General features: G+C 35.5%; 2 protein-coding genes across 5 annotated transcripts in view; one reads left to right on the plus strand and one right to left on the minus strand.

Moving 5' to 3' along the window:
* Positions 1–25,434, minus strand: part of LOC136039945 (calcium release-activated calcium channel protein 1-like) — a 38,592-nt gene extending 13,158 nt beyond the window's left edge. Inside the window, exons 1-4 of one of the 4 annotated variants that reach the window (XM_065723948.1) lie at positions 25,338–25,401; positions 9,940–10,217; positions 8,458–8,639; positions 4,431–4,606 (exon numbers count right to left, since the gene is read on the minus strand). In XM_065723948.1, coding sequence (XP_065580020.1) covers positions 4,431–4,606; positions 8,458–8,574 — 293 coding nt within the window. In that variant the 5' untranslated portion in view covers positions 8,575–8,639; positions 9,940–10,217; positions 25,338–25,401. Of the gene's footprint in view, positions 1–4,430; positions 4,607–8,457; positions 8,640–9,939; positions 10,218–25,008; positions 25,027–25,317 lie in introns of those variants that run through there. The other 3 variants (XM_065723947.1, XM_065723946.1, XM_065723950.1) reach the window with 3 other exon arrangements.
* Positions 25,435–27,621: 2,187 nt separating this feature from the next.
* LOC136039946 (polymerase delta-interacting protein 2-like) lies at positions 27,622–59,303 on the plus strand. The gene is made up of 7 exons (XM_065723951.1): positions 27,622–27,758; positions 33,420–33,578; positions 35,344–35,449; positions 42,527–42,710; positions 46,019–46,197; positions 53,800–54,005; positions 59,124–59,303. Exons 1-7 carry the CDS (start codon positions 27,694–27,696, stop codon positions 59,233–59,235), a joined length of 1,011 nt encoding a protein of 336 aa, XP_065580023.1. The 5' UTR covers positions 27,622–27,693; the 3' UTR covers positions 59,236–59,303.
* The last annotated feature ends 1,645 nt before the right edge of the window (positions 59,304–60,948 follow it).

Consider the following 60,948-nt stretch of genomic DNA (forward strand, 5'->3'; position numbering starts at 1 on the left):
TAAATGACGACACTCAAAGAGAAAGCGACCAGGACAAAAGGAATGTTCGATTAGCAATCAACAAAGCACCGGGACACAGGGAGTATAAATGACGACCAGGACATAAGTAAAAAAAAAACTAACAAAACTAAAAAGAAAGTAAAAACTACAAAAAAACTAAAAAGAAAAAAACTAAAAAAAGGCAAAAACTACAAAAAAAACTAAAAACTAATAAAAAAGCTAAAAAACTAAAAAAACTAAAAAAAGGCAAAAACTACAAAAAAAACTAAAAACTAATAAAAAAAATAAAAAAGCTAAAAAACTAAAAAAACTAAAAAAACTAAAAAAAGGTAAAAAACTAAAAAAACTAAAAAAAACTAAAAAAAAGGAAAAAACTGAAAAATAAGCTAAAATAAAGGTAAAAACCAATAAAAAACTAAAAAAAAACTGAAAAAACTAAAAAAAGGCAAAAACTACAAAAAAAACTAAAAACTAATAAAAAAAGTAAAAAAGCTAAAAAACTAAAAAAAATAAAAAAACTAAAAAAAGGTAAAAAACTAAAAAAAATAAAAAATAAAAAAAAAACTAAAAAAAAGGAAAAAACTGAAAAATAAGCTAAAATAAAGGTAAAAACCAATAAAAAACTAAAAAGAAAAAAAGGAAAAAACTAAAAAAAATTTTCATCTAAAAAACTAAAAAAAACTAAAAAAGGTAAAAACTAAAAGAACTAAAAAAGAAAAAAATAAATGACGAGACAAAAGGAATGTTCGATTAGCAATCAACAAAGCACCGGGACACAGGGAGTATAAATGACGACCAGGACATAAGTAAAAAAAAAACTAACAAAACTAAAAAGAAGGTAAAAACTACAAAAAAACTAAAAAGAAAAAAAAACTAAAAACTAATAAAAAAACTTAAAAATCTAAATAAACTAAAAAAGAAAAAAAAAGGAAAAAAATAAAGGAGAAAAACAAAACTAAAAAACGAATGTATATACAGACCGGGACACCGGGATACAAATGACGACCGGGACACAGGGAATATAAATGACGACCGGGACACAGGGACACAACTACAACGGGGACACCGGGGGAAACAGGGGGATATAAATGACGACCGGGACACCGGGACAGGGAATGGTCGATTAGCAATCACCATCAACAAAGCTCAAGGGCAATCATTAGAATCATGAGGTATAGATCTGAATACAGATTGTTTTCCCATGGACCATTATATGTTGCATGTTCAAGAGTCGGTAAACCTGACAATCTATTTATATGCAAAGACAATGGGACAGCAAAGAATGTTGTATATTCGCAAGTTTTACGTAGTTAAAACCATATATATATATATATATATATATATATATATATATATATATATATATATATATATATATATATATATATATATATATATATATATATATCTATATTCACAGGTGGGACATAGGGACACAACTACAATGGCGCGTAACTATTATGGCGCGTAACGACTTACGCGCGCGGGGGGGCTTGGGGGGGGGCGCGAAGCGCCCCCACCAACTAGGTGTTGGGGTGGCGCGAAGCGCCACCCCAACAGCTAGTATATATATATATATAAGTTGTCTGTGGATGTGTCTGTCAGGTGACGTCATGAAGTTAGTTGTCGTCATTTTTGTTATGACGGTGACGTCACTAAAGATATTTAAGACATTCATTCACGGAAGAATGTTTAATTGTAAAATGACTGAAGAACCTACAATGGACACAGCCGAAGAAGCTGCTCAAAGAGTCTATGCCAAAAAACTTGCTGCTGATAGAGAAAGTAAGAAAAGAAAGCGTGCCGAGGAATCACAAGAACAGCAAGAAAACAGGCTTGCGACTTATAGAGAAAGTAAGAAAAGAAAGCGCGCCGAGGAATCACAAGAACAGCAAGAAAACAGGCTTGCGGCTAAAGAACGCAAAACCGCGCAGTTAGATGAATATCTACCTGGCCAGCGAGAGTCAAAACATATCAAAACTGAAAATGATAGCGATGATGATTGGGTTTGGGATTTTGACTTGGATAAGGTCATCAATGCCTACCAGATTTAAGTTAAAAAAACAAAGGTTCGGCGATATGTACTTCATAGTGACGCTGAAAAATAAAGAAGAAAAAGAAAACTGAAAAAAGAAAAAAGGTAAAAAACTAAAAAAAAAACTAATAAGAGAAAACACTCGAAGAGAAATTACAGACCGGGACACAAATGACGACCGAGACAGAGGGAATATAAATGACGACCGGGAACCTCAATGACGACCGGGACACCGGGACACAGGGAATATAAATGACGACCGGGATACTCAAAGAGAAATTACAAACTAGGACACCGGGACACAAATGACGACCGGGACACAGGGAATATAAATGACGACCGGGACACAGGGACACATCATTAGAATAATGAGGTATAGATCTGAATACGGATTATTTTTCCCATGGACAATTATATGTTGCATGTTCAAGTGTCAGTAAACCTGACAATCTATTTATATACACAGACAATGGGACAGCGAAGAATGTTGTATATTCGCATGTTTTACGTAGTTAAAAACATAGATTTATATCTATCTCTTTATATATATATATATATATATATATATATATATATATATATATATATATATATATATATATATATATATATATATATATATATATATATATATATATATATATATATATATATATATATATATATATATATATATATATATATATATATATATATATAACAACTAAAAAACCAGAAACACATCACATCATCACTGCCACCGATATTAGCTGTATCTGACAGTATTCCTTCTGAACAATAGCCAAAACTGTTTTCAAAGCGAGTATCATCAAGGGAGTGCAGATCAGGAGGTCTAAAGTGCGATTGAGCATCCATTGCCCTGCTGATCCTCCCTATGAGAGCTACAGAGCAAGTGGTTTTGAGGAATTTTTTCCCAAAGTTTTGCCTGAATTCCAAATTATGCTCATTGTCGGACATTGTGCTCGTTGAATCAAATTGGAATAGTTGTGGGCATCAAGTCGTGGCTAATTGTAGAAAAAGCCAAGACAGATAGTCCAATTGAGTGAGAGGCAATTCTGGCATTAATCCCCCCTTATTAGGATTGTTGAATTCCGATTCTCGAATTCCGATGGTCAAATTCTGATTTGGGTTCGCTGTCGAATGATTCCCCATAGATAACAAGAGCTAACCCAAACCTCATTGTCTCTGTACCTTAATGTTGGAAACTTTTCGGAATTGGATTGATCCAAACCACAGTTTTTTTATTCAGCAATTGGGTGAATTGGTGTATATATCTAGACTAGTGTGATTATTTGGTTGTTTCCTTTTTTTTTTACTCCAAAGGGCAACATTTTCATGTCTCTAGTGGGTAATAAAACTATGACTATCATTGTTAGTAGACAAAATAGGTGTGTTCGTTTCTGTGTTCGTCTCAGTTAATCAAGCTAAATATATGAGAATTTATGCAAAATAATTTGGAATTAATACAATGTACTTAGGTTTTATAGATAAAAAAAAACATATGAACTAAAATAAAAACAAAAAGAACCATAAATATGAATTGCGATAACAAGCAACTTATATCTCTGTAAATGTAAACTTAGATATTTGTATATATGTGCATTGAACATCCTTAACTAATGGAGAGAACATTATGAATTTTCCAATATATATTAGAGTTAACACCATAAGAAACATGGGCTGATCAGTTTCCTTGTTTTTTTTTTTTTTTGTTTTTTTTTGTAAACAAAATAGAGAAGAAAAATATGTAAGATCTAAGACACTATTTGCAAAATAAAAATAATTAAAAATGTTTTCCAGGTTATGAAAAACTTCCGTGTCTGAGAGAACTTATTGCGAACGGTAAACTTAAAATAACTATGATGCCCAACGGTGCCTTAAAAAACAAAGCTCGAGTGAATAGTGCGTCATTATTTCTCGGGTATTCACTGGTTGTCAACATAGCTAATCATGTATATTCTGCTAAGGGATATCCAAATCATCTCATATTTCTCAATGTTGTTTCATTGACAACTTAGTTTACTTAATATGAGGTCTTTGGTCTTTAGGTCTGAGTTCGTGTGTACAGGTATGGGTACACGAAAAGAACAGCTAATCGATTTCAGCTACATGCTTAAAATTCTGTCAAGAAAAGCCCAACTCACAAAGCAAGCTTTTGCTAACAAAGATCCTCTTTGGCAAGTCATATACAAATTTCAAAGCACCCGTTTGGGGCACCAGGACTCTTCCAATTTACCAGTGCTTCAATAAGGCTGCTACTCACAATTGCCAAATGAACACTAAGTAGATTCAAAAGAGCCTTGCAACCATTACAAAAAAACATTTTAAATCTCAAAAACTAGAACAGTAGGCAAAATATGAGACTAAACACTCAGATCTAAAAAATTCAACGCACCTGACTATATTCAGGCTAGCAATTGCATCAACATTTGGAAGTATACATGTACTGATCATCAAAGCTAGCATATTAAAACTGACTAACAAAACTGTGCAAATCGCAAATGAAACAATAAGGCCCGGTGGCAGTTGCTCTCCTTCTGCGGGGGAAAAATTTACTTCAACCATTGCAACCTAAAAAGAACAAACTAAATTAGCTGACAATAAAATTGATTTTGAATGAATTGAGTAACCAATCCAAAAAGAGTTCTTCATTTTACTTCGTTTTAATTTCATTTTGTTATTTTGCCTTCACTGCGCTTGCAAGGACATAACATTCCCGAAAATGTAGGTGAAAAGCAATATTTTTCTTTTCTTTTTTAAAGAAGATGCAAAAAAGGTATTTTTCTGAACCTAGGAGAGAATATTTTTCTTTTTTATAATAAAAAAAAGAACTTGTTATTCAAAATTTTGGGGTGCAATCCACCCCCCCCCCCGCCTAATTGGCATCCCTGTGCAATAAACATTCTCAACTTACTAGATTCAAGAAGATATTCCCTAAAAGTGTGAATGAACAAAAAAAACTTCTGTGTCGCTAAGCATAAACTAATAGATTTAGAAGCCAATTTGACTAAAAAGCCATCGTATAGAGTATTTATGAGCAAACAGATAGTTTAAAGATATTGGAAGCCAAATTGAAGAAACTCTATAGAATCGTGATGAAAGCAAAAGCGAGGACAGCAGTAGAGAGCTTCATGGATCACCTAGTTACTATAGTGAAGCCATACAGTCATGACTGCAACAATAACTGCAATTTAATAGACTGAACCACAACCCAGAGTAAATGGAATTTTAAATACGCAATTAAAAAAAAAAATATTGCCAAGTTCAAAGAAATTGTCGTTTAAAGCTGACTGAGGAATCATTAACTATTATTTTGCCTCCCCCTACCCCTCCACCCTATTGTCGGTAAATAAATGAGTGTAATAATTATTAAGGAAAAAAACATTACAAAGAAAAAAATTCTACAGTAAGAGAGAAGCTATGATTCTGGAGCACCCATATTACAACTTTAATCCTGAAACATTCCCAAGAGCGGAAGTGGTTTGGGGTCTCTACTCTGTCATAAGCTCCTTCCCTCACCCCTAACCCAGAAAGGGGAACCCTACTAGCATGGCCTAAAAGTTGCGTCAAGGTAGACATTTCACGAGTTTGCTTAAATAAAACAGTGACTGCAAACAGCGCTACAGGATGACCTCGAGGAGCGGTTGCCTCACGAGGGAATTGTAGCCTAGAAAACGACACACCATTGCACCGGGCTTTGATAAATGGATAATTTTTTCGGGTTTCGTTTGTTTTGTAGGAAATGAGAGAAGTGAGGAAGTGAGGTTAGCAGCTGGTTTGATGTTGAATCAGGAATTAAGCAGGGTTTCAGTCCTATCCGTTCTGCATAGGACCTTATAATGGACTTTGTCCTAAGGAATACTGCACAGGTTATAGGGGAGCATGCAATCAAATGGGAAGGTAAAATTCATATCAATGTCAAGACGGCTTAGTCTCTTAGACTAGGAATAATCGAGGATAAAAGGTCGTGTTAGGTAACGAGAATACGGACCAAGTGCATAGCTTTTCTAAAATTAGTAACATCATTAGTAAAGATGTGGATGCAGTGAAGGTGTTAAGAGTAGAATAGACAAGTCCCAGGGAGCTTTTTTTTCATGGTGGAAAAAAGTTTAAAAGAATAGAAAAATAAGTCCCCAAACCAAGAATAGAATATTGGAAGCCAGAGTAATGACAGCTGTCAAGTACGATTCTGAAACGTGGGTGCTTCAAAAGGCCAAGGAACATTTGTTTAACTATTTTACAGAATATTTGCTTAAAGATGGTCTTAGCGTCCTGTTTGACTGAACGTATGTCAAACAATACGCTGTGCGAGACATGTTTATTCAATCCCAGTTTCCAGGGCAACAATGAAAGAAAGGTTGAGATAACAATGAAAGAAATATTGAGATAGGTAGGACACGTTTTACAGATAAAGGATGACAAATTACCAAAGATTGCGCTTTTTGACCATCCATTTAAGGGCAAATGAAAAACAGTTCGGCCCCAATAGTGGCGGAGAAGATCATAAACAAGGATTTAACGAAAACTGGAACTTCATGGGAGCGGATTAAAAGCAGAGGTTTGAACAGAATGAGGTGGAGAAAAAGCGCAGCTGTGTCGGCTTCAGGCGGCTTGGTGCTGCAATGAATTGTTAGTTGAAGTAACGGTTCTATTATTCTCAGAATTTTCATTCTACAGTATTTCGGTTTTTTTTGGGGGGGGGCTAAAATACATGTTTTACAGGCTAAAATACTAGAATGCAGCGCAGTGGCATTAAAACTTTAGTTACTTAAAAAGGTTAGTTCTTTAGATGCTCATTTGAATGAACATTCTTCCAGTGATTTGTAAAATCGATTCGACATGATCACCCTTAGGCAAAAAAAACACACGTGCGTTACCATCCGTCTTTGGAATACTAAGAAATTTATTTCAAATTATGCAGTCATACATGGCTGCATTATTTTATCTAGACAGCACCCCTTTTTGCGGAGTTTAACCTCTTTTTACAAAAAGCAATTTTTTTCCGGCTAACAGCTTTTAACAAGCAGCTTTAAAGTTAATAAATTATTTATATTTAGAAACGTGGCTTAACTGCATAAACATCAGATTTTGTTGTTGCATATGTTGCAATGATAACTCTAATATTTAGAGTTTCGCTTTCAGTTGACAAGGGACGCTCTTTACTTACAGTTCGTTACTAAGAACTGTTTGAGCCAAGGCTCTTTTAAATCTGAGAGAAGCTACCACTCCCTACTTCAACTCCCAATTACTATATTCAACTTTTATACTCGTACAACAGCGGTTCGAGAACCATAATCATCTCTGAGGAAGTGCATCCCTTCAAATATTACTCAGGAGGGTAGGGAGGTTCAAATATAAAACAAAATTAAATTCACAAAATTCTTCGAAAAAATCTGTTTATAAGGATTTCATCCATGGACGCTGGGAGGAAGCGAGGAGCCCTCCCCCAAAAAAAAGAGAAACAAGAAGACATTAAGAAACCTATGTATATAGGAACATGAGATATATCTCAACTGAAATCTTGAAGAAAACAAAGCTTGTGGAGCACCTTTCCCCCAGGGACGTTTCTTGGCAGCTCTTATGAACCCCTCGTCCATCCACATTTCTCCTATTTGTGCTGGTAATCATATGAACATAAACCTTTATGTGACACAGAAACAAAAATTGTGGTAAGAGGGGATCTATGACCCTGCAGAACACAAATCAGTGCTCTGCTGGTAATAATACATGCAGATAATGCGGGTAATAATATATTATTACCCCCCCCTCCATTGGAAAACCTTCTATATTTATCTAAAGGCTCAATAGGTGTAAGAAAACTTTTTGAGGCTTCAAACACATTTCCCCCTAACTAAACAAAGATAAACCAGCTCTCCTATACCCTTCATGGTGCACAATTATACACCCCTGCGCTCGGCTTAGCACCACCTTAGCTCTAAAATAATTGAATATACTAACCGCATATTTTATTTGGGATAGGTCAATTGTAGTTTTGCACCATAAAATGCCGAAAACGCCATGTAGCAGCGTTACAAAACTCTTTTACTATAAAAAATAGCCTTTCAATTTCCTCTCAAACGAGCCCTCCCTAAATATTCCAGGGTGTCATTCTTCTAGGGAAAAAGTGCGAAATACCAGATTTCTGTAGATAGGGTCTAAACCCTCCTAAACAGAGTTCTCTGGTATGCTGAATTTGATGGGGTAATTTCCCTCAAGATTACTTCCAACAATTAGTGACTCGTATGTCTTCCCTGTACTTTACAGATCAAGGAGAGTTTGGAGGGATAAGCATAGTGCATTCTTATATGTTAATTTTATTGTTTTATTATTTGTGTATTTCTCGTTTTCCAGGCATTAAGCTTTTTGAGCAACATTCTGTAATCCATGTATTTCTAGAAACTTCTGTTCCAACGCTATCTTACCATAGCAAACCCTGCAAGCAAAGCTGATGCTTGACTTGCTGCTTTAAGTTTTGCTCTGCTAAGAAACAATCTCTTCCAAGAATCAATTGTAGCTCGATCTGTTGTGACATCTTCCATTTTATATTTAGGACCTCTTCCAAAATGTCTAAAACCAAAACCAGAAATACAACGGATTGATAGACCTAAAAAATGAACAAATGTTCTATCAAACACAAAAAAACAAGGTATTTATACACATATTGTTCTGAAAGACCCCAGCGAAGATACATTTCGAAAGAATAGGTTAAAATGCAGGAAAGTGAGGATATTTGTGATTTAAAAGGTTAGCTTTCTAGGGTATAAGCATCATTTGGCCGAAATCCTCCATTCTCTCATAACCCTAGGCCCTTTGTACCAGGAAAAATTGAAAGAACCAATATTTCCAGGATAAAGTGGATAATTATCAAATTGCACCAGGCACAAGCAAAGGAAGAGTGGATATCCTTCAAAAGCAGTATCAAGATCTTCACTCTATTTTTTCACATTTTTTGATTAGTTTTAATAGTAAAATTTATTGAAAGATCAAAATTTATGGGAATTCTGAAAGATAGTCTGAAAACCCTCGAAAGTACTGTTAGATTGAAAGGAAAACTGGACCAGTTCGCCACTGTTGAAAACCCTTTACGGTTGAGTTGACGCCCTCTGCCTTGAACAATAAGGCAGAGGGCTTTTTTCTAGTTTTTTTTTCTTCTTTGCTGCTAGTAGAGTATCGGAACAACATAGAGCTGTTGATAATCTCATTTGAAAGGAAACTGTTATATCTCTGAATTTTTGTAAGCATTAAAATAAACACAATTATTGACAAAAGCTGTATCTTCATATACAAGAATACATATGACGCCATACATTGTAGGTTACAGCCATAAATGATAGGATATTAAACCTTAACTCATGATATATAAAAATAATGTGACGTCACTTGCAGTGACATTAATAATATCGTTGCGAAACATCAGGGACTATGCATCAATTTGAAGGGATGACAAGACAACAAAAGAAGAAGACACAACACATTTACTTGGAGAGATCACTGGTGCAAGGTGATTTTGCACATCTAGCACAGTTTATTAAGTGAGCGTCTTATCGTATTAATTGTTACAATCCTTTTATTAAGAATTACATTTATTTGCATATTTATAACCAACAACCATAGGGAATTGGACATAAGTCAAAAAAAATATATTTTGTCTAACCATAGACAAAATATATTTTCAAGATCTAGAGGGAGAATTTCGATTTTTTCAAAAAAATATGTGCGTTTTTCAATACAAATAACCAAAAAAGCAGTTCCAAAGTTAGAGTGGGGGGACATATTCACCACCACCATCACCCTGCCTCCTCAAACTATTTTTAAGAGCTTGAAAACGTGAAACGTAATTCTTCTTTAAATTTGTAGTCAGAGTTCAACCAGTCAATATCTCTCAAAGTTCAAAGCTACTGTACCAGAGACATTCCATTATTGTTGACTTTGCATGATCAAATGGTAAAACAAAAACAATATTGTCCAGAGTGCAGACTACGAGTCACATCAAACTCAATTAAATATGCTAATTGTGACTCTTGGTTCCACGCAGGGGCCGAAAAGTGTGCAAGGATAGATATTGCCAATTGGAGTAGCTCCTGGATGTGCCTTGATTGTTCCACTAAATCCAAAGTAAACCTTACTTCTTCTCCAGGGCTTGCTGTGCCCCGTTCTGGCTTCCTTCGAACGCCTCGTACCCCTGTTGAAAGAAAAAGAATTCTTAGCACCCTAAGTGACCTAAGCAGCCCTGCTCCTTTTCCTCACCCTCCACAGAGCCAGCTTTCTTTTTTAACAGAAAAACCAAACGTGCCTCACGAGGCTGGACCTAGTTTGGTTTGTCCTACAATTTCCCTTGCCCCACCCCAGCGCCAAAATCCAGAATTTCTTTCCGAAGACTCAACGCACGTATCGTGCCAAGTCACTGAATGCAGCATGGATAAATCTGTTCAAACAGACAGCGTCACAGCAGCCCCTCCTTGCAAAAATATTAAATAGAATATTAATGCAAAAATATTAAAAAAAAATATTAACTTTAAAAAGAATTAACGGATGGGTTAAAGCTTATTACTGATTTTTGTCAATTTATAAAAGTGATTCAAGAAGTCAACCTATAAAAAATTCTATCCCAGATGAGGTAAATAACACTTCAGACTCGCATCATCAAAAAAATGCATTGTCCTTAAGCTCAATGAATACTAATAAAGGAAGCAGAGGATTAAGTTCATCAACTTTAGCCACCACAAGTGACATGAATCTATGTTCAGAAATTGTACCTGACCTCAATCTCACCTCTATTAACCTAATTATAATCTTGACCTTGAGAACACAGATGCCCTAATTCGTTTTGACAGTATGGAAGTGATTCTACCTAATAATAATGACCTCCCTGCTAATATCTGCAAATATAATTTTGGCAGGTTTTTTTGCAAATTAGGAGATAAATGTGATTTGGCCATGATCGTGCTCCAAGCAAGCTTCAGGAAAAAAGTATTCCTGATAAAAGTGTTTTAAAAAATTGCAAGTTTTTTCAGCAAGGAAATTGCAAATTATGTCCAAAGTGATCATCGATCTATTACCCATAACTTCAAAAAACGAAAAAAGCTAGTCCAACAGTTTGTTCCCATTTTGTTATATTACAAGTGCGACCAAAAGAAGTGCTCGTTATTGCACTTATATCGTTTTTACCTCACTGGCAAGCGTACTAAAGCAAAGTGTATTTTTGACGATGGTCCTCTATGTAAGTTAGCATCAAGCAGGCGTTGTTTCGGGTGTGATAGCCTGCATATTTATGTCCCCTCTTCCTTCTTACGAAAAAAAAATCGAGCTGCAAACAAAACACAAGTACACAAACTTGGGCAATCCCAGCTGTTACCAGTCAAAGATTCCACACTGGATAGTCCCTTGTTTAGGTAGCACAAAGGATCCCTTTCCTCCCTTATTAAATACCCCTCATTACCTCCCACCCTATCCAATACAAAGCAACATGACTCAAGTGTCCTCTCCCTAAAACCCCCCTCCAACCCAGGAATTTACTCACGGCCAGTCAAATCACCATCACACACGAACCCCTCTTACTCATACAATTCCCGGCACAATTCCCTTTTACTCATATCCATCCCAGTCACAAACCCCCTTGCATACCCTATCCGTTCCATGTCCCCAAGATACTGTTGACTGGTCCGGGTCTCCAGCCGTCATTTGCCAAAGTAAATCCGACCTCCCTCTTCCCAGAAAATTCCCAACCCACTTCCCTTTCCACCACCTTCTCGCCTACCCCTCTCCTCTCTATCAAAAATCCTTCCGATTCGACTCCTTCTTACCCTATCTCCACGAATCCCCATCTCCAACCCATTCGTTTTATCCCTCCTGCGTACCCATTCAAGGTGATTCACGTCTGATACTTCTGCATCGAATAATTGTCTCGTAAATCCTAATTGTTCTCATTTCCTGCAAACTGAAAACAAGTTGCACCTCACTCAACATGCTTCGTCCATATCCTTGCCCATCCCCCCACCTACCTCCAAATTCCCAAGCTAAGTCCTTCTCTTACCTTCTTCTCCAAAGCATCATAATATTAAATTAAAACCCCACCTAGGAAATTCTCGAACTCATCAAGTCTCCCATATGTGATTCCTAAAACGACTTGTTTTTCCTAAACTTTTTGTTACTAATGCTAAAAGTCTTAATTTTGAAAAGCTTACTGAACTCGAGATGCTTTCAGAATCAAATCTAATAGATATTATAGCCATTACTGAAGTACGGTCCCATGACCCAGGGACCCTGCGCCTGACAAATTATTAAGAGTTTATTAAACTCCATCCTTTAGACCAACCACTAGGAAAAAAATTGGCGGTGTTTTGTTCTTTACTAAGAGTAACCTTTACCCAAAGGTTATTCAACTCCCTAGTTTATCCGAGTATGATTAGCTCCTCTGGCTAAGTATTGGACCAAAAGTAGTCCCTCGCCCCTTTAATATTATTGCAATAGCTGTTTTCTATTTCTCCCAAATCAAAATATTGATTCAGAACGTAAAATTATCCAGCAATTGCAGACAAGTGCTAATTTTGTTATTTCTAAGTATCCCAGTGCTGGCTTTTTTTTTTGTTGGCGATGCCAACGACCTTAAAATGGATTATTTTTGCTCTTCACTTAGAGTAAAAGAAATTGTTAAAATACCAACGACTTGGGGAAATACCTCTCTTGATGTTATTTTAACTAATACGTATAATTTTTACAGCCTTTCCTCAGCTTTGTCCCCATTAGGCGGGAGTTATCATCTTTCGATTCTTTTATCCCTCTCCTCAAATTTTAAGCATTCTTCCTCAATAACTTATGACACTTGTCACCCTCTTTAAAATTATGGTCTTCTGTCTTTTGGTATGTGGCTTAATACTGAAGATTGATCCGACGTTTATAGTTTAAAAAATCTTGATGAGAAAATGGCTACGTTCCACAAAAAGCTAATTGATAAATATCAAATTTGTTTCCCAGAAAAAAGAATTAAAAGGTACTCCAGGGATAAACCCTTTATTAATCCAACTTTAAAAACATTAATTGAAACACTAACCAAATTGAAACACTAATCACATTGAAGCTTTTCCACAATGGTAAACTGGATGAAGCCAATAAACTAAGAAAATCAAATTAAAGATAAATTGTAAATTGGCATGATCGTACTACAAAAATAAGGTCGAAGAATTATTCACTAATAAACCAACAAATTGGTATTTCGAGGCCCTTTCTAAGCCCTTGTCTTTTCTGTTCAACGAGATTACCGAGTCTGGGCAAATTCCAACAATTTAGAAACAGAGTTTCATATCCCCTTTGAAAAAGAAAAACCGAGAGCCTGGTTTTGAAGGCGTTCGTCCTATTACTCTTACTCCTATTTTCTCAAAACTTTATGATGGATTCCTTGCAGATTGGCTAAAGAAAAAATCTTACCTCTAACTGACCTGAGGCGATTTGGGAACATAAAATCCACTTCTACTTCCCACTACCTCGTTTCTCTTATTGACCACATCAGAATCCCCGAAAAACCTAATTCCTGGCGAGATTTAACTTCCATTGACCTCCAGAAAGCATTTGACCTTGCTAACCACAATATTTTAATTGAGAAAGTTGTCAGCAAATATTGATCCCTTACTGGTGGAATTGGTTGCCTCCTTCTTAACAAATAGATTGCAGGTTGTCAAATACCAGAATCATTACTCAAATCCTCTCCCTGTCCACAATGGCATACCCCAAGGTATTCTCCTAGGTCACCTCTTTTCTTCAGTTATGATCAACAGCTTGGCAAAGGAATTTCCTGACTGATGGAAATTTGTTGATGACAAATTTCTGTTAAGTCCCTTTTAATTCTTTATATTCCTTTTTTTATAGTCCCTTTTATTTATAATTCTTTAATAAGTTCCTTCTAATTCTTTATCTGACCTGAATTCCAAATTCGGCCCTTTGTGGGCTTGTGATAGAGATTTTCTTGAAATAAATATCTTATCTAAAGTGATACTGAGTAATATGATACTTTTTAGACTGAGACATGCTGTAGACAAAGTTTTAAGGGAAGAACAATGCGGTTTTAGAAAAGGTAGAGGATGTGTCGACCATGTTTTCACTCTTAGGTTAATAATTGAGAAGTCCCTTCGTTGTCAAACACCTTTGGTCCTTAGTTTTATCGATTATGAGCAAGCTTTCGATTCTGTTGATAGAACAGCGTTAACAAATGTCTTATCGTTATATGGTATACCAGAAAAATACATTAAAGTGATTTGCGCTATGTACGAGAATAATACTGCTGCGGTTAAGGTAGGAAATGAGGTTAGCAACTGGTTTTGTATTAAATCAGGAGTTAAGCAGGGTTGTGTTCTATCCCCCTTTATATGGATCATTTTGATGGACTTCGTCTTAAGGAGCACAGGAAAGGCAATTGGAGACCATGGAATCAAATGGGGAGGAAGAACGCTCCTGGACTTAGATTATGCAGATGATTTAAGCATATTAGATGAAAGTGTGAGCAAAATGAATGAATTTTTAGAGGTTTTACGAGTTCAGGGTGCTAAAATAGGCTTGAAAATTAATGTTAAGAAGACTAAGTCACTAAGGTTAGGAATAAGTGAAGATGAACAGGTGACCTTAGGTAACGAAAAGATTGATCAGGTTGGGAGCTTCAAAGTGATACTGAGTAATATGATACTTTTTAGACTGAGACATGCTGTAGACAAAGTTTTAAGGGAAGAACAATGCGGTTTTAGAAAAGGTAGAGGATGTGTCGACCATGTTTTCACTCTTAGGTTAATAATTGAGAAGTCCCTTCGTTGTCAAACACCTTTGGTCCTTAGTTTTATCGATTATGAGCAAGCTTTCGATTCTGTTGATAGAACAGCGTTAACAAATGTCTTATCGTTATATGGTATACCAGAAAAATACATTAAAGTGATTTGCGCTATGTACGAGAATAATACTGCTGCGGTTAAGGTAGGAAATGAGGTTAGCAACTGGTTTTGTATTAAATCAGGAGTTAAGCAGGGTTGTGTTCTATCCCCCTTTATATGGATCATTTTGATGGACTTCGTCTTAAGGAGCACAGGAAAGGCAATTGGAGACCATGGAATCAAATGGGGAGGAAGAACGCTCCTGGACTTAGATTATGCTGATGATTTAAGCATATTAGATGAAAGTGTGAGCAAAATGAATGAATTTTTAGAGGTTTTACGAGTTCAGGGTGCTAAAATAGGCTTGAAAATTAATGTTAAGAAGACTAAGTCACCAAGGTTAGGAATAAGTGAAGATGAACAGGTGACCTTAGGTAACGAAAAGATTGATCAGGTTGGGAGCTTCAGTTACCTTGGTAGTATTATTAGTAAAGATGGTGGGAGCAGTGAAGATGTTAAAAGTAGAATAGCTAAAGCTCAGGGTGTTTTTTCACAGTTAAAAAAAGTTTGGAAGAATAGAAAGATAAGCCTACAAACCAAGATTAGAATATTGGAAGCTACAGTGATGACAGTGGTCAAATATGGCTCTGAAGCATGGACACTCCGAAAAGCAGATGGAAATTTACTAGATGTTTTCCAGAGAAATTGCCTATGGATTGTTCTGGGTACCCGGCTGACTGACCGTATTTCAAACAGTAGGTTGTACGAAAAGTGTGGTCCAATCCCGCTTTCTGGGGCTATAATGAAAGAAAGGTTGAGATGGCTAGGCTACGTTCTACGGATGAGGGATGACAGATTACCGAAGATTGTCCTTTTTGGCCAACCGTCTGGGGCTACACGGAAAGCAGGTCGTCCTTGTCTGGGTTGGGAGGATGTCATAAATAAGGATTTAAAGGAAATGGGAACTTCCTGGGAGGGTGTAAAGAGGGAGGCTTTAAATAGATTAGGTTGGAGGAGGAGCGTGCGTAGCTGTGTTGGCCTCAGGCGGCTTGGTGCTGCAGTGAGTTATTAGTAGTAGTAGTAGTATCTAAAGTGATATACCTGATCTCCTCTGGGATGTGGAGATTGTTTTCTAGATCAGTCAACCTCAAACTTCTAGTTATGTAATATACCTAAGATTCTTGAAAACTATGGAGCAAAAACTAAAAAACTGAAATTTACATGTAGCCTACATAAAAAATAATAATTGTGTTATCAATATACTATAGCCTGTCCTAAAATGATGCAGAAGAAATGGATGACAAAATACCAAATTTATTTACTTGAAAATACTGAAACTTCAAGGGGCAAATTTTATCGTAAATTATGAGCTAGATATTGTTTAACAATGGCTTATGTCTATGTCTCAATGAATAAGGTATAATACTACCCTTATTTCTTCTTCGATATTAGATATTCTCTCTTATTTTTTTTTCAGCATTGAAAACAGAGGAAAATTCAATTTGGCACAAAATGTGCCACAGGCCCATTACAGCTGAAACGACTATATGGTAGTCCATATATATTTATACAAATTTTTGTACTGCAGAACTAGCCCAGGCATCTCAGGTTGGATTAGTTGTAATCCTAGTTTGTATCTCCAACCATAAAAATTCAAATTTGTCACAAGATTCCCATTTTAACAAGGTGTAACCTTTTCTACAAAACTTTTCAAAATTTCTATAACCATAAGTGTGAAAAATGGTCCTACTGCATAATTTTGGGCCCTTGGCTTTTGGGTCTGCATAAGTCCTCCCTGGAGGCCAAATTACTGGATCTTTGAATTCTTCTGAGTGAACTGGATATCTAAAACTTTGATCCAATGTCATGGGGGTGCCAAAGGCAAAAGTGAGTACAGGAGGAACACTGGTTACCCTGTAATCACTGTAATTCCTGTAATTTCAAACGAGAACTTTTAACAGCTAGAAAAGTACTTTGCAACTCTTCACCAGCATTGGAGAGAATATAATAAACTCATCAACATCCCTAACAAAATCCTATGAGAATTATCTAGGTCCCATGTGTAGCCTACTAAGTCAATGGTAGCTATTCCTATACATTTCCTTGACATTTCCTTGACATTTCAATGACTGTCAAAAATTTGAGAGGCATGTTTGCATGGTTTTCACACAAAAGTGTTCAAATCAGTGCTTCCATCTATTTTATAATCATTGAGACATTTAATAAACCCCTCATTGCAAAAAGGGATATTTCCATCATTCCTCAAGAAGCCTCAAAAAGTACTTCTCCATAAATATATCTTTAAGATAACCCATCTAACTTTCAGCCCACGTCATTTCTCTTGATGTTTTGAAAACCTATAGAGAATCAGAATACTGTTTTCTCAAAACAAAGGAATTTCTCAATCAATAACAATTGGTTTAGGACCAGGACATTCAACTAAAGATATGCTGACGTTATCAAGCTTATTTATAAACACAGCATAAAACCTAGGACATATGGTAGGTGCTATTTTGCTTGATATTAAAAAGTATTTGACAATATGCATTATGGAATTCTACTAGGTGAATTAGAACACACCAGAGTTAGAGAAGAAGCAATAGAATGGCTCTGGTTCTACCTTAGCAATCAGCATATGTTCTAAGAAGACACTGAACACTAGGAATGTGAACATAGGTATACAAAAGGGAAATCCTATGTCCACTATTATCCCTAATTTATATGGATGATTAAGATCATATTCTGAACTCAAATTTAAGAACCTTGCAGTGTTTCAGACTATGCTGCAGATAACATTAAATGGCCTTATATGACTCAGACATGGATAGAACTAAAAAAAACTACATATTTTCTTAGAAGAAAACTGTCTGGATGAATTCTAATCGTTTTGTAATTAATCTCCGTAAATCATGTGTTCTGTTCTTTTCAAGAATTGGAGCTCCCGATCCAGAAATACCTGGAATTACAAGTTCTAGAGGTATATTCTTGGACGAAAATCTCTCTTTTCTACACCATCCAGACTTTGGAAACGTCTTTCCATTCGAAATTCTATTGGTTTAGGCATCATCAAGGAATTGAAGCATGCATTTCCTCAAAAAAAAATTCCTTTACCTAGTTTTCAATAATATTCTGAAACATCACTTCAACTATGGTTGTTTCGAATAGTGATAGTAGTATGGCTGTGTTGAAGAGTGAAGTGATAGCTGTACTGAGCCCCTTTGAAAATTTCTACTCCTGCACCTTCTTTACAAAGTTGTCAAGCGAAACAAATAGTTACTGCATCTCTCATGTACTGTTAACAATATATAATAAACACATAGCTCTTTACTTAGTCTAAGTTATTGTGTTGTCTCCGGTTGATAAAACGCTTGTAGCTGGGCCTTTGTTCTGTTGTCTCGAATTGTCAGTAAAGAACAAGCAATTGCTTTAATGATACAAGCAGGTTAGAAAAAGGCAACAGTCATCCTCTTGTTTCAGGTGATAATTAATAACTGTAAGATTTAATGTTGCCCTTTACTATTTTTTTAAAAAGTCAGAGCTTATTTTAATAAATGAGCTCAAAATGTATTCATTTAAACAAAGAAGCATTTAAAACAAAATATTATACATATTAACATTCTTTTAATGAAAGGTTCTAGTAATATTTGTCTCAACACAGGGTTGTAACATGATAGGGGGTCAGAATGGCTCTGGCCCTATAGAATCCCAAAGATTATCCAAATTTTCAATCCATTTATTTGAACAATATTCTCAGTACCTATCCATGCAAAGTTGCACAGTAAAACTATTATAATAATTTGCTGCAAAACTTTACCTGTGTCTTTTGTTTCATTTGAAAACTTCTTTGGTGGAACAATATTTTTTTTCAATTAATAATAATGAAGGACAACCTGACACCATACTCCACACCACTTTCAATTGTACCAGCACTAAGGACCTGGGAATTACTAAAGATGATGTCTCAAAGTCCCACAAAGATTCTAGACTAGCATTTTCCTATACATATTTGAGCCTTGGACTTATGAGGATAACTGCAACTTTCTAGTCATATGCAAGGTACTTGTGAGACCAGTCCTGGGCTTTGGAACCTGCCCTCCAGATCCCTTTAGTAAAAAAGTGACCAACAGCTTATTAAAGGCATACAGAGGAGTTCTAATAAATGTATCACCAGACTTGGTGAGAAACTACTTAGCAATAGGTTACAAACCCTGAAGCTACCATTGTTGACTTTCCAATGGAGGCACAGCTACATACTACCAAATATAAGTCTTTCAATCAAATTCATAACAGGCTCTGTATTAATCATATATACAAACAAGCTCTATAAGTTTGATCATACTTTTATATTGGTTTCCATATTAATCTAAAATATTCAGTTATTTCCATTGATGTTTAGAAATAATATATTTATCCATGCTATGGTCCTATATTTCAAATATTTGCATCTTTTCAATTTTGTCAAAAAGTATGTAATTGAAAGTCAAAGGAAAGAAGTAATTCCAAAATTGAAAAACGCAAAAATTCCAATACAACCATAGGGTAAAGGCACCAATGATTCAACATTGCAATTTTGGAATTACTGTTGACATTTCCTTCAAAACAGGATAACTTTGCTTAGTTGTGACCTGGAACACCATCTCTTAAAGCCTTTGTTATATTTTGACAATACAAAACGTGGACACTATATCCAATAAACCCAGATAAGAAAAGAACATTCAATTCAATCAGTTTCCTGCTTTTGACACAAAATGAACTCCCAACAATTTTTTAGCAATGCAATGTTCAAACTGTCATTACTTGTTTGCTTTTTCTACCATAAAAAGTTGAGATCAGCATCAATACATCAAGATAGATCTGATCTTCTCTACAATGTAGCCACATTGGCTTTTCTTGATAAAAGTAAGTTAAAATGACAGCTAATATTATACTGATGTAACTATGTTCCAGGTGTCAAAAATTCTTGTCTGATGCAGTGGAATATCCGACCAACTGAAAATGTTCCTTCAGCTGAATTCAAATGTAGATTCATTTTTTCAGCTGTTATGAGATTCATTTCTTTTGAGAATATCTTGTAGTAGCCTTGTCAAAATTTTTGACAGACAGCAACAGGCCCTGTCAAAATATATGTGACTCTGTTGAAACTTCACTGAACATGTAAAACAGATGAGAAACAATTTGTGTCAAAATCCAAGGGTCCTCTGGCAAAAACAAAGTTGTTGAATTTATGTGTACTTCCTCAACAACGAGTGGTTTTGATGATTATTATTGTAATAATATTTCAAATGAAAAAAACATTAAAAAAAGATTTTGTTTTAAATTGTAGTTTACTAATTTGATCTAGATTTTCCATCATCTGAGGAACAAACAATTGACCTGGAATTAACTTGAGGAATTAAGCATTTGACCTGGTTGATGACAACACCATAATTCATTTATCACTGACTAAATTTTAAGTAGACCCTCTCTTAGTAAATTTTATATATGTTTTCTTTCAAATAAATCCCAAGCAGTAAAACGCAAAATCTTCTCTCTGAACACCTCCCTAATTATTATGCAATTCCTCAAGGAACCTTGTTAGGACCACTTTTATATGTAGTATTGATTAATGAAATTGGTAAGATTCCCTTAAAGGTGTTAATGGCCTGCTAATCCTTGAGGTATGTCATAGAACTATAAAAAATGATCCCACCAGAATCCTACCCATTTTTGGATTAAGCTAAGAATTTACATGTGAAAGTAAGTTCCTCTAAGTCAAATAAAATGACAATAAACTTCTTAAAAGTCCTAAAATCCACTCCCGTTTTCTTCTATCTCACCCAAAATGCTAATGAAACATATTAAACTACTTGGTTTTACAAACTTCTAATAATCCTAAGTAGGACATGCATATTTCAAGAATTCTAAACTTTCCAGACAAAGGATAGTCAAATCTAATCTTTTTAGAAGTGGATTAAACTGGTAAATTAACTTTGAAATGGCCAAATTTTGACAACACTTTCTCTGTGAATAATAAAGAAATCTTTGCTGGACCATTAAAGCTGAAAGAAAGCTTCCAGATATCATTTTTAGAGAGACCTGTGTCATACTATTATATTACACATTATGTTATAAAGACTTAGGTCAAATGATTAGACTCCATATGATTATCCAATTTTGTCCCTATATTTGAGGCATTTTTTTCAGTTTTTTGTTTCCACTCTCTGAATATTATACACTTACACATTTAAAAATGTTGAACAGAAACAAAGAAATAAAGTAAAAAGAACAGGCATGTCAAATCCACCAGGATCCACCCACAAGTATTCCCCAAGTATTTTAACATGTGTTGAATTGGATTCTGACTCACATCAAAAACAGGTAACTTTTTTTCTGTCAAATTTGTTGGTGAAAGTGCTCCAACATAAGAAAATTGGAGTTTTGTACCCTTTTCTGACAAAACTTCAAAATTGTAATCAAACGACTAGATTCATAGATATTTTTCCTATATACTGAAGCCCTTTTCAAATCAAAGGTCTTTAAATTAAGCCTTCTGGAGTAGAAAAAGCGTTTTTTTTTTGTTTTTTTGTTTACAGAAACTGTTGGATCATTGCTGCCTCTGCCCTAAATAAACAGTATTACTAAAGATAGTTCAGATTAGAAAGTGGTTACCAGAAATCCTGAGAATTACCTCAAGACAATCATAAAGTCTGGCTCATCTTATTCCTAAGTGTTTTGATCCACTTTCCCCCTCCCTCTGATGGATAAAATTATGCAATCTGCTCTATATATGGTATCCAAACTATATTTTTCAATAACAAAACTCTTTTCTTCTTTGAAGCAACTGCTAATCAATCAATAGAAGGAAAGCTGTCATGCTATTCTAAAAATACCTTGGTGTATTAGTGGACTGATTATTTATACATCAGGAGAAAAGGGTAGTTAAACAATGCACCTTCATTATTTATAAAAGGGTTATAATAAATAAACTGTTTCTGGTAAAATATATGACAACCTACTTTTGGGGGCAGGGGGTACAAGCTGTACCCTTCCAAAATTTCCAAGACTTTATAATTTATTTATAAGATTTCCTGTTCTTTACTTTTGTCCAGTATCCTGTCATTTGCTACAAGAAACGTGATCAGTGGCTTTATATACTCTGCTTTGACATGACTGATACCAAATACGCTGTTTTCAACAAAATGAACAAAAGACTTAGTAGCAAATGGATCTGCCCTGTGTGTAAAACAGGTAGCAAACCCAGCAACCAAGAAGTTTCTCAAATACTTTTGAATGTTATCATAAGGAACTGCAAAGAGTACTTGACAATTTTAGAGAAAATGTACAGTTAGAAACAGACTTGGTGAAAACACAAGTGAAAACTCTTGAGACCACTATCCAGTCAAAATTCTTGGTAGTCAATGTTGAAGAGTTGACCAAAGTTTTGATGCCTAGTTTATCTCTTTTTTCTTGAAAGATGATCTTTCTTTTATACTGATTCAATACAAAATTTGAAACATCTACCCAGCAACAACAATATCATGCTTGTCAAAAAGCTAAATTTGGTTCTTTACTTGTTATCTCTTGACAAAAATGGTATGATTGTCTGAAAATGGGAAGAACAAAAAACTAAGTGGTCAGACATTAACCCTGTCCCACATGGATCATTAACCCCTCCACACCTCCTGTAAAAGTGATTTTAACCTGCATGAAACCTCAGTGAGTATGGCTTTCTTGTTGGTTTTGGACTCTGATTTAGTCATTTCAACAGCCAAAGCACCCTCAGAAACTGGTGAATCTGATTGCATCACTGCTAGTTTGATTGATAACAAAGTATCAAAACCCATAGGTAAATTACAAGTTTCCAAGCTTCTATGCACTGTAACCAAGCTAAAAGATGCTCACATTCAAATACCAGGTTATGCCCTATAGAGTAATCTGAATAGTAACCAGTGTTACCAAAACCTGCAATTTATACCAAAAACAGACTAAAGGAAGCAAATTTCAAACATTCTGCTCTTCTATCAAGTTATGTTTCAATTGAACACATTCTTGTTAGGCTTCATATTGAGTCAGACTTGAATCTTGAAAATTTTTCAGCAGTATGTCTAAGACCAACTCAAAGTGTCAATCTACACCTAAGACAAGAAACCTGATAGCAGCACTATCACTGATACAAATTATCTGAATGAATATTTCTGTACAAGCCTTACTATCTTAACAGCAGACACTCCACCTCCCAAAATTCCTGTTGTTAAAAAAACCTCCTTAATGCTACCTGTCTCCCTTATCCCCTGATAATAATTCTGAATGACTAAAAATCTTGCCCAAGACTTCTTGGCCTGCTGCTTGGACCCTTCAGTTTAAAAGTTTAAAATATGAAATTTTGCATCTTGAGCATAATAACTTTCACTATACTTTTTATACAAGATATGAACAGTTAGACCAAATAACCAAAAAGAAGCACCTTGAAGTTATAATCTATAGTGAGGTGAAAGTTCATAGCTTTAAATGAGCCCAGGTAGGCAGCTAGTGAAAGCAAATCAAGCCCTTGGACTTACTAAGGGTATATTCATCAAAAGAAGACTGTGTTTAAAGAAATTGTATAAAGCCTTTGTCTGCCCCCACCTCAATTTTAGTATGGCCATAGCATCCCTACAGTACTAAATGGATTCTAGGGCCCAAGAGCGTCCAGAGAAGATCAACAAAACTTGTCTCCCTCTAGAGGGCCCTGACCTTTGATGACCTTTAAAAATATGTGTGTTATAAAAGTGAAACCTTGCAAAATAGATCTTCTGCCTAATTGAAGTACAACATAATTGTTTTCAGCTTCATAACTTTGCTCAATTCCATTTTAAAGGTTTTAAAGATATGCAAATACATTTCCTAAATTTTGAAAAAAAACATTGATAGCCTATGGCTCAAAATTTGGTCAATGTTGGTATTACCAGAACAATTGTTTGGGGTAATGAAACTATTGTTAATAGATGCATTTTGACTTTTTGAACATCTTTCCTTTCTTGCAAAACTACCACAAATTCACTGTTACCAAGCTATTCTAGCCCAAATATTTTTATATATATATATATATATAGAATTGCAATCATTTCCATTTTCATTGATTTGATATTTGAAATCACAAATCTGTAATAGGTTAGAAACAAATATGGGCTATATATTTGCACATTAGGGGGGTGGGGGTGAAGCATAGCATATATTAAATATATAAACTGACCATTGCTGTATTTAATATATGCTATGCTTTAACCCCTCCCCCTAATGTGAAAATATATAATAACTCTATAATGGTGAGTTTGCAGTAGTTTTGCAAGAGAGAAAAGATGTTCAAAAAGTCAAAATGCATCTATTAACAATAGTTTCATGACCCCAAACAATTGTTCCAGTAATATCAACATTGACCCAAAATTCTACTGAAATAACAGGAATTGCATTTTCAGAACTAAAGGCAGAGAAAAAGCAACTAGTAGCTGAAAATTAAGGCAAAATGTTGTTTTGTCAAAATTTCAATAGGTATGGACCTGTCATGTAGGCAAATTTCAGGGCCCTCTAGAGGGAGAAAGAGTGGAGGTGGGTTACTTTAAAATACCTTCCCAGGACAAACTTTAGCCTGTAGCCCATCCCTGAAAGTTTCATTTTCCTAATCTAAACTCTTTTCAAGATATCAAGAAGTCAATTAACTAGAATTTTACCAGCCAAAGTTGATGTTGTGGTATGGACTTGAGAGTACCTTAACTAGCATTTTGGCCAAATGGTAGCCTAGGTCTAGTGTTAATGCAAGTCACTCTGCAGATGAGAGTAAATATTTATGATTATTTCCATGTTGTTTCCAAAATATTTGGTAGCCATTCTTACTGGCAAATAAATAAAAATTTTGGCCAAATGGTAGCCTAGGTCTAGTGTTCCTGCAAGTCACTCTGCAGGTAAGAGTAAATATTTATGATTATTTCCATGTTGTTTCCAAAATTTTTGGTAGCCATTCTTACTGGGAAACTAAAAAAAACACAATGTTAGTGTAAGCATCCCTTTATAGTCTCAAATTTAAATTTGTAAAAGATGTAATTAGCTGAGTAGATTTGGAAAGAGCATAAAAAGATGCATTGAGTTGTCTGTTCTTATTCTTCTTACCTTAGTAAAATCAAGATTCTAAACTTAGGCTATTCAAAATTGTCACTGCAGCAGTAGGCCAAGTATGACCATTAAACTGCTGATTAAGGAATCAAATGTTGCCATGCCTCTTCATTTGTAATTACAATGTTTCCTTCAGAAGAGCCCATAGAAACTAAAATGTTACCAAATTGCGTCTAGTAATGGCATTTTAGAGAACAGCCTAAATTATAAGGTCACACTGTTTTGAGGTTAATAGCCTAGTACAATAGGCCTGGTTATATTCAAAGTCATCCCCAAAAAATTATGATACATAATTTTCTAAAATACTTTTCAGCTATTATAATCACCGTCTGACATGCAGTAATAAACAACTGCTTTTCTCTCCTTGAGATTCTAAATAACAATAGGCTTCAAAGCATTGGATGCTTTCAAATATTGGCGCTCAAAAACTGAATAATGCCGAAATAAGGAGCAACTGACTATGTATAATTGACTTATATTTGGCTTACACACAGCATACACAGACAGACCAAATCAGAAAATGGTTTAATGCTGTAAAATTAACCTAAAATACCCGATAAAAAGTCCATTCCATTTTTACTAGCTAGCTAAACTTATAAAATTGTTTTAATTATGGTCGCGGAATTTTCCGAAGGTTATTCAGCTGATTAAATATTTTTAGTTTATCAATGATTAGTTTACGTTGAGGAATGGCGTTGATGCTTAGTTATGTTTAGTTTACATTGCTGAGTATGAACTTTATTGAATAAAATCTTAATTCTTAAAAGATTGATGGTACTCTTTCCCTCAGTCCAAAATTTGTAAGTTTCCTGTGTTTGAATCACTGCCGGACCAGGGGAACCTCCTCCACGAATATTTTTCTGGCGCCCTCTTAACCTTTTTTCTTTTTTAGAATAAATTTGTCACTTTGGTCAATTATTGGCACCTTTTTCACATTTCCCCTCCCCTCTCTCGAGATCTCGCTCAAAATTTCTTTGGTACTAGGGGGTTTGCAGTATTTTCAAGCTTTTTTACCTCAGAAAAAACTTCATGACTCCAAGCAAGGCCTATTTAAAAAGAAACAACAGCAAAATCAGGAACCTTTTGTATATGTTTTAATGTTTTATCTGGCCCTAATAGAGTACTGCTTTGCAGGGCCAATAACAATTGTAACTGAAATAACATTCAATTGTTTTATGCGGTATTTTATTTTATGCATCCAATGTATTACTTCTATTAGCAAGAAAAATGAGGGACAAACTATCATTTTTAGGTCTATTTAAGGGATTAATATAGAACTTACGATAATAATTAATAATTTGGTGAGTAAAAGCATATTAATCCGCATTTATTATAATTCATTATTTTGTTAAGAATTAATCCAAACATTGAAAATTTACGCCAGTATAGTATATATCAAGATAAAAAAAAAAACTGTGCGAAAAAGAAGATTTTCAAAGAAAATCAAAGAGCCATTTTTAACTTAAGACCAGCAGAAATTAAGTCCTATGATAATTAAAACTCAAAGCGAATAAAAACTAACGTCGAAGAATGAACGAAACCCAAAATGAACAGAAATTAAAATAAATTATCATACCAAACATAAAGATAAAAGGTACCGATACAGATGAATTAATAAAATCCGAAAATGAGTAAATAAAATTAAAAATTCAAGTGAAACTTAAAAGCAACAAAAACTGTTATAGCTTGATTTTTTCTACAGAGACTTTCCCCCTCCCCTAACTGTTAAATTTTTAAATCCAAATGTATGTTTTGCGTTTTATTCAAGACTATAATTATTTTAACGAATGTGCGGTAATTTTTTAAAACATCGACTAAAAATAAAAAAAATCACTATCACTCAAATCATATGTCGAAATATATAACTATAATACTCAAGGTGTTTGGAAAAGGCTAATAGACAGAATAAACTTTATCGGAGGTAACGCTCTAGCGTTGCCTATAGCAAAGGCCGTACGGCTCCTATGTTTTATTATTATTATTTTTTCTCCAGAGGCACTTTGTATAAAAGGATTTCTTCTTCCTGGGTCTTTATTTAAGAGTATTTGAGCTAAAAGGATGTTATTTATTCACATGAGACTATGTTTTTGCAATGAATTTGCCCAACAAAAAGTGCAGTTTGGATTCTTTGCCTCTAGCTCATTTCTTGTCGAACTTGATGAAGAACTCTGGACAAAAAAAATATACGGTTTTATTTGAAGAAATGTTGGTTGTTTTCACAAAAAAGGACGATGAGCATAAGTTGAACTCCCATCGTCATCAAAATGGGACCAAAATTTTTCTGAATAAATCCAGTACGAAACAAAGGCTTAAGTGGATGGACGACTTCTGTCCAATTCTCCTCTTTGTGAAAATGGGCTACTAAAATTAGGATTACCACTTGTAGTACGAGAGTGGTATATTAGCACTTTTTATTATGTGCAATAATGTAGCAGAAGCAAGTTACCACTAAAAAGTGCTGAAATAGCACGGAAGTATTATTCGAGCACAAAATTAATACTATTACAGTAATTTTTTTTTAGCTATAACACCGAAAATTGTTTTATAGCACCCAAATCTGGAGAATCGTAGTACCTTAGAAACTGACCATGACGGCAATACTGTCTTTAATACGTCCGATATTAACTTATTTACAATTAGAGAAGAAATAAACTTAAGGTGAAGAAAACAAAGCTTTCAAACATGAAAAGTCAATTTAATTTTATATGGAAGGGGTTCATTCAGCAAACAAGATTTTTTTCAGTCAGGTAGGATATTTTTGGTAGCACTGGAGCAGGGGTGTGTGTAGTAAAACTCTAGTTTAACTATTTTATGCTATCTTGGAAAGGGGTTAGGTAAGGAAAATGAAACTTTCAGGGATAGGTCTGCAGACTATAGTATGTCCTGTAAAAGTATTTTTGGTAAAATTCTAGTTTAGTGACTTTTTGCTATCATTGAAAGGGGTTGGGTTAGGAAAATGAAACTTTCATAGATAGGTCTACAGGCTAAAGTATATCCCAGGAAGGTATTTTAAAGTACCTGCCTCCACTCCTTCTCCCTCTGGAGGGCCCTGAAATTCACCTACATGATAGGTCTACACCTATTGAAGTTTTGACAAAACAACACTTTACCTTAATTTTCAGTTGCCTTTTCTCTGCCTTCAGTTCTGGAAATGCAATTCCTGTTATTTGATTAGAATTCTGAGCTGTATAAATTTTTGGTAAAATTCTATTTGATTGACTTCTTGCTATCTCAGAAATGGATTAGGTTAGGTAAATAAAAAACTTTCAGGGAAGGGTCTACAGGCTGAAGTATGTCCTGGGAAGGTATTTTGAAGTACCTACCCCCACTCCTTCTCCCTCTAGAGGGCCCTGACCTTTGATGACCTTTAAAAATATATGTTTTGTAAAAGTGAAACCTTGCAAAATAGATCTTCTGCATGAATGAAGTTGAACAAAATTGTTTTGAGCTTCACAACTTTGCTCAATCCCAATTTATAAGGTTTTAAAGATATGCAAATAAATTTCCTTAATTTGGAAAAAAGACATTGATATGGCTCAGAATTCTACTCAAATAATAGGAATTGCATTTTCAGAACTAAAACCATAGAAAAAGAAAATCATAATGGAAAATTAAGGTAAAAGGTCTGTTTTGTCAAATTTTCAATTTGTCTAGGCCTATAAAGTAGAAGAGAGTTTCTAAGACTTAGAAATCACAAGAGAGGTAATATAGAAGCTTGGCAATACCTTCCCAGAGTATGTTTTTGACCCTAGGTTTATTACCAAAAGCTTTATTTTCCTAGCCCTGGCTCCTTTCCAATATTAGTTAAAAGTAGCTAAGCTAGAATTTTACCCAAATGGTTTTTTAAAGGAATTTTCTCAACAGATTCAAGATATTAGCCTAGATAAGCTCTTTTCAACACAATAGCCTATTTATTACCTTTATAAGACACACAATCCATCCCAACAATATTTGGAAGGGATAGTTTGCCTGAAATGTATTGTAGGCCTAATATGTTTTATTAAATATATACCATTTTTGGTAAATATGTAGTTTTATACATAATTTAGGCTAGCTAGCATGAAAGTGACACATTACTTGATACCTTTGTTTGCTCTTTCAAAATTCAATAATTGCTTCAAGGGGAAATTACATTTTGAACCCTTAATGAGGGAAAAGAAGGTAAAAAATTCCATGGTAGGCTAACAAAAGTTTAAAAGCTTTGTTTCTAAAAAGTGTATAGTGCAAAAAATTTTCCATTTGTAGGCTCTGTTTGGGGAAGTTGGAGGGGGGGGGGGGGTTAATTCTGAAAAATTAGAAAAAATGAGGTATTTTTAACTTACAAAGGAGTGATTGGATCTTAATGAAATTTGAAGTTTGGAAGAATATCGTGTCGCAGAGCTCTTATTTTAAATCCCAACTGGATCTGGTGACATTGGGGGGAATTGAGGGGGAACCTAAAATATTGGAAAACACTTAGAGTTGAGGGATTGGGATGAAACTTGGTGGTAAAAATAATCATAAGTCCTAGATACATGATTGACATAACCGGAAAGGATCTGCTGTCTTTGAGAGAGTTGGGGGGGGGGGGGTTAATTCTGAAAAATTAGAAAAATGAGCAATTTTTAACTTACAAAGGAGTGATTGGATTTTAATGAAATTTGATGTTTGGATGGATATTCTGTCTCGGAGCTCTTATCTTCAATTCCAACAGGAGCCAGTGAAGGGGAGGTTGGGAGGGCAAAACCTAAAATCTTGGAAAACACTTAGATTGGAGGGATCAGGATGAAACTTGGTGGGAAAATAAGCACAAGTCCTAGATACAGGATTGGCATAACCAGAACAGATCTGCTCTCTTTGGGGGAGTTGGGGGGGGGTTAGTTCTAAAAAATAGAAAAAATTAGGTATTTTTGACTTACAAAAGAGCTAAAGTAGCAAAGGAAAAAATCCGTTCAATTTATAATTCATAACTTTGTTTCATTAACCTGTAAGATTTTGATTGGATTTGGGGTTGGGTGATTTGCTTTTGTTTTGTTGCAAATATTTTTTTGTGCTGTTTTATTTGTTGTATTTTTTTTTATTTCTTAAAAAAGTCTTTAATTGTTGGTTTGTAAGTTTTTTTAATTTTTTTTCTGTTGAAAAAGGGTCCTGAATGTGGCTCCTCCCGTTGATTTTGAATTTAAAAAAGAGGGAATAGTTGTGGGAAAAGTCAAAGTCATGGCCAATTGTAGAAAAAAGCCAAGACATTATTCAGTTATTATTTTACGTGAAAGTAACCAGTAGAAACAAAATATTAAATTAAGTTAAATTACCTTAAATTTAGGGGGACTGCCAAGTCCACTCTTTGTGCTGAATTTCAAAGTGCACACTTTCTTATGTAACAGAGTATGTTGAGACAGAATGTGCTTGTTGAGATATTCTTAAATATTTTCTTTTACAAGTCTAATCTTTGGGAAGATTGAAAACTATAAAATCTTTTAGCCAAATGCTCTAATAGGTTGTACGTAAACAAAATTCATGCAATTGCTGATTGACTATATTTTTTTATTCTAATCAGCTTTGGGTAGCTAACTCTTTACTCTCAATTCAAGAAAGTTTTTACTTCCATATTTAAAAACCTTTTTTTCTAATTTAATTAGTCTTCTTATGCCAAAGTTGTTTATGCCTTTAAAGTTGTTTATGCCAAGTTCTTAATTTTCTCTTGTTTCCATATGTTTCATGATTCTGAAACAACTTATACAAGGCCCTTCTTAGTCTAAGAAAATTGTGTAAAAAAGGAGTCAATATCAAACGAATTGCTATACAAATGATTCTTTAACTACCTGGCTGAAAAATATGTGCTGATTCCAAATCCGAAAAGTTTACTGCTGTAGCTCTTTCACAACTTGAGTTTTTTGACGTTGAATTTGAGGTCAAGACAAAAAATATTGATTGAGTAAATAGATGTAATTTCTATGCTTTTTTTGCTGATTTACATGGAACTAAATGTTTAAAGTCAAAAGAATTGTTTAGGGCTTAAAGCTTTGAGAGAGAGAGAGTGAGATTAGAGGATAGGCTCTTGGGAAATTTTGAAAAAAGGGGTTAAACCTAAAAAAAATTGCTATACAAATGATCATTACACTACCCAACCAAAAAATATGTTCTGATTACAAATATGAAAAGATTGCCGCTCTAGCTCTTCCACGAATTTGAGTTTTTTTTTTAGGTTGAGGCAAAAAATATTGAATCAGTAAATTCCAGTGAATGTGATTAGATAAGTCATTTCTATGCTCTTTTTTTGCTGATAAGCATGAAACTAAATGTTTAAAGTCAAAAGAATTATTTGGGGTTTAAAACTTTGAGAGAGTATGAAGTTGGGGGAGTAGTTATAGGAAAATTGTGAAAAAAGGGGTTAACCTCAAACAAATTTCTATACAAAAAATTCTTTCACTACCCAACCAAAAAATATGTGCTGGTTCTGAATCTGAAAAGTTTGCTGCTCTAGCTCTTCCATAAATTTGAGCTTTTTGAGTAATTACCAGCAAATGTGATAGGCTATGTGGTTTCTATGCGCTGTTTTGGATGATGAACATGATATTAAATGTTTAAAGTCAAAAGAATTGTTTGGGACTTACAGTTTTGAGAGAGTGAGGTCGGGGGAAAGGTTCAGCCTGCAGGTGTATATTAAACTTGGCCTATGGCAAAACATTTTCAGCCTCATCCCCTGGTAACAACCAAGACTGGGTCCAGGTATGAAAACTGGAGGATTTATTTCTTTAATGTCGGCCATTTTCTGGAGATAAAGTCTGTAGGACTTTGCATACAAGTGATGGTCGGAAGATGCAAAGAACCAAAGCATCTGTTCACCAGTGTAGAGGTGAATGTCCCAGTTGTCTGTTCTTTCTGCCACAATTGAAGACTTCAGTAAATCAAGAGCATTCATATAAATTTCAATCCAGAGTTTCAAAGTCCATGATGTCTGCAACCGTGATGCTTTGAGGGACTTGAGCTTGCTTGCAAACGCGTTAAGCGACGGCTCTTGCTTTAGCTCCTTAATTTCAGTGCATTCTTCTTAGACAACATCAAAGGCTGAAAAAAGGCTTGATGCTCGTCTGAACTGTTGTGAAGATTGGCCTGATGAAAATCCACTGTTGGGCCAACATTGTACATTTTTGCTACTAGTAAGGTATTCAGGATCCAATCAACAATGACGTGAGCTCTGATAGCCTGAGAATACGCTTTTCTGGAGGGAATCTGCTGAAAGGCATTCAGTGCATATATCAGCTCCAAGATTTTGTGCAAGCCAGAAGCTTTCATCAGATATCCAATGGCAGCTAAGAAGCTCATTTTAGTGTGAAAGTGTCCCAATAGTAAAACTTTTTTAAAGGACTTCCTGCTGATTCAGCCTCTATTATATTCAATACTTTCCAGTAAAGTGGTTGTTTGAATGTCAGAACTAGTATGGTCCTGTATTTCTCACACTGGACGTTCACGAAATGACTGTATTTCGAAATGACTGCTTATACAAGGCCCTTCTATGTTCTGTCAGATTTAAAGCTTTTCTGCTAATATTCCTAGCTGATTTTCTGTACTTTCTTCCTAAAAATCTTCTTCTATGTTTTACAATTTTTTATAAATGTTCAGATTCATATCCAACTGTTATAGAACATTACACTCAAAAACTCATTTTAAGTCTGTCAACATCATAACAACCTTGTAAGGCTTTAAACCCTTCCAAAATCTCTGTTTTACCATACTAAATGTATCTGATAATACAGTGTCCCCTGTTGTGGTTTTTCTGAGCTTTAGTGGAAACACACTTACTGATGCAAAAAAGCAGCCAATTTACAGAAAAAGTTTGAGAAACATATAACCATGTAAACGATAGTAAATGCATATACATGAAGCTTCAATAGAAACATACTTTTAAATGTAGAAAGGGCTTTTGTGCTTGTTAGCAATAAAGAGCTGAAACCAAAGAGTACCAGAAACTGAAAAAAACTGAAAAAACTGAAAAAAGCCCAAAAATGGCGTGAAGGAAGAAAAACAGCAATTTCGTGTAGCAGTCCCAAGGACTATCTTAAAGCTGTCCATGTTCTTCATTGTTATAGGTATTTTTTCAGCTTCGTAAACCCTGTTTTCTGTAGTGCTAGTTCAGACTTTGTTTTGCATTACTCATAATAGCAAGTAAAATAATGGAAGGTAATATTTAGTTGGTATTGATGAAAAGCTTCTACAAAATAGATATTTAAAAAATATGTTTGAAAGTATGTATTGCTATGAAACAGTGAAGAGAAAAGAACTTCTCTTTGTTGATTCATTTATTACCAATATCTATGTGCATTTTCGCCTCAACACAAGTGCTCATCATATCACCTATTTACCAGCTTAGTTTATAAAATAGTAACTCCAAATAATTTCTGTTTACTGTTCTCTTGCTTGCATTTCAGGATGGCAGAAATTGGGAAGTTAGAACCTCCTAAAATGCAAGGGAAGTATGACACTGGCCAACTGTTCCTACACAGAGTTTTTGGCTACAGAGGAGTCCTGCTTTTTCCATGGCAAGCCAGAGTCTTTGATAGAGATATTCCAAATAAAAATGACAATTTGTAAGATATATTATGTTTATTATATATGGCTGTTTTACTTTATTTTTGCAGTTTAATACTTTATCTCATCTGCTTTGTTTGGTTTTGCATTGCGTCTGGTGATCTGGTCTAGAAGCTACTTATAAATTTTGAAATTATCTTACTAAAGGTCCTTATGCCTGGTTATGCCAGAATGAAAGCCATTTTATTCAGTTTCATTGGTTATAATTAGAAGATTATTTTTAGAAGGAACATGATAAACCAAGACACTGTCCTAGTGATTATGACAATCAAGATCAGGTAACTAGACTGAAAATTACCTTAAATCGCGCTTGCAAGTGATCAAGACGAGCCCAATGAACACCCGTTATTGATGATGGTTGATATTAACTGTTCTTAATGCAGATAATGTTGCACTAATTCTGCTGCTATTATTGTTGTTCTAATAATGTGAAGGAAATTATTATGTCATCTAGCAATTTGCTTGATTATTTTATATCTAAGTAATTTTTACTGATCTTCCTTGTTGCATGAACTTATTACAGACGAGTTTAATGATTTCTGTCTATAATCATCTAAAAAATTTGGTATAATGTGTGCACTTTAAATTTTGGTAGAAGATGAAGAAGGATTTTATTATTATTTAATACAATACAATACAAAATGCAATTCAAAATGGAATTACAATACACTTATTCCCCCTCAAAAGGCTCCATGGCCAGGGATAAAAATTTTTTCCTTGAGTGGTTGTTTTGAACCAATGGTCCTAGAAAATCGGGAGAGGGCTCATTTGAACAAAATATAAAAGTTCTTGTTTAAGTCCATTTTTAAGTAATCAATAAGATTCAAGGGCAACTAGAAGTTCTTAGTAGAAATCATCTCCAACATTCATTTTTATTTTTTAAAAGAAGAAATCTCTGAAGTTCTTTTTCAAACAAATAACTTAAGCAGATTTTTTTTTTTATTTAAATATGAAAGAAACATCATTTGTTTTTTTTATAGGAAGCTTTTGGGTTTGCCCCTCTTTCTTGAAGTTCTTGGATTTTTATGATTTTTAGATGAATTGTTTACATTTCCCATATCATTCACCTATGTTTGTAGATTTTTCTTTATTTATGAACCAGCCTCCTCTGTAATGTCGCTTCGAAAATGAATTGCTGTATAACTTGAGCACTATGCTTATATAGCATAAGAAGAGCAACAAACTTTGAATCTTTATTTGGGTAGAGTGGGTGGATTCTCTACAGTGATGATATGTCAATCAAACCTGTTCCCAGGGAGAAAGGTGGGTTTTGGTTGTCAGTGTAAATTCTGTTCTGTCTTGGCATTGTATATTTGGATCTTCAAATTTCGAATTTATTTTACTTCCATTCGAAACTGAGTGGTTTTAGGTAATATGGAACAAAAAAATCCAATTTCATTTTTTTAATAATTATAAAGAAGTTTTTTTAATAGATAGTATGTCATTTATGCTGTCACCTCTGTGCAGAGAGAAAAATATTCAGCAGGTGTTGACTACAACTATTACTTGACTACAATTACACAACCAAATTCATTCATTTAAAAAAAAACAAGAAAATACTGTTCCATCCCAAAAGATTTCGAATGCGTAACCATGGGGTAAAACCTTCATTAGATCACTCGTGGGAACAAAACTCATTTTTGTAGTGGTTTTAATGGGGTTTTTTGCCTTGGGTTGTTGGACGTGACCACTGGAAAATAGGTGATGCTTAGCGTATGGCTAGTGCCAATGCTACCTTCGTTTCAAGCACTTTTGTTCTTATAGAAAAAGTGAAGAGAATGGAAGCTTTAACCATGTTGGCAGAGAGGTAAAAGGAAGGACGCACACATATTATCAAGTGCTCATAGACTCCAGAGACTGTCCTTATATTGTGAGTAATTTCTTGTTTTTAAATTTATTTCTACTTAAGGTTATTTGTTCTTTTTTCTTTCTTAAAAAAAAAAAATATATTGTAAGCAAGCCAGTGGCAGGCATACAAAAAGTGCTGTAGGAAAGTAATATGCTACTTGGCAGTTTTCAAATTTGTTGGCAAATTTTGTCTGAAAATGCCGTTTTTACATATAAAAATACTTTTTGCTCAAAGAAAGCTGTCAAAACATAAGTTGTGCTGCGGAAGTGTTGGCAGTTTTTAAAATTTTGTTGATTTCTGCTACTGGGGCTTTTTGGCCCCAGGCAAGAGTTCTAGGAAGCTTTCCAAAATGCAAAGTCATATTCATCAATCCAGCCTAAGGTCCACACTTTCCGTAACAACCGTAGAGGTTAGACCCTTACCACTTTCTAGGAAAAAGCTGAAATCGGGGTACTAGGAACAAAAAAAAAAAAAGAAAAAAAACGACGAAACCACCGAAGTATTACTCTCGCAACACAATAAACAAATGCTTTCTAAACAAACTTAATATATTTGTAAAAGTAGTTGAGCTGGATGATTAGAAATTCTAGAGATTTTCAGAAAATGATAGCCGAGCTGATTCCTCAAAGTTTTATTTATATAGTTCTAATACTCTCTTTGAAAATAAATAAAGAAAGAGATCGCCAATCTCTTGCAGAAAATTACCAGATAGGACATGAACCTCGATAAGGCCTAATTAAAGTCCTAGCTGTTAATCTCTACCATTTTTAATTAAATTCCAATAAGTCCTATTAATGCCTGCACGTGAACAGAACGTTGCATCTCCTCCAAATAAGGTGGGTCGAGCATAGGTAGCTCTAACCGTAACTTTGGTTATGGGCCAGGTATGTCTTGCTAGCCTGTCTAGTGCCTAGTTTATTGGACTCACAGGCAACTATCAGTGCGGCTCTTACTTTCCAACATGTTTTCTTTGAGGTCGAACGTCTCCCTCAGCATTCAGTTCGGTGGGCTGGTGACCGGAATTTGGACACCCTTCATGCCCCCTCCCCTTCACATAAATTCCAGATATGTCTTGCTAGCCTGTCTAGTGCCTAGTTTATTGGACTCACAGGCAACTATCAGTGCGGCTCTTAGTTTCCAACATGTTTTCTTTGAGGTCGAACGTCTCCCTCAGCATTCAGTTAGGTGGGCTGGTGACCGGAATTTGGACACCCTTCATGCCCCCTCCCCTTCACAGAAATTGGATTGGTCCCAGGCTCTGAAAGGGTATGACTTAATGTTAACTATTATTTATAATGTTATCTTATTTAAAGTCCACTATAGTAAAAGTAGAAGTAGAATAACACATGAAAAGGGTAAATATATAAAACAACACAAAATTGACAGTAAATAGAATCAAAATAAGACGAAACCTAAATGCAAATATATACATGTATTTATATATATATATATATATATTTACTATCTTTATACTAGCAAGTGTGTATATATACGTAGTTTTTCTTGAAAACGCCTCCTTTAAAAAAAACCGCACCCTGGGATTTTCTGGCCTGAAGAACTTCACTTGACTTAAGTCTTCAGCCGGGCACTGCTTGGCGTAATGAGTGACGTCTGCTTCCTCCATCCGCTTCGGTCTGTCCTATGTTTTGCCCTGTCTAATGTTTGCCATCGTCAAGAACTCGGACATGCTGTTGGACCAACGTTTCTTCGGTAGGCCGCGAGATCGCTTCCAACAGGCTTTGATAGGGTCGAAGTCGTAGATCGTCTTTGCAGGTAGATGTGGTGGCATTCGCAGCAGGTTCACGAACCATCGTAAGGTTTGCTCGGCTGCTTGATTCAAAAACCGGGACTGCTTTGTGAGCTGCAGACACTTCTCATTGCTGACGAAGCAATGAGACTGCTGACCATTATAGGCCCTCGATCCTCCTCAGGCTCTTCGTATGGAATACGTCGATTTTTTTGAGGGTTGCAGCTGATGCTTGCCATGTCTCAGCTCCGTAAAGCATCACAGAGCCGACTAGAGCGTTGAACATCTGGAGTTTCGTTGTATGACTGATCTTCGATTTTTACCAGAAGTGACGATTCAGTCTGCCCATGACAGAAGACGCTTTGGATAATCTTGCATGCAGCTCAGGGAGAAGCGAGCCTGAAAAATGATGTAGATTAATCACGAGTTTGAGTAAAGTCGTATAGACCTCTTTTTTGAACAAAAAAGAAATCACATGGGACTCATATTTATGCGCATATTTCAAGAGCATTAATTACATCATCCCCCCCCCCCCCCGGAAGTGGTTGTATCGTTTTTAGTTTCCATGACGCATGCAAAATTGAATTAAATGACGAACGTGTTGTTTATCGTCTCTAAAGGATGGAAGGAGGAATTAATATTTAATATCCATGACTTGTGCTAAAATTAAACAAGATGACACATAACCCTGAACAGCTAAAGAAATTGGCATGAAAGAAGCTGCAGCAACAAATCACGTTGAATTACAAACGAAAATGTGACTTCAATCCAAAGAACCATAAATATGGTATTGCGTAATTTATATATTTAAGAAAATTGCAATTAAATAAGGAGTGTGTTATTTTAGTTTCTGTAAAGGATAATCAGGAAGGAGAAAGGGATTTCACGACAGAACTTCTTAATTCAACTGAAATTGCTGATCTGTTGCCCTATGAATTGAAATTAAGTAATAAAACGATGATTATGCCAATGTGTGTTTTAGATAATAGGGTATAGGCATTGGAGCATTCATGATTGTTGCTGAATTATATAACGTCATAATTAAAGCAAAAATATTACGACTGAGGAAAAGCCAAACTCTCTAAAACGGATGATTCTTTGATGCATTAACAGGAATCAGAAATTGAATTTATACCAGCATTTTTTGGACTTTATTAATAAATGATTAGAAAATGAAATACATACAAGCCTTCCGACCTCATCGTAGGCTACTATACGTATATGCATCATTGTTTCCTTGAATCTCTTGGTGATTTATTTCTAGTTTAAAGTCGAACGTCCAACCAGGCTTAATTCTATGCTTGACCTCAACAAATTGGATCTTTTTGTCTGCAATTTGATTAAACTTATTTAATATAAAAGTTCATTTTTGAACATAAAGGCTCATTTTAACCTTCGTGAAAAAAAAATTGTGAAAGGCGAAAAACTTTCTTGAAAAATACGCAAAACTGTGCTATGAGTAGATCATTGAAAAGTTACCAAGATTTGATCAAAGCAAATTTCGAACGTTGTAAAAAAAACGTAGTAACAATAATATAGTCGCTTGCCTGATGCTCTAGGTGGGTGGTCCCTATTAGGCTTTCGACGCTTGTTTGCTTGTGATTCCAAGTGACTTAACGATCAAGTGTCAAATCTAAAGCTTGGTCAACCTGCCTGAGACTCTAGGCGTTTGTGCCTCTCCAAAAACTAACCTACAAATATTTGTCCAATAAGAGAGTCATGATTATTCCCACTATTTACCCAAACACTTGGAAAACTATAGGCCTCCCCGTTCGCCTGCAGGTCCAGGGGACTTGTTGGTCATATGTCAATCTTAAAACACGGTAGTCCACCTGATACTCTAAGCGGGTGAGCGTATTACGCTCAGGTCACGTTTTCGTCTGTGAGCCCAGGCAAATTCAGTATCCCACAATGTATACAAGTCCAGTGGATACTGTCCGTCACGAGTCTACCCAAAAATTTTGGTCATTCCCCATTGCAATTCCATTGTGCTTTTCATCTAGGCAAAGATCATATAATGTGAACAATCTCAGTTGGCCGATTGTCTTTAGAATTCTCTGGACATGGTCAGTGATAAATCTTGGGAAATCTTGTATTTGGGGTCTCCAATTGCCTTCAAATGGCTCATATAAACTCACAGACTATTTGAATTACCCTTGTTCCATGACTGTCTACCATAGTTCTGCCCTAGGATGGATTGATGATAGACTATCTATCAATAATTGAAATAATATCATTTTTATACAATCCTGAAAAAGGCTTATGCCAGGTTCGCCTCTCACTCATAATATATTTCTTGGCTTTTTTCCTCCAATTAGGCATGACTCTTAACGTTTTCATTACAGTCCACCAACTTGGTTTTAGTCCAAAATCATCAAAGGGGATACTCTTTTTGATGGCTAGAAGAAAATATTCCCCGTTGATATGGTAAATTGGTTTCTATTTGGATGGATGACTTTAAAGAAGGGAGGAAAAGCAGCTCAATGTATAAATAATATTTGCAGGATACAAAAAATGACAAGCATCGATATTTCTACATTTTCAATTTAATTTGCCTTTCTTCTTTCCTTTTTTATGGCACTTGGTATTAACCAAGTGACATATAGCAGTCGCCAATTCTGTCGGTCTGTCAGTCGGTCTGTCGGTCCCGGTTTTGCTACTTTAGGCACTTCCAGGTAAGCTAGGACGATGAAATTTGGCAAGCGTATCAGGTACCGGACCAGATTAAATTAGAAATAGTCGTTTTCCCGATTTGACCATCTGGGGGGGGGGGGAGTAGGGGCCGGTTAATTCGGAAAAAATAGAAAAAATAAAGTATTTTTAACTTATGAGCGGGTGATTGGATCTTAATGAAATTTGATGTTTGCAATGATATTGTGTCTCAGAGCTCTTATTTTAAATCCCGACTGGGTCTGATGACATTGGGGGAAGTTGGAGGGGGGAAACCTAAAATCTTGGAAAACACTTAGAGTAGAGGGATCGGGATGAAACTTGATGGAAAAATAAGCGCAAATCCCAGATACATGATTGACATAATCGGAACTGATTTGCTCTCTTTGGGGTAGTTGGGGGGGGGGGGAGTAATCCTTAAAAATTCGAAAAATGAGGTATTTTCAACTTACGAACGGGTGATCGGATCTCAATGAAATTTGATGTTTAGAAGGATATCGTGTCTTAGAGCTCTTATTTTAAATCCCGACCGGATCTGGTGATGGGGGCGGGGAGTTGGGAGGGGAAAACCTAAAACTTGGAAAACACTTAGAGTGGAGGGATCGGGATGAAACATGGTGGGAAAAATAAACACAAGTCCTAGATAGATGATTGACATAAACGGAACGGATCCGCTCTCTTTTGGGTAGTTGGGGGGGGGGTATTTCTGAAAAAATAAAAAAATGAGATATTTTTAACTTACGAACGGGTGATCGGATCTCAATGAAATAGGATATTTAGAAGGATATCGTGGCTCAGAGCTCTTATTTTAAACCCGATCGGATCTGGTGACATTGGGGGGGGGAGTTGGGAGGGAGAAACCTAAAAATTGGAAAACACTTAGAGTGGAGGGATCGGGATGAAACTTGGTGGAAAAAAAACACGAGTCCTAGATACATGATTGACATAACCAGAATGGATCCGCTCTCTTTGGGGTAGTTGGGGGGGTTAATTCTGAAAAAATAGAAAAAATGAGGTATTTTTAACTTACGAACGGGTGATTGGATCTCCATGAAATTTGATTTTTAGAAGTATATCGTGCCTCAAAGCTCTTATTTTAAATCCTGACCGGATCTGGTGACATTGGGGGAAGTTTGGGATGGGGAGACCTAAAATGATGGGAAACGCTTAGATTAGAGGGATTGGGATGAAACTTGGTTGGAAAAATAAGCAGAAGTCTTGCATACGTGATTTACATAATTGGAACGGATCCGCTCAATTGCGGGGGGGGGGGGGGGGGTAATTCTGAAAAATAAGAAAAATGACGTATTTTTAACTTAAGAAGGAGTGATCGGATCTTCATGAAACTTCATATTTAGAAGGACCTCGTAACTCCGATATCTTATTTTAAATCTCAACCGGATCAAGCGTAATTGGGGGGGGGGCAGTTGGGGGGGACCGGAAATCTTAGAAAATACTTAAAGCAGTGAGATCAGGATGAAACTGGATGGGAAGAATAGAAACCTGTCTAAGATACGTGACTGACATAACTGGACCGGATCTGCTCTCTTTGGTGGAAGTGGGGGGGGGGGGTAATTTTGAAAATTGAGGTATTTGTAACTTACGAAAGGGTGACCAGATCTTAATGAAATTTGATATTTAGAAGGATCTTGTGCTTTAAAGTCCTAATTTCAAATTCCGACCAGATCCTGTGACATTCGGGGGAGTTGGAGGGGGGAACCGGAATTCTTGGAAAACATGAAAATTGGAGTATTTATATCTTACGAATAGATGATCGGATCGTAATGAAATTTGATTTTTAGAAGGAATTCATTTCTCAGAGCTCTTATTTCAAATTCTGACCAGATCTTTTGACATTGTGGGGATTTGAAGGGGGAAATCTTGGAAAAACACTTGGAGTGTAGGAATCGGGATGAAGCTTGGTGGATAGAATAAACAAATGTCCTTGATACGTGATTTACAGAATCGTACTCGATTCGCTCTCTTTGGGGGAGTTGGGGGGAGGGGTTCTGTGATTTGGTGAGTTCGGTGCTTCTGGACGTGCCTGGGCGATGAAAATTGGTAGGCGTGTCAGGGAGCTGCACAATTTGACTTGATAAAGTCGTTTTCCCAGATTCGACCATCTGGGGGGCAAAAGGGAGAGGAAAAATTAGAAAAAATTAGGTATTTATAATTTACGAGTGGGTGATTGGATCTTAATGAATTTTGATATTTAGAAGGACTTTGTGACTCAGAGCTCTTATTTTAAATCTTGACCGGCATTAAGCCTCTTATTTTCCTTTTTAAATCAATCTATTGATTCATAGAATTTTGTTAGAGCTCATACCATATGATCTCTTGGCTCTTAGCTCTTCTCGCCTCGTCACAAGTGCCATATGAGCTCTTAGCTCTTGTTTTTAACGAAATTTTCCCACGAAGTGTGTAACCTGTTGGACTTCCGACCCTTACTCAATGCTTGAATTTGGACATGGGAAGGTACAACTTTTGGAAAAGAAAAGAGCTTTTTAAGACAGTCTATAAAGGTAAAGTTGGTGGTTTTATTTTGCATAATTTGTCATATTCTGAGAGGGCGGTCAAACCCTATTGATTCTTGGAATGTTTCGTTTGAGGTAACTACTGTTATTTTTGTACGCCACCAAACATGTTAACAGTAATGTTATAGGCTCGTTGTTCTGTTATAGAGGGCTCAAACAGAAGCAGTAACCTTCCTTGGGAGTGCCGAAAATAGCAGAAGCTTGTATGCCATACCTGGATTAGACTACGTGGCTCATGAAGACATTTTACCGTTTTCAACAACAGGTTCTGAAAAACCGGCTATTCACCATGAATTGTTTGAGAGGTTCTTGAAATTCGAGCCAGATACAGGCAAGTAAATATATAAATCTGGGGAGGCGAGGGTATTCCTTAAAGGTTCAACTCTATTTACTTGAATAGGTTTTGAATCTAAATCAGAAAAGGAAAATATCAGATTGCATTTTGAGCTCATTCTAAAAATTGGCTTAGGGGAAACTTCTTAAAGAATTTTTTTAAAGAATTACGTCGTACACGACGTAGTAAAAATGTTTTCGCTTTCTGATTTAGATTCTGCATCCGTAAACATGCAAAACAAGCGTAAAGAAAGCCCATATTGGTCAAAGAAGAAACGAACTTTCGTAGACCAGGTAGATCATTAAACAAAGTCTAATAATGTTTTACTTTGGGACTTGTGCATTGCTCGGTGCACAGCAATCTGACTCTTTTAGTTTGAAAGTGCAGCAGGAAATCAGGGATTTCAACAATACAGAAGGCATATTTTGCCATAATTTTTCGAATGAGGGGTATTCATATCCATCTTGGTCTGGGAATGAGACTGAGTACAAGTATTGGTTGATTTACTGTCTATATGAAAAGTTAAATATTTGGGTGTTATTTTGGATAGAAAATTATTTTGGAGAGATCATGTTGTTAATAGAATTAATTCAGCTAAACAATATTCAATTCGTCTTTGATGTGCGGCAAAAACAACCTGGGGTCTAAAACCCTTTGCATTGAGGAAACGGTATAAGTCGGTTGTGGAAAGTACAATTTTATGCACTGTTCCAGTTTGGATTGCTGCTCTTAAGAAAAAACATATTCTAAGAAAACTAAAATCAGCTAAAAGAATTTCGATGTTGGCAATTTCCAATTTTTTTCGTAGTGCACAGTCAGAAGTAATAACAGCAATTTCTGGTGTGTTACCTATTCGTATTAGAGCTTTTGAACTGACCGCATTGAGATATGCTTGCTAAGGCCGCCCTCAAAACTGGCTGATGTTTGCTCCGCCTTCTTTCCCTTTAGTTCTGAGATCATCTCTTCATAGTATGTTTACAGATGTAGTCCTTTCTGAATTGTTTGGACAAAGTATTTTTGATTATAATTTTATTTTAAACCGTCAGTTTTTTAAAATCTAAGCTATGTGTAATGTGGTATAGTGATTTTGAAAATTCAATTAGCTATTGGCCAAGCCGTTTTATTTCAAGTTCACATCATTTAATTGCTGCATCTTTTTTTTAGCCAAAATACCAGTTGACACAATTTATTACCGGCCATTGTCATCTTAAGATTTTCCTGCATGGAATTGGTAAAGTTTCTTCTAGCTTTACCAGCTAGAAGACTTGCAGCCATCTTTTATTTGAATGTCTATCATGTCATACCCAGAGAATGTTTTTGTCTTTATGTTTATCTGAACTAGGTCTTAGCTTTCCTTTTAGTTTGAATTTAGTAGTGAGTAACAAGTATGTTAGAAACTTTTTTTTTCTTTTTTTTTTAAGAACTAGGAGATTAGAAATTTCGTAGTTGGTGACCATTGGTTGTGTAATAATTTTCTTCATTTCCTTTGTTTTTCTTCACTTTGGATTTTAAGATTAGATTAGTGTTTTGTTATTAGCAATTTATTCCTCCTCCCATGCCTGTTATTTCCCCAAAGACATCCCATTCAAATTTTGAGATAGCTATTTTGTTCAATGAGCAAGCTTTCGATTCTGTTGATAGAAGAGCGTTAACAAAGGTCTTATCGTTATATGGCATACCAGAAACATATATTAAAGTGATTTGTGCTATGTACGAGAATAATACCGCTGTGGTTAAGGTAGGAAATGAGGTTAGCAACTGGTTTTGTATTAAACCAGGAGTTTTTTTTATGATTTTTTAGTTTACAATCAATTTTAGTGCTACTACTACTATCAAAACTAAGGATATTAAGGCAAAAAATTGGAGAATTCTCGAAACTGTATGGAACTAATTCGGAGCATATTATGCCCACACAGGTTGTCAAGCGGACGCATCAGAAATGCTTCAGGAACGGTTGATGGTATGCATTGAGCTGAAACTTTCAGCGTGTGTTGAAGGGGATACTGAAGGAACCAAAGGTTCTATGTGCATACTGCTACTAATGCTGCTATAGCTATTGCTTCTGCGCAAGCTTAGGATATTAAGGTGAAGCTCTTAAGGAATATTTACGCGGATGTTAAACTAAATCAAAACAAACTATGAGAATGTGGACTTTCTAAAAGGTAGCAAAGCAATATCTGAAGAGCAATGTAAATTATTAATTTAGGCCTTTTAGGTTAAGTTTTGGGGGACTTCGAACTAGCTAGAAGGCACTGAGTGTATAGTTTTAAAGCTGCCATTACAGATAACCCTGTGCCTTCTCAAGACCAGAACATAAATTTTTGCTTTGCCGAAAACGAAATACATTTTGTATGTTTTCACTTTTCTTGCTTTCAAAAAAGAATTTATCGAAAGCTTAAGGAATAATATCATTATATTAAACTGACAATCCATGGTTATTTTTTTTCAGAATAGTGCAAATTGTGTTCTGATCTTGAGAATGCATGGGGGCTATCGGCCCTACTCATGTTAATTTTTGCTCATTTTGAGTTTGATTCGACTATTTATCGTTATTTCTGTTCGTTTTAAGTTTCATTTCTGCTCTATTTCTGCTCATTCTTGGCTTAATGGGGCTCTTTACTTTTCATTGAAAAACTTGTTTTGTGAAAAAAAAAATTAATTAATAACAAAATAAAAATGAAAATCACAATACAAAACGAGAGTTTTGGCTCCTTTGACCCAGAAATTTACAGATGTAACTTTTTCGCCGGCCTGGGAATAGAAGAAGGTTTTTAGCTCCTTTTTGGACCATTTTTCAAATATTTTTGTGTTAATTAGGGTCTTGTTTGTCTAAGCTCCTGCAGATTTAAGTTTCAAGTCAACCTGAAAAATATTGTTTTTTTTCGCGGGCCAAATATCCGGGTTATCCGCGTCCCCAGTAATTATTTGTGTTCATAGGGGCCGCCTTGGCCTGTGAATTTAATGATTTAACATTCAAACTAATCAGAGATAAAAATATTTAGACTTTTTTTCGGTCCCCAAACATCCCTCATATCCTCCCAACAAATATTTAAGATCCTCTTGGCCCAAGGAATGATCCTCTAAAGTTTAAAGGCGATTGGGCAGCAATGGGAATAAATATCCATATTTTTCGTACTTACAGGACTTAGGGAACCGAGTATAAAATCAAGAGTTTTCACTGACCCCTTGGCAAATCCTCACCTGAGCACTAATTGAAAAGCTCATAGTCTGGAATGAAACCAACAAACGCTTTTCCGGGGCATATTTTTTGGCGGTTGACCCATTCTTGAAAGTTTCTTTTTTAGATCCACCTTTGGGGGCAACGGACACGTTAAAACACTGGCAGAATAAGAATCACCCTTGGTTAGAGTTGTCTGATGTTCATAAAGAAACTACGGAAAATATTCGTGTTACTGTGATCCCCTTCTACATGGGCTGCAGAGAGATTCAAGCAGCTAATCTACAGCCAACAACAGTTCACTGGGTAAGCTGACTTCGTTATTAAATATTAAAATTGAAAATAAGAATACAATCTGTATTTCTAAGAGCGTGTCCGAAAGCTCAAGTATGTAGAATTAACTTCGCATCCGTCTAGAATTCTTCGAAGAATTCTCAGTTCGGACTAGAATTTCATCTGTAATTACCGCAGGGTTATGACGTCAGAAAAACCTACGAAAGGATTCTACGAATTGCAGCATTGATCTGAGGTTTTTCAGAAGAAACTCAGGAAGATAGTGGCGATCCATATCCAAAGCATAAGGAAGACCCAGCCTAAGATTGACCCATCCTAATTTTGTTCTTTAGCTCCTGTTAGGCTAATCAGTGTCTGACTGGTTTCTGACCAAAGATAGTTCATTCAAAAAAAGAGAGGATATTTTTAATAAAATAGCAACAAATTTTAAGCTACAAAAATCAACGGCTTTTTCACAATAAAGGTAAAAGAGAGACTTGAAGACACAATATACTGGATGCATAGAAAGTTCTTATATCTTCTTTTCGATGACATTGTCTAAAGAATATCTATAGATACATGCATGACAGAATCCCTACACTATTTATCTCAGTGAAAAACTGCAGAACTAACCTGTGCAATCAACTGACTGGCATTTGGTTGAATAAGTACGTGCAGTAGCAAAGAAAGCCTTGACGATTGTGCATGCATTATCTGTAAGAGAAAAAATTGCTCCTCCATCAGACAGAGCAAAAGAATGTCCAGTACTTCCATTAATTTGCAGTAGTAGTAAAGTGATCAGGAGCTACATAGTTGTACTTACTTACTTGTACTTGTGGCGGGAATCAGGCGTTTCCACCTCGCCCGGCATCGATGATCTTAGAGACCTTCTAGGACCATGTTGATCGATCTTGTGCCAGCTGCTCTGCAAAGGCGAGCCACTCTGTTGACCATCTGTGACCGAATTTTCTGAAACCCCCGATTGGTTCAAGGTCTGACTTGGCCAGGTTCCACTAGTTCTTCCTCTGTCCTCCTTGGCGTTTCTTCCAGTAGCTAATAGGCTCAACTAGAAGTATTTGGCGAGGCAGGTACTCTGGCGGTTTCCATAATACATGGCCCAACCATTTCAAACGGCGTTCTTTAATAGTGAGCACAACATCTCTCTGAATATTGCACATTCGACGTATATTCACGTTGGAGATACGGTCACGTAGCTGTACTCTGAGAATTCTTCGTAGACAAGTATGCTCAAACACCTTAAGTGTATTCTCTTGTTGTAGTTTTGCCGACCATGTTTCGCACCCGTAAAGGAGAACGGTGCGGACTAGTGCCATGTAAATTCGAACTTTCGTTTGGACACTGATTTCACGGCGATTCCATAAGGGTTTCCGAAGGGAGGCAAAGACTGTCTGCGCTTTCTGTATTCTCTGTTGGATATCAGCGTCGGAAGGTCCGTCAGTACAAAGCTGGGAGCCTATGTATGTGAAACGGTTGACTTTTTCCAGCTGTACTTGGTTGACAGTTAGTGGGAATGGTCCTGTGTCGTGGTTAATAACCATGAATTTCGTTTTCTCTGTGCTGACTTTCAAGCCGATCAGATCTGCCCAGGCCACAACGCTGTCAAGCATGTTTTGGGCTTCTACAGGGTCTGACAGGAGGCCAACATCATCCGCATAATCGAGGTCAGTCAGTGAGAGATTCTGTCCAACCTGCGCTCCTGGATAAGACGATAGAGCATTTTCAAGCACCCAATCGATGCAATAATTGAACAGAGTCGGAGAGAGGACACATCCTTGTTTTACTCCGAACTCAACCAGAAATTCTTCGGTTTCTTCGCCATAGATTCTAACTCGGCTCACTGAAGCGTCATAGTATGCCTTCAAAAATCAGGAGCTACATGGAAGCTGTTTTCCATCTCCAGGTCGATATCTGTTTCTTCCCCTGCTACTGTTGAGTTGCTGTTGAGTAGGGGCAAACGAAATTAAGACCGTTCTTGAGGTTCAAAGAAGAAATGACGAAAACAGCTTTGGGACTGAGTATTCAGAATTAACCCTACATCCGGATGCAGCACTCTCTGTGAAATAAGCTATCGGACACGCTCTAAGTGGTAATTCTGGTATTGATGGGTTAAGATTTTGGAAGAAAAGATTAAAGAAATACGTTTTATTGCAGGATTTTTGCATAAAAAAGAGTCCGCACAAAAATGACTTTCTGTGGTATAATAACGGATTTTACTAATGGGGGGGGGGGATATAGCTGCCTTTACGAGAAATATCAGTGTTTTTTGTGTGCATAATTTACAATTGAAAGGAAATTAAATATAAAACGGGTCAAATTTTATTAGACAGTGAAAAATATCAACAAAGACCGCACTGCCTTTCCATCACCAACACAAACAACAAGCAGATTAATCAGGAATTTTTCTTGTAAGACAGTGGGTGGTTGAGTCCTGGTTGAACTTCGTTGATGTGATGTGCTAGGACTGTTTTAGAAAATTGAAAGTTTTGGTTTTACTGGTGGTATTTCAAAGGAAGTTTCTTTTATATGTTCATTTGTGTTTTGCTGATGACGGGCCTCGTTTATAGGGTCCAAATATTCATTTAAGGCTAGAGTTCCACTGTCCTGACCGTGAAAAATAGAATTTGTAGTATAAAAATGATTATAAAAGTCCTAATATTTCAGCTTCACATCTGGAAGCATTTATCCACGGAAAAAAACAGGCTAAGCAAAACATATAAAGAAAACAGAAGAAAAGCTTAAAAAAAATAAACGAAGAGAAAACTTTGATTTAAACAAATCCAGTATAGTAAATAACCAAAGCACAGATAATTATGCCACAAGGCGAAATGTCTGTTGTGTTTGCATTGTTTTTTGTTTTAGAAGTGGGGGTGAATTTAGCTTGAACTCTCTGCATAAGGTAAAAAAAACATGGTATTTTGTACTTTATGGAGACTGATACTGAAAGTAACAATCGCTATTCTTTTTATCAAAAAAGTGTAGAAAACTTCTAAAAGTTGAACCTGGGACTGGTATCAGAAAGAAAAATCACCAGCCTTAACTAGCATCAGGCTATTTTATTCCTTTTTAAGTGTTCGGCTCTAAACTACTTCATACTTGTCTTTTTAAGTTCTTTATAATTTGGATAAGAGCATAGAAAGTAGATTCGTTTTTCGAGCTGGCCGACCGGCTCATAAATATCAACTAGCTTACTTAACCTGCCAAGTTATTCCCAACCTACCTTTGGTCTAGTTTGTGGCCTTGTCTAACCTGCCCAAGATGCCAAGAAGGGCATATAAAGTAAATTCTTTTTTTCAGTTGGCCGACCAGCTCATAAAGATCAACTAGCTTACTTAACCTGCCAAAATATTCCCAACCTACCTTTGGCCTAGTTCGTGCAGACTGGATTTTTACATTGGTGATTCTTTAAAACCGCAAAATGTTGGTTGATTATTACTTACAGAGAAATTACAGCTTTTATCGTGTAAATTTGCGGATCAATTATGTTAATAATTTTGGTATAATTCTACTGTGCTACACAATTCTGCAGTCACCAGACGCTACACTGTTGGTAGTTTTAAAGCCTATCTTCGCATGTTAAATTTTCGAAGACCCATTATAAGTTTCTCGTACCCATGTATGGGTGGAAATTACCTCGTCTTTGTTACTAATAAAAAATCTTTGAAATGAGCAATGTGCGACCTCTCACTGGAACACGCATATTTTTACATTTCTGTTCGCGTGTAATTTCTTCTAGATAAAAAAATGATTCAAGGAACTTTAGTCAAAAAATGTGAGACTTTTTCCTCTGAAAACGCATTTTAATGTTTCATGGCAAGGCAAAGTAAAGTTTCCTTAAGCTTACGTCTGTTTTGAATTAAATCAAAGCTTATAAATAGCGTGTTGCTAGTAAGAGGAAGAGCTGGCTGTTTTTTGTTTTTTTTTTAGCCTTTTTGGAATGGTAGGAAATTTTCAGTGAGGTTCTGACATTGAAATGTTATGTTTTGTGGAAACGTATGACAGATTATTTGTGATTGAGGCATCTTCATGGCAACCATGGGAGCGAACAATTTTATCCCTTCAAGGAGTATTAAAGTCAAACAATTGCATTTCGCAATCTTGTGCAAGAAAAAAGAAATGAATACGTATATATATTTGTATCAGGTTGAAACTGACAGGGAGTGTTCGGAGATGAAATAAAACTCAAATTTTGCCTGGGGGCCTATAATCCCCTATGGGATCTATAATATACTCACGGGCAAACAGGAAGGTAAAAAAAAATAATTATATTTTGACGCATGATCAAAATGGCGTATATGCAATATAATGGGAACGGCTTTAGAATCAAGTTGAAACATTCAGGGAGTATTTGAGGGAGAGGGGAGTGGACATCTAATATTGACTTGGAAGAAATGGGAGAGGGAAAATATCGAATAGTTCTGGTCTTTAATTTGTTTAAAATTTCCTGCACTATGTACCCTGTCCGACTAGAATCTATTCTTAGGAAAGTAGCAATTTAGACCGAAAGAAACTATGTAAGGAAAGGTTATTAAAATGTTTGTTTCTGGATAAGTTCAGGGATATCTTAGGGGGTCGATTCCAAATTTTCAGGGAGTGTTAGGAGACCAAGCGGACGTAGAATTTTGACTTCGGACGAGGGGCAGAAGCAAATCAAAAGAAACGTTCTTTCGCAGAATATGAAAATGACAAAATGACAGATCTGCCACATCTCGGAAATGCCTTTTGGGGATCAAGCTGAAGTTATCCGAATGCAAGGGGGGGCAAGAGGGCTTAATATTTTGTGTTAACAGGCAGAAGATACAAGGGCAAACAAATTTGTCTCCAATTCACCCGAAAGTTTTTGAGCTATTAGCACCACTGAACATTGAATCTATTCACATTGAAGTATTGAGGTAAACCTAAAGACACTATTTTCACCTAGGCTATGAAAATAGCGTATATATCATATCTTGGGGAAAACTGGAGGATTGAATAGAAGCTTTTGCGAATGCTTGTGGAAAGGCAAGGGGATTTCAAATGTTATGTTGAGGGAGATCGATAAAATTGCCAAAAGATTTCGATGTCGATATTGCCGATTTATCTGAAAAAGGACCTACAATTTAATTCTTACAAGCTTGAAACTTGTATCTGTAATTTATTGGGTCAAGAGGACCCATATGCAAAAAAAAACTTAAAAAAAAACAAATGTGTTCAGCCACTTTACTGGACTTACAGTGTTTTGGCTCAGTGTAGTATTAAACAATAAAAATTTGAGACACATGGAAACGGTACCTAAGTTTTGTCTCCTGATCAGTTTGAAGTGGTTTTCATAGTTTTTTGGCGAAAATAAGCAGAAAACAAATTAGAAACTAATTTTGGGTCGGCACTTGACGCCCAAAAAGGCTCAATTATTTCCGTCTCTGATATCCTTGTGCTTTACAGAGAATATAGACAGGGCCAGGTAGACCTCAATGAAAACGATATTTTATCAATGTGACACCCGAACCGGACCAACAAATTCTGTTTTGTCGGATTGGCTTAAACTTACAGAGCATGTAAACAGAGACAGGGGGATCCCAATGAAGACAAAAGCTACAGAAGAAAGAATCCTGAAGTTCGAAATAGGCAGAAAGTTGTTATGTCTCCCATAAGCTAGCAACATACTGGGCACGTATACTGATTTAAACCATTCTAAAAAGGATAAATATTTTTTTAAACGAGTTTTATTGAGTCAAGAAACCAAAAAAAGGCCAATCATTTTTTTTATCGTTTACTGTGAAACTGTCAGGTTAGCTAGACTGGACCATGGGGGCCTTAACAAAGACAATCAATTTGGGAAGAAAAATATGGTCATGTTGACTTTTAGAGCGAAAAATTCTAGTTATTTTACGCTGGTATGCTTTAAAATTTGAGGCCAAGAAAGCATCTCAAATAAAATCCAAAGACCAACGGAACCTCCATTACCAAAAAATAAATGAAAAAAAAAATAAAGAAACAAACCCGGTTACATTAATCTGTGACGTCCTCTCTTTTCTTTCTTTTAACTCAACAAAAAAATTCTCTAGTAAATGACCTTGTAATACCTTTATTTGGGTAAGAAATCAGTAAATGCCAAATAATACGTTAACATTTTCTGCTAATTAAATGGTGGATAAGGGTACGTTTATATTCATGGGTATAAACAGAATGGGAGCCTGGTTGGCCCAGCCCTATGGAAGATCAAAATTAAATCGATTTTCAATTCATATGAACAAAAATACTTCTTCCCATCCGCCCGAAATTCTATAGTAAAAATATTATTGAGAATTTATTGGACACCTATACTGCTGATCGACTATTTTCATTGAATGCTCAAATTTTGGATTACACTCTAATGTTTCAATTTTTAAGCAGAAATTATGAGAATAAACTTAAGAATGGTCAAAAAATTAACCAAGGATACAACCATGTCGATTAACTTACAAATATCTATTAGCTTTACAAATATTCCCAATATGAACAAATAATAAAACTCTCAATTAAAATGAAGATAAACTAATTTTAAAACTTTTCCAAAAAAGAGGTTTTTCAAAGAAGGTAAGGAACTATATTAAAACTTAAAGGAAGCAAAGATGAAGTCTAATAATTCAAACCCAAAACAAACTGAAGTTGCTGTCAGTGAACAAATAAAACAGAAAACGAACAGACGTTAAAATGAATGATCGGTATTTATCTGTTATATCGACAACACTCAAGAAGTGAAGTTAGGTTAATCCTGATCAAGTATACCTAAGTATGATGAAAAAAACACACTTTAGAAACAAATTTGGGGTATATATTTCCACATTAAGGGGAAGGGGTAAAGTACACCGGGTCTGCATGAAAAATGTGTTAAGCACAGTTATTCTGCATATTTTGAAGTAAGAATTGTTTTCTAACTTCACACAGACCAAATACTTTACCACCCTCCCCCTAATGTGCAAATATGTAGCCGTAATTATATATTTCCCCTTTATTCTATCACTTGTCTTTGTATTATTTCACGCTAAGCTGAAAGGGACTAACGAAAGAAACCGGTTCTACTGTGCGTCAATGGATGAAGAACTTGAGTGTTGTCGCTATAACAGACAAGTACTTTCTCACATAAAATTTTGAGAGAACAGATACTACCATACATAAATAAAAACATCCTATAGTACCCTTTAGTTAGATGGTTTAGAGGGCGGTAGCTCTACTCCTGTGTCTAGTAATTTTTGGTTGTTTTGAATTTGACTTGATGATTCATTGTGATCATTTATATATCATTCGTCCATAGATAGTAGTTTCTGTGCATTATGGCTTGAGGTAATATTCGACTTTATTTCTGTTTGTCTTGGGTTTTGATTTGGCTCTCCACTTTTTTGGGAAAATTTTATTTTCAGAACATGTTTTTTATCAATTCATTAAGTTTTTATAAAACCACTCTTGGGTTTACCCAGTTTGATTCAGTTCCTTGGATTTTTGCTGTAAATGTTTTAGCTGGATTAAATTATTTAAATAAATCACCTGAAGCCTCAAGGGCAATGCATGAACATAAAAACTATGAAAATAATACCTTAAGAGAACTGAAGTCTTTAAAAGTAAATTTGTTACTTAACAATTTTTTGCGATTTATTTTAGTGGAGGTATTGTATAAGACTTGAAAATCTTGGAGAATTGACCGTCCAACTTCGCGAACGACATTGGCGTATTTTCAGTCTATCAGGAACTTTGGAAACGGTCCGAGGAAGAGGGGTGGTAGGACAAGAGCCAATTTTGTCCTCTGGCCAACCAGCCTTCCAGTATTCAAGTCATGTTAGCTTCCAAGCACCCTCAGGACATATGTGGTAAGCATGTTGTAATTTATGCATTTCTTGTAGAGTCAAAAAACTAATTGCCAAATTTCTATGCCACAAAAGGATATCTCTTTTTCTGTTTTGTAAAGGCTCATTCACAATGAGATTTAACTAATGCTGAGATATTGCTAACGGTAATTTTAGGCAATCAGATTTTTTCATAAATTAACCAAAAATTCATATTGGCTTAAATCAGCGCCGGCTAGGTTCCTGGTGGTATCAATCAAATCTCTAATTCATGACATTGTAGTTTAAGAGTGGGGGGGGGGCAACGGTTTTTTTTTCAATTGTTTTTTGTTAGTTAAATGAACATACAAGAAAACAGATTTTTTTTATAAACCTAGTGGTGAGGCATTTTGTTTCTTTTTTTTCTTTAGTAATAATAAAATTCTTATTTGTTTTTGTTTCAAAATTTGTTTCCGAATCGATTTTGTTTGTATGATTTTTTTTTAGGAAGTTTAATTAGTAATTTGATTTTTAATGTCATAATATAAAAACTGATGAAAATATATTTTGTTTTCATTAAGGAGCAAGTTTTGCTAACAACTATGGGATTGGGAAAGGGTTTGGGCAGCCCCACACTTATTTCTAATAATTCAATTTTTTTGATAAAGCGGTAATGAGTTTAACCTCTCTAATTTTTAAGGAAATTTTACTCCTATGTATTAGCGTCATATCACGAAAATTGGGGAAGGGGGTGATATGTGTTTTTCAATACCTAGTTGGAGGGGAAGAGCAAATTTGTTGATTTTCCTGTCTCTTCAATGTAGTTGTCCCAAAGAGGGTGTTTTATTAAATTCTAGAGTGGATGGGTAAAAATCTAGAGGGAATAAACTCCCTACCTCCCCCTCTACCCCCAATTGACACCAATGGACCTCTGGTCGGATTGTTATGATGTTCTTTTTGGGAAAGCTGCCTGTAATTCTTGCATGGGGCCAAAAGATGCTTTTGCTTGTCCTTGAGCCAATACCTACATTGTGAGAGCTGAAGTGGATTTATGTCAGAGAGGCCTACTTAAATCTGTTCCTCCAACTTCTGTTTCTTTGCACTATGTTTCTGCTTTCAAGTGGAAAGCTCCGTTTTAGCAAGAAATTTAGGAGGCATCAGCTGCAAATAATAATACTTAAAGTTTGTGACGAATCCCTAACCCAGTCGGAAAGCCGATTTCTTGAAATCCTAAATAGAAATTCCTTAAACTTCAAAAAAGTTGCGCATCTCTATATTAAAACCCAGCTATCTACTTTGACAGGTCATTTCCGTTTTTGATAAAGAGCAATATGGGTATTTTATTTTCTGTGTTTGGGAATTGAGGCAGAGAAATGGTATCACTTGTGCCTTCTAAGCTTCAATAGCTCATTCATTGCTAAAGAAACTGAAGAGTCTAGTTCTATAATTGGTAAAGAAATATTGTCTGCAGTAATATTACCATTACAGCATATAATTAATCTTTCATTTAAAACTGGAGTTTTCCCATCTGCTTTTAAAGAAGCGCGGATAATTCCGCTTCACAAAGGTGAATCTCCTGAAAATCCATCAAATTACCGCCCTATTTCTATTTTGTCAGCCTTTTCTAAAATATTCGAGAAGGCAATTTATTAGAGGTTCTAAGACTTTCTTAAATCGTCTAATTTCTTCACAAATTCCCAGTTTGGTTTCCGGTCTGGACACAATACTGAACATGCTATCATTGCTCTCATCCAATATATTCATGAATGCTTAGATAGAGGTAAAATTCCCGCAAAAATATATTTACATTTAAAAAAAACATTCGATACAATATCCCATTGTATTCTTTTTTGTAAATTGAATAATTGTGGTGTGCGCGGAGTGGCGTTGGATCTAGTTAAATCTTATCTTGATAAGAGAAAGCAACGATTAGATGGAAGCAATTTCCTCTTTTCGCCTGTACCTCAGTCTTCGAAGGCTGGGGTAACTCAGGGCTCTGACCTAGTTCCTCTGCTTTCTTTAATTTATATAAATGATCTTCACCGCGCTTTTATAATCCCGTGTCTCAACACGCATTTTGCTGATCGCAGTTTCAATTTCTGAGATGAATGGCGAGGAGTTGGAGGCAAAACTGGATACTGCATTTTCTAATGTACTTGATTGATGTTCTTCAAATTTTATTGCTTTGAATGTATCAAAAACTAATTTCATAATTTACTGCAGAAAGTCGAATATCTGTCCTCGTATTACCTAAGTTACTTCTTCAAAGTATATATTATCAATATCCCGGGTGAAAACGGTAAAGTACCTTGGACTTGTGATTGACGAAAGCTTATCTTTTAAAACACACATTCAAAATCTACGCTTAAAGATTTCAAGGTATGTTGGTTTAATGCGAAGGGTGAAGCTTTATTTGCCCTACTCTGCTTTACGAAGTATTTATTTTGCTCTGATTCGGACTAATATTAATTATTGTTCTCTAGTATGTTTATCTACATTTAAAAGCCATATTAAACCAATACAGATTTTACAAAATGTCAATTCAATTCTGACATTAAGAAATTACCGCCATATTACTTACCTCAATCAAAGTTTGTTCTCCCAATCCCAATGTTTTACATAATTATAACACTCGGCAAAAAAAAGAGTATCTACAATGACAAGTATAGTACTGAGAGATCTGAATTCGCTCCGTTTGTGTCAATAGCTTGGTGCTGGGATGCTCACAAAAATCTTATTGATAAATTTTCCTCTATCCATTTAATAAAAGGAGACTTAAATTTCATTTAGTTCAGGATTATTTTTAATTAAGAATCTTTTTAATAAGGCAAAGTTATTTGTATTGTTTGTTGCTCTGGGTGAATGTAGGCCTCTCAGCTATCTTCTAGAATTAATTTATATTTAATAATATCGAAATTTTCAATTTTTTCAATAATATTGAAAGATCCTAGGCTAGCTGCTACTTTCATATTATTGTTGTGCTATTGCATCTTTGCCGTCATATTCATCTTTGTATTGTAGTGTAATTTGCTACTGTATCTTTGTCTATGCCTAGTTTTTCGAGCTTGTCTCCCCATGGGCCTATGTCAAATATTTACATCTATGTGTGATTAATAAATAAATGAACTATGAACATTTCCCTATAAACGTAAACTTGGTTTCTCGTTTAAACTCTTCATTCTTCGTTGAAAAACTTTTCAATGAAACTTCCGTCAAATTCTTAGTAAAGTTTCTGGTCGTCTGTGTTTGAAAGCAAATCCCTCAAAACTACCTAACGACATGATTGCCTAATATGATGAGTGAGGAAATTCATATTACTTGCTGTAAGTTTCTACTCCCTACGCCAAAAGAGAAAACAAAAGGGTCTTAGAAAACTAGTAAAGTTTAATTTCTGTAATTTCAGGACTTAGTCAAGTTCAATAGCTTGGACCTTAGTCACAAACTTCAACACGGTTACAAAACATTAAATAGGTTGGCTGTGTTTGAAACCAAATCCCTCAAAATTAACGAAAACACTCCTTGCAATTACAACTTTTGAGTAGCGACAATGTGAAGATGCATAAAAAAATAAGTAATTGCAAACATTATATTCCAATAATTACAAACAGAAGGTAGTATCGAGCAATTTTCATGACGTCACCAATCGACCGGACAGGGTAAAAGACTATAAATGCCGCATCTAACTTCGAAACTATTCGTAATGTGGCTTATATTTTATGTGACAGAGCGTTCGCCGTTCCGTCCCTCCCCCGCGCTCAAATAAAAATGTCCCTGCAAATTTGGAAGTGCTCGATTTCGAAGATTCGACATCCTCCTCCTTGAATGAATTCTCTATCAATTTACGATCCTTGCAAAATGGTGTAAAATCTTTTTTTATCCCGCAGATATATTTTTACTTATTAAGGGAATATAATTAAAAACAGGACAAAGAATAATTTCTGGCAGGTTTTTTAAAATAAGCTTTTAAAGAAAGAAAAGAGTCAGTGGCATCAATTCACATAAATTTATAAGGGGGCTAAATGTATTGAATAAAATTTACTGTAGGGGTTGGGGGCAATTTTGTCATTTTTCCAGTTATTTCAGTGAAAATACAAGAAAGTGTTTTTTAGCGGAAATAGGCCGAGAAGAATCTATATTTAGTGAAAGCGTCCGAAAAAAATTTATTTTTCAGATTCTGTGGACAAAAATCAGGGGACTCATACCCCCCTCCAAAATGATGCTACTGTAAAGAGACATATTCAAATTTAAATTAGCAGAAATCAAATCATATAATAATTCAAACTTCAACGAAAGGAATCAAAACGAACTAATCCCATCAAACGTAGAGATATTAGATTCTGCTATAAATCAATAAATGAATTCCAAAGCGAAGAGAAACTACAACAAACAAGAGTAAGAGTGTGGTTTTGTTTGTTCATCGAAAAATAACCACCGCAATAAACAATATTGTTGGAAAGCGCTAATGAAAGTAGATTGACTTGTCAATATGTAATGATGGTGATTCCTAGGAGCCTTTGCAAATTTTGGTTTTGAAATTTTATAGTTATAAAAAAGAAAATATTTCGAACATATCTTGTTTTCAGTAGGACAATTTAGTTGTACTGTAAACAAATTGTCTCTAGATGTACAGTACTAATTGTATTATAGGCAGGTGTGGTAGCTTTTTATCGTAGAAAAAGTTTTGCGATTCAAATGGGCGATCGATTGAATACACTATTTGAAAGAAATCAAAAGTAGCACAAACTCAAATTCTTCACATTAACATCAAGTAGATAAGGTCTTAATGTGAACAAATCGGAGAGGGAAGGCTTAAGGAGGGAAGCAAAGCGAAATTTAGGAAATCGAATTTTGAAGTTCGAATAAGTTATTTTCAAGAATGGCCAGAATGGAACACGTTTGCAATTGGAAAAAGGACACAGGCAAATTATTTTAATATCTGCTGAATTGGACTTGACTCTTGGTACTGTCTACGTTCCATACTCTTTTACTGAAAACAACCATTTTCTTCGTTTTTTTACTCTACGAATCCTTTATTTGTACTATTTTCCCCTAAACCTATCCTCTGGGTCTGTCTCTGTTTTGAATTTAATTCTGCAGTTAAAATTGACTATATGCGAATGTAAGGTTTGATTCTATACCTTGATTCGATTTTTCCTTTTGTAGGGGTACATTCAGAATGGAAAGAGAAGACGGATATTTCTTTGATTGTCGAATACCGCCTTTTTCGCTCGAATCTCGACAAGAAGAACCAAACAGCCCGTCAGGAATTATTTAAATTGTGATCTACTTTGTATTTTATGCGTTTTAAGTATTTGTTAATTAAACAATGCGCGTTTACGAAAATTTACTTATCTTTGCTGCTTAATATTTAGTTCAGTGGCTTGATGGTTGTAGTTGTGTTTTTATTGCCCCTGAAAAGAGTCTAGTGGTGTTGAATGTACTATTTAGTCATGTACACTTTCTACGGGATGTTATTTACACATATGCCATCCCCACTGAAATGTACAAATGCTTACCTTGCATGTGTCCGATAGCTTGCATATTTTCTTTTCAGTCCCGGACCCTAACCCCGAAATGAACTCCTACACATAGTCACTATTCAGGTACGCACCCAGAAAGGACCCTCTAAAACTAAGAAATCTTAAGATATCTTCAATATCTTGTTAAAATTTTATTCTTTTTTGTTATCCCCCACACAAAATTTTTTGCCCCCCCCCGCCTTTTTATTTTGCCCCCCCCCAAAAAAAAAAGGACCTTGATACATGTCTTTACTGTCGCTCCTACAAATCGTATCTGACATTTTCTCACATATGAAATAATTTTCAAAATCAGTTTACTAAGCTGTTTCAAAAGCAAGACCAGTTGGGTAGTGCAAATCAAGAGGATCACAGTATAATTGAACATACATTGCCTTGCTTGTACACATTACCCAATGATTTTAGGAAAACCTTAATTAAACCACTGTATAAGAAAGGTGACAAGAGTGAGTGTCGTAATTATCGAGGCATTAGTCTGGTCTCTGTAGGTAGAAAATTACTGAGTAATATTATACTTTTTAGACTGAGACATGCTGTAGACAAAGTTTTAAGGGAAGAGCAATGCGGTTTTAGAAAAGGTAGAGGATGTGTCGACCATGTTTTCACTCTTAGGTTAATAATTGAGAAGTCCCTTCGTTGTCAAATACCTTTGGTCCTTAGTTTTATCGATTATGAGCAAGCTTTCGATTCTGTTGATAGAACAGCGTTAACAAAGGTCTTATCGTTAAGCCAGATATCGTTACACCAGAAAAATACATTAAAGTGATTTGCGCTATGTACGAGAATAATACTGCTGTGGTTAAGGTAGGAAATGAGGTTAGCAACTGGTTTTGTATTAAATCAGGAGTTAAGCAGGGTTGTGTTCTATCCCCCTTTATATGGATCATTTTGATGGACTTCGTCTTAAGGAGCACAGGAAAGGCAATTGGAGACCATGGAATCAAATGGGGAGGAAGAACGCTCCTGGACTTAGATTATGCTGATGATTTAAGCATATTAGATGAAAGTGTGAGCAAAATGAATGAATTTTTAGAGGTTTTCACGAGTTCAGGGTGCTAAAATAGGCTTGGAAATTAATGTTCAGAAGACTAAGTCACTAAGGCTAGGAATAAGTGAAGATGAACAGGTGACATTAGGTAACGAAAAGATTGATCAGGTTGGGAGCTTCAGTTACCTTGGTAGTATTATTAGTAAAGATGGTGGGAGCAGTGAAGATGTTAAAAGTAGAATAGCTAAAGCTCAGGGTGTTTTTTCACAGTTAAAAAAAGTTTGGAAGAATAGAAAGATAAGCCTACAAACCAAGATTAGAATATTGGAAGCTACAGTGATGACAGTGGTCAAATATGGCTCTGAAGCATGGGCACTCCGAAAAGCAGATGAAAATTTACTAGATGTTTTCCAGAGAAATTGCCTACGGATTGTTCTGGGTACCCGGCTGACTGACCGTATTT

The sequence above is a fragment of the Artemia franciscana genome, chromosome 20 (assembly GCF_032884065.1).
Source record: "Artemia franciscana chromosome 20, ASM3288406v1, whole genome shotgun sequence".
NCBI lineage: Eukaryota > Metazoa > Arthropoda > Branchiopoda > Anostraca > Artemiidae > Artemia > Artemia franciscana.

What these genes read in the sequence shown, in the direction of transcription:
- LOC136039946 (XM_065723951.1), top strand. Translation starts at nt 27,694, where the DNA reads ATGAAAAGTCAATTTAATTTTATATGGAAGGGGTTCATTCAGCAAACA. An exon ending in ACAAGATTTTTTTCAGTCAG is followed by an intron (nt 27,759 to 33,419) that starts GTAGGATATTTT and finishes CTTGCATTTCAG; the next exon opens with GATGGCAGAAATTGGGAAGT. An exon ending in CCAGAGACTGTCCTTATATT is followed by an intron (nt 35,450 to 42,526) that starts GTGAGTAATTTC and finishes GTTCTGTTATAG; the next exon opens with AGGGCTCAAACAGAAGCAGT.